General features: G+C 37.5%; 2 protein-coding genes across 3 annotated transcripts; both read left to right on the top strand.

Annotated features, from left to right (window-relative positions):
* The first annotated feature begins 616 nt into the window (after positions 1-616).
* On the top strand, positions 617-29365 carry LOC120297341 (fatty-acid amide hydrolase 1-like). Of its 2 annotated transcripts, XM_039319869.1 has the most exons (15): positions 617-811; positions 8253-8366; positions 9773-9913; positions 10906-11039; positions 12640-12846; positions 13402-13442; positions 15091-15215; positions 16565-16690; positions 17413-17510; positions 21269-21368; positions 21599-21639; positions 24438-24477; positions 26165-26273; positions 27472-27617; positions 28819-29365. In XM_039319869.1, the coding sequence occupies exons 1-15, from the start codon at positions 638-640 to the stop codon at positions 28945-28947; spliced, it is 1725 nt and encodes a 574-aa protein (XP_039175803.1). In that variant the 5' UTR covers positions 617-637; the 3' UTR covers positions 28948-29365. The 2 variants fall into 2 exon arrangements, with proteins under 2 accessions (XP_039175803.1, XP_039175805.1); XM_039319871.1 differs by lacking the exon at positions 12640-12846.
* Positions 29366-33334: 3969 nt separating this feature from the next.
* Positions 33335-50023, top strand: LOC120297387 (vitamin D3 hydroxylase-associated protein-like). The gene is made up of 15 exons (XM_039319968.1): positions 33335-33608; positions 35152-35265; positions 36742-36885; positions 37952-38085; positions 38908-39114; positions 39501-39541; positions 41602-41726; positions 43638-43763; positions 44818-44915; positions 45629-45728; positions 45950-45993; positions 47424-47463; positions 48838-48946; positions 49571-49716; positions 49808-50023. The coding sequence occupies exons 1-15, from the start codon at positions 33399-33401 to the stop codon at positions 49934-49936; spliced, it is 1767 nt and encodes a 588-aa protein (XP_039175902.1). The 5' UTR covers positions 33335-33398; the 3' UTR covers positions 49937-50023.
* The last annotated feature ends 866 nt before the right edge of the window (positions 50024-50889 follow it).

Here is a 50889-nt window from a genome sequence, read left to right as displayed (position 1 = left end):
TTCTCTTTCTAGCCCTCTAGCCGTATTTATCAATTTAAGAAACTGATAAGATCAGACTAGTGCAGGAAAGAGGTTTTCTTCATATTTCAGCTGAAAGAACTTTAGAAATGACTGCTTGATCTATCATGTGATGTTATAAATGGAAAATTCCGGAACTTTTTCTTTCTTTTCAGAACGCTCTTGTTGGTGTTGGGAGTGAGGACAAACAGGCTAGGCAAGATCAAATCTTCCCCGTCCACTTCCAGTTGAATTAATCCTCACGGATTTTCCTGTTTTTTTTGGGAGCTGTATTTGATAATTACAATTCAGCTGCGTTAGGAGGGGGGTCTATTTTTTTGGGGGGGGGGATGTTCGAAAAAGTGGCTCCTTTATAAACTAAGGATCGAAGTATTAGATAATTAGCGAAACTTTCTCAAACAGCTGTATTGTATAACCACGTTTTCACCAAAAGAACATTTGTGACTAACAAGCTAATTTCGAGAGAAAAGGCGTGGGGACCAAACGAAAAAGTGTGCGGTGCACGCCACTTCGGGTTGCACGCCGAAGGTACCTTCTCCGTAGAAGCCTTTGCAAGGGGGCGGAGTGGGTGGAGTCCGAGTACAAAAGCGACCGAGGTGCCGCGGACTGTCACTCGGCGATGAGGATGTGCGTAGCTCTGGTTTCTGCTTTCCTGGGCTGCTCGCTAGCGACCCTCCTCCTGCTGAAATGGCGGAAGAGGAGGCAGGTCCAAGGCAAGATAGCCAAGGCGAGGAGCCGGCGGCAGCGCGTGTTCGAGCAAATGGGGAGAGCCGCTCAGCGCTTCCAAGAGCAGGTCAGGGGAAGCCGTTGTGGTGTTTTTTTTTTTTTTCTCCCCCCCCCCCCCGCTCTGCCAGTTCGAGAAAGTCTGTGCAACAAGCAGACCTCCATCCCCACGTTCACAGATAGGGAGAGGCAAGAGGGGTACGCTTCGAAATGGGGATGGACTTGCTCCGGGAGAGTTACTTTCTTGCAGTCTTTTTTTAAAGGAATGAAGCTCCTAGTTTCATTTTGTTATGTGCTCCGGGCCACTTTCCTTTGTGACCAGAGGCAAGCTCGCCTGACCAATAACCAGCCAAGACACAGTGAAGGCCTTTTGTTTCGTTTATTGCAATAAGCGGGGAGCTTGGTTCTCTCCAAAGTTTTAACCCAAAATATTTCCTTCTTTTATTCATCCCTATCACCGCTATAGCCCTCCTCTTTCCCCATTGGCTGAGGTAGTATGAGGTTATACTCTTTCTGACTGCCTATACACATTTCCTGATAACATATTAAATCATATTCACATATACCAGTGTTTCCCAAACTTGACAATTTTAAGGCATGTGGAATTCTGGGAGTTGAAGTCCTCATGCCTTAAAATTGTCAAGTTTGGGAAACACTGACATATACAATAAGAATAAGAAAAATTAGACATTTAAATGGTTATTTTAAACTCAGTAGATATTTATGTCCCCATTTTAAACAATAAGTTCTTTTCCTGCTTTTCAATTCAGTGTGCCTCTCATCTTATTTTGCTTATTTTCCTATTCCCCAACCTATCTTTTCCTGGCTAGCCATTTCCTATATATTTTTATGGCTTCTCTTCTTCCTTTCTCAGACCTAACTATTTTTGCCTACATATTTCCTTTACATCCTTTCTTTGTTAACCTTTCCTCTTTCCCACCATAGCTTCTCTACTCAGTATATTTCCACTGCAGCAAATTCAATTTTAAATTTCTCTTTCAATATTAAATTTTGAAGATCTTTCATTTACTTCTATCAAATCCCCCCTTTTGATTTTTATTACACTGAAAGGTTTTCATTATCATACTTAGAAAATCTTATAACCATTAACTGTATAACTTCTTCTTTTCATAAGACTTTCCTAAAAGCTTTTCCTACAGCTTTGGTTAAAATAGATCCACATAAAGGAATACATTGCAGACATGCACAACACATAAGTCCTACAACCACTAAAAAATTTAAGCCTAGAAACATTTTTCTTAACGGAGGTGGCGCAGCAGTTAGAGTGCAGTACTGCAGGCCACTTTAGCTGACTGTGCTCAGCAGGTCAGTGGTTCAAATCTCACCGGCTCAAGGTTGACTCAGCCTTCCATCCTTCCGGGGTAGGTAAAATGAGGACCCAGATTGTTGGGGGCAATGTAAATATATATATACATTGCTTACTGGTGTACACCGCTTAGAGAGTGCTTGCACTTAAAGCGGTATATAAGTCTCATAAATAAATAAATAAATAAATAAATAAATAAATAAATAAATAAATTCAGTGTTGGGAAACCAATTAGTTAACCAATTCCAATCACCCCACATATTTCCATACTTTTGTTCAGGAGCTTTGGCCACATTCCTGATTCCTTTTGCAATATCCATTCTGCTTCATGATTGTCATCTACCTTTAAATCCCACAAATTTTTACCTTTATTTCCCAGGCTGTTCTGGTATGTTGTCTTCAGTAATATTAGAAGTAGAATCCACCCCTCATGATTATTACACAGTATTTCACATCCACAAATTGATCCACAATTACAACAATAATAACAGATACAGCAATCACAGTGATAATAACAAAAGATATACATTTACCACCTAATTCTTACAATGTACAGTTCTATGTTTTCAGTTTCTAAAGGTATGATTTCTGTCTTAGTTATTCATTTTATTTGTAACAAACCATTTTTACTTCTCTGATGAGTCACCACCAACATTTTTGTTCTTCATCTGGGGTCACCTGAAATTCTAATAGAAATATTCAAAATAAGTAGGGGTACTGGTCCACTACCCATTCAAGTTCTTTTAAACGTGGCTTTTAGTCCTTGTCCTGGAATAACCGTCCACCCTCTTTCAGGTCCAGTCACCACCTTTACTCGTGTGTAGTGAGTCCAACCCTTCTCAGCCCTCTGGACAGCAAATTTAACATAAGGAACTTCCTTTCTTTGGTTGTAGAAGTTCCTCCTTCCACTTATGTATCAGCACCCACTGTCCCGGCTGGATCTTATGGACTGGAAATTCCAAAAGGAGTTGTTTGCGCCACCAAGCCTTCCTGTCAAAAAGAAGACAGAGACCCCAGTACTTGTTCTACATTTAGCTATTTGTCTCCCTCCTTTGGGAGCCTTAACCCTTTATTAACCCTTTTACATATCAAACATCCCTCTGTAGCCCTTTGGGCTAACCCATAAATTCCAAGGGTAGCATAGAATTTCAAATACATTTCTACCTATGCTTTAATTCCCCAATGACTCCCCTCATATAGTTTTTGGATCACTATTCTTGCAGTACCTTGTGATAACCACAGAATCCCCTTAAGACCATTTTTGTTGTTTGGTAATTATAAATCTACTATATCCTCAATCCTTTTACAATCTATTTTCCTTTCCCCTTCAACTATAATATATTCTGGATATTTTACCCCCTTTCATACCAATTGGGCTTTATCTGCTAAACACCCTCAATCCTTTCTTCTGCCAAAAAGTTGCTTTCCCATTTCTTTAGAATTCCCAGAATAAGATCTTACAAAATTGGGAAGCTACATAAAAATGTATTTGCTTCCACATCTTAAAAGTGGAGGAAATAAAAGAAAGAAAGAAAAAAATCATTTGTCCTGTATCAGATAGACTATACTTGTCCATGGAAGCTCTATCAAAAATTGTCACATTTTTCTTTCTCCTCCCCCTTTCACTCTGATTAGATACCATGTTACAAAAATATAACTCAATAAACTTATTTTAAATAACACATTCTGGATTTTAAAAGGTAAAGCACATAGGCTCACCAATTAGCATTGGGCCAACATTTCTGGAATGCCTTTTGTCTCAGGCAAATAACATTCAGATCACTCTTGTGGCAGCACATATACAAAACTTTTGCTTGAAACAGCCCTCAGGAGGAAAATTGCCATAACGTTTACAGAAGTGGCTTGCCAAAACCTCCCTCCTAGGGCTGAACAAAAATAAACCAGCCCCAACACACTCAGCCAACCCTCATGGCTAAAGCAGGATTTGAACTCAAATCCAGCCTTGCAGTCTGTGGTTATAACCCTGAAACCAAATTGGTTTTCTATAAAGATTTCCCTTCCCCTCCTTGGCTCCGAGGAAAAGGAAAACAAGTTGGACACACACAGTATGCAGCAATTAATCATCTTTTTTTTTGCAGTAGCAAGGAGTCCCAAAGACACATATTTATCAGATGTTAAATAAAACATCATAAGATTGTTCCTTTGACAAGAATACCCTCAAATGCATTATTAAGGATAAATTCAAACTAAAATGCAAAGGAAGATCACTGAAGCATGCCACACATACAAAAACAGAATATCAGAGTTGGATGGGACATTAGAGGTCCTCTAGTCCAACCCCTTACTGAAACAGGAAACTCTATCCATTTCAGACCCTATCAATTTCTAACCTCCTCCCAAAAACCTCCAATAATGAAGCATCCACAGTTTCTGGAGAAAATTATCCCACTGATTAATTATTCTTACAGTCAGGAAATTTTACCCAATTTCTGTTCTTTAAAAACACACATACACGCAAGCAAACATGCAGACAGAAACTGCCTCCCCCTCCTTTTTCATCTTCTTTTTTTTCTGCATCTCTTACTTCTCCAAGGCAGAAATTCTTGTGTTAAAAAAAGTAACAAACTAAATATGTTTAAAAGGATTGCTCAAAAATTTCACCCCCCCTTCAATAGCCCTTCCACATGGGCTTTAAACCCATTCTTCCTTCCAATGTAATGTTATACTGTATCTGGTAAATTACTTCACCGGGGTTCTTTAAAGTCACCTTTAAAGGATCCATGTGTACCTCTCTTCTATTGCCCTCTTGGGCCCGTATAAGAGTGTCCACTTTTCCTTGAGTTTCCTCACTCAAGATCATAATATTTACAATTGTTTCTCTTTCATTCCCCATAATAACAAACCCCAATTTACCAATTTAGTACCTCCTGGCCAAATTGCAGCTCCCTTTAACCAATACAAAGTTCAGGTCCTTTTACTATTGTCTGGACCATAGCAGATTTAAATATTGTTGCTTCTACTCCATGTCCCCAATATCCTGATCCTTAATCTTCTCTTTCCCAATTTGCATTCCTGGAGGTATATAGTTTAGGGTAAATCTGGTGGTCCGGAATCCACCAAGTACACCCTTTCCTCCTCCAGGAATCCAACCTTTAAGGTTTATCAGGGGTTCCTAAAAAGCTGGACCAAAAAACAGATTAGTCCCCTGACACCCCTAATCCTCAAAATTCACCAAATTTGCTAGTTCTTCCCCCTCCTTCCTCTTAAGGTACTCATTTTCCCAGTGTCCTTCCTCCTTACAAAAGGCACATTTATTTATTTAAGGACTGGGGAAAATTTTTCTCCTAGGGATTTATATCCCCTGGTGCCAACTGGCTGTCCTCACCCCCAGCCTGCCTTACTGATTTCCTAATTACTCTTCCCCATCCTCTTTGCTGGCCTGTTTGCAACAATTGAGCCATGATTTTTATCTTATCTTACGTTTATCTCTCTCTTCTTCTCTCTTCGCATATACTTTCTGAGCCTCTTTTACCGGTAATAAATCTTCTATTGTTTTAGTTTTCCATGTGTCTAATTTCTGCATTTGTACCCTAATACCTTCCCATGCTTTCCATTGGTCCTAAAAACATTTCTAACCTGTTTTCCTACTCCAATAGGATCTTCTATTAGTTTGGGCAATTCTTTCCTAGATTGCCTGATTTCAAAAGCTGTTAGGGGGGACAATCCCCCCCCCCCCCTCGGAGAGAGGTTTTCCCCTCTCTTGTCATCTTCCAAACTATAGGAGCCTCAAGAAATACATAGCTTTCTACTTAACTCTTTCACACAAAATAGCAGATCAGAGTTCTCGCCTTTCATCCTGGCCAGGCATAAAACTTCACACAGCTCCTTTCTTTCTCTCTCTTCCCCTCTCTTCCATCTGATTATTTCCATTCTTTTAACACCTTCCATTGTTCTTCTAATAACTAAGAAACTTCTTCACCCTTTCTTGCTTTTACACCAGACACAAAAAAATTCCAAATGCTTCACCCCAGGCAAAACAATCGTTCTTATTTTCAAGGAGCTTTTTCAAAGCCAATGAGTTCCATTTCCCAAATTTCCTTTTGGAATAAGACCTTGTTGTTTTTGTATATTACTGTTAGAGGGTCTCTCTTCCCCTCCCCCTCTTTTAGAAATGAGTCAACACAAACCCCAAACGCACAAACCCTTAAACATCATTTCCACTTTAAATTTCCACTTTTACTCTTTTGGGGCAACTTGTAGCTTGTTCTCCAGGCAGTGGGGAAATGCAAGGAGTGTTTCTGGTAGACCTTAACCACTGCCTATCCATTCCCCACTGCTCTAAGCCAAGCTGAGAAGCCCAATTTAATTTATTGGCTGGCCAAACATGCACTTAGGCCAGGTATAGCAAATGCCTTGTTTAAAGCATTGACTTAAAATACTTCAACATTCTCCCTAAGGGACTCCCATCTCCCTAAGGGATTCATTCCAGAATGTAAATACCTTTCCTCTTTTTCCTTATTGGCCGGCACACTGGCTGGGGAGGTGTCCCTCCTCTTCAAACTCTTATTGCCCATTAACATTTCTCTGATATATAGATACCCCTCTGGTATCTTACCTGTCAAGCTGAGTTGAAGTCCTTCCTTAGGTCGGCCGACTTTCCCTTAGGTTTCACTGGGTCCTGGCTTTCCGTCTCGGGATCTTCAATTCCTCCTTGTTTGAGCAGGGGCAATCCGACCTTTAGGGCTGGGAATTTTAAATTTCTCTTTCAATATTACATTTTGAAGATCTTTCATTTACTTCTATCAATTTTTTTTTTCATTCCACACCCAAAAAATCCCGTCAAGTGTCTGGGTTCTAGAGATTTAAATTCTGCTCTCTATGAATTCAGTTTCGCTATTCTGAGTTGCAGGAGATCACTGGGCAGTTGAGGTGGAGAAGTTGGAAGGTTTTGGTATGCACATGTCTGACAAGTATTTTTTTTTTTTGTTCAATTTATATGGGCACCTATCTCAAATTGATGTCTGGATGGGTAACAATTAAATGAGGTTAAAATAGACCAACATCATAAATAATTTATATGGCTTTATCTAATAAAACACTTCTATTTTGTATTTTATCTGATTAGAATATTAGTCACTGTATGCAGAATTGGAAATTTGCCTGTGCTTATTGTGTACTTCATCAGAGTCAAGGTTTTCTCTTGAGTAAAAGGCTGTTTCATTTTCATAATTAAAATGAAGACTGTCCAAAGAAAAGATCTTCATCAAGATCCAGTCCATGCTGGGAATAATCAAAATGGAGACTGCTTTAGAAAGGTTGTAGTTTATTGAAGAGCAAAGCCAGACAGAAAGATGGCTTTGGGAAAACTGACCACATGTAGTAGGGAGTGGTGGGTTTTTATACTTCAGAACTCATCCATCTTCTTGGATGAGAAGAAGCTTCTTAGATGAGAAGTGAAATGTCTTCAAGGAAAAACAGCATCCAATTGCATTTTGAAAAAAGCATCTTTGGAAGAGCCATGACCTGGATGACTGACAATCTTCATAAACATTCCCCAAACAAATGGAGCCTCCTTAAACCTCTTTAATCCCCACAGTCACATGATCAAAATTGCTATCCTTTCCTTTTCTTCCTCTTCCCTTCCCAACAAAGAGTAAGCCGTTGCTGCTGGGTGAGAAAGGGAGTAAAGGATTGTGAGATTGGCTGGGAAACTGTCATGGAACATTGAAAATGAAGATCATGTGACTGCACCAGCAGCCAGTAGCAGTTACAGCTTTCTCAAATTTTAATACCTCAAGAATCGGGTCCCAGATTTTGGACACGTTCTGTAAGTTAGCCCATTTGAGGTACCTTGCTTCAAAAACTGTTGCCCTATGGTGCACCATTTTGCCCAGTTAAAGATCATAACAACAAGAGTTTTTAGGAATATATAGATAAACTGATGATAATGTATTAATACTTTCCTAATTATCCTGTGTTTAATCGCTGCCAAAAATGTGACTGAGCAAGAACCGCATTAATATTTTTCATGAAACACACATTTTACATGTATAAGGTTGAATCTGCTTAGCATTGTTTTTAATATGGATCAGAGCATCAGTTAGAGGACTGATTAGTTTATACTGGACTCAGCTTCAGCTATATTACAAAAATCCTAAATTTTTATAGATAAATTACATAAGAAGCAGTGTTTTATTATACATGAGGATTTTTTCTCTTTCAGAATCCAAATCACCAACCAGAACCTATTTTATCACTGAGTTTGCCTGAACTCTGTCAGAAACTTGAAGATGGTTCACTTACACCTGAGAGTGTTGTCTACACCTATGTGGACAAGGTGAGGCATCATTCCCTAAGTTAACAAAAATGAGAACTATGTGTAGGATAGGATTCTTATGATTCAGCTGAAATTTCCTGAGGATCCATAAACATGTTTTAAAAAGTAGATTTGAAAATTGTTTTAGGAATCTGCATATTTCTTGTGGATCACACATATATCTATGGCATCTTCTTTGCTATTGCTGTAATAAGGGTCTCAGTAGTATTAGCAAATTTATCTCTCCTGCAAAGAAAGCATTTTGTCAGTGAGGCAATAAACTTCATAAACACATTCTCTGGCTAATTGTTCAGAAAAAAAGCACTCATTGAATCAGTGATTAAATAGTCCAAGGTAAGGTATACATAGTTTCTTTCCCAAAAAAAGCCAACAATGGATAATCTTTTCAAGCCTTAATCAAGAAATAATTTGATAATAAATATATAGAAATGAAACTTCTAGTAAGAAAGAACAAATTGGCCTATAGCAGAAATAGATTCAAAGTAGCAATACCTACCTGACCTTGGAAAGTTCAGCAGAATGAAAGCTGGTTTTAGTATTTGGGTGGGAGAACAACAGGAAAACTTAGGGCTATAAGGCAGTTTAGTTTGGCAAACTGAAAAAATATCCTAGAACAGTGGTTCTCAACCTTTTTAATGCCGCGACCCCCAACCGGTCGTAAGTCGAGGACTACTCAACCGGTCGTAAGTCAAGGACTATTCAACTGGTGCAGCACCATTTGCAGAATGGGACTTTTGGCGGGCTCAGCAGGGCAGAGACAGCCTGGACAATTCCTATTGGCTTTTGAAAGCCAATAGAATTAGAATCTATTCAAGAGAGTCTATTCTATTGGCTTTCAAAAGCCAATAGAATAAAAGGGAGTAGCACAGCTAAGGAAAAGGGGAAAAAATGGCGGACTGCGTTGTTTGGCGACCCCCGTGAAATGGTCGTTCAACCCCAAATGGGGTCCCGACCCACAGGTTGAGAACCACTGTCCTAGAAGAAGACAGTAGTAATATTCCATATTGTTACCAAAACCAGCTATTAAATGTGATTGTGAAACATAAAGAGCCGACCTTGATTCAAAGACTCAAGCAAGAATCGTATTTTTTATTTTTTAACCTTCTGAGACTGATATTATATACCTGCTGAGTGAAAGATTTTACCCTGGAATATTCAGAACCTACTTAGCTTCTACATTGGGGCGTTCCAGTCTTTAGATATGAGAATCATTTTGAGAAAAAGAAAAGGGTAACATAACTCACAAGAGAAAGTAAAGAGGTAGAGGAAGCAATTCTCTTCAGGCATGAGGTAATTTTGTAGACCAAATGGACTTGCCTTCGAGTTGTTTTTTTTTCTCCTCTTGTAAAGGTGGGCTTCATTTCACAGGAGAAATGAAGAGATTGTCTTTCCCTGCTTTTTTCTAGGCCTTGAGGGTGACTGCAGATGTCAACTGCATAACCGATTACATAGCAGAGGAATCCCAGCTTCTGCGTATGAACAGCGAAGGGGAAAAGGGCTTGCTCTATGGAGTTCCCGTCAGCATAAAGGATTCCATTAACTGCAAGGTATCGCAGGGGTGGGCCTTGAGTGGGTATGCGGAGCTCTTGTTGGTTTCTTGTATGGCTTTAAGATGTGTGTTTAAATTTGTGAGTGGTTTTGCAATTAGACAGCTTTTAAATCAAATAACCAAAAATCCATGTTGCATGCTGTGTGGGAAATCAGCTATATCTTAAAAATGTGCTAGAAAATGTGTTTAGATCTGTGATAACCAAAATAAAATGTACCTTATGCTAAAGCGTGTTTCACAGCAGTCTTAACATTGATTGCTGTCTGCTAAAACATATGAAGTTCTCTGATACCATTTATTACATATGGTTTCTTTAAATGTGATTTTTTAAAATTATATTTCTTTTTTAAAAAAGCATTAAAATACAAACTAATATAAAAGGAAAGGGGGAAGGGAATAATAGGACAAGTTAAAAAATAACAAAAAAACCCCAAATATATAACATGACCTCCAACTTTTTCTAACAAAGAAATTTTAACACAATAGCCTCTCTTATGAATAATACCAATACTTAAAATGCCTTATCAAATTAATATTCAACATTCAAAAAATATATTCATAATATATTCTTCACTTAACTTTAGTCTAACATACTAAACTGACAAATATAAATAAAATTAAGACTCCTCAATATTTCTCTAGTCAAATCAAATCTCGTACTCAAAATCCAAAGTCAAAACCTGATTTTTCTCCTTGCTTTTTAAGAAATCTAACAGTGGTCTCCAAGTTAGAAGAAAGTTAGTCAAGTTATTTTTTTCTGATTAAAGCAGTCAACTTCACCATCCAGCTAGTTCTATTTTCTGTAAAGAATTTGTCCTTGGACCGTCTGCATAATAATATTCTTAATGTTCTACAGGACAATGGATAAAAACATTATCAATTTACTGGTGCTTTTTAACATCTTAAACGCAGCATCACTGAATGTTACCTGATGTTTCTCTGGGGAACCGGAATTTCCTTCTCCTCTTTACATCTTTTTCCTCACCACAGGGCTCTGACACTACTTTGGGCTTTGTAAAACGTCTCTTCCAGCCGGCAGCAGAAGACGCTGTTATAGTGCAGGTGTTGAAACATCAAGGAGCAATTCCATTTGTAAAAACAAATGTTCCCCAATCTCTGTTGAGGTAAATCATGTATTTTTTATGTTTTGATTTTTCTATACAGATAATCCTCGACTTAAGACTATTCATTCAGTGATCATTTGAAGTTACAGTGGCACTGAAGGAAGGGACCAGGCGCTGAAGTTATAGCTCTTGCAGTACTCTTGCGGTCACATGATCAAAGTTCAGATGTTTGGCAGCTCTCCTGCATTTACAATCAGAGGAACTCAACTCAACTCTCTCACCCACCTATCTGCCTTTTGGGCCCTTGCCACCCTTGCTGACCTTTGCCATCTTCTTCCTCCTGCTGCTCCCCAGGCATGCTGTTACATGCGCTCCTGGGTTTGGCTTATGGTCACTCAACAGCTACACTCAAACCACTTTCACAGCTGGTTCTTTGGAATACAGTGGGACCCAGTGAAATTAAAATAAGAGTAAAACTTTTTTAGTAACATCATACATTTGCCCTTTCTCTCTCATATATATGCATTCCTCCATAGCTACCGGTACCCCTACCCCTACCCTTGTCCTTCTCAACTAGGCTGCCAGGCACTAGTTAGAGGAATGGAAGCCACCAAGTCTTAGGTCCAAAGACAAAGAGTAAGTGGGCTTCAGAGCCCCTTTTGTCCCCCAAAGTCCTTGCTTTGTTGATTCATAAAACTGGCAGCTACTTTTGCCTTGTTGATTTACAAGTCTGGTACCTGCTGATGGCACTTCGTGGGGGGGGGGGAGCATTTCCATGTGGTGAGGTGCAACTTGTTTTGTCTGGTTCAGGTGACATTCTTTTATTACCTTAGCAATTTTGTCTCGTCTATCTCCCAAAGAGATCTTTTAGACAAAATTCCTGGCTTTTTGTCCAGCCTGCTACAGCTTTAGGTATGTCAGCTTCAGCCTCATCTCACATATTCCTCCCCTAGGCATCGAGTTTAAACAACAGATGCCACAAAATAGGGTTGGGATGAATTCTCTAGCCTGTGAATTCTCTAGCCTGTAATTTCTCCCATCTGTTTTCAAAATTGGCCAGAGGGGACTATTAAAACAGCTTAAATTGCTAGTAAACTTTGTAATCACCATTTCAGCAGCCTTTAGAAATGGGTATTGTTTTTGGGGGCTTACACTAACATGTGTTCCACATTGGTTGCGATGGTCTTGGAACCAAAGCCTGCCAGTCAGAGATCTGTGAGGTAGATAAGGCTACAATGGAGATTTGTTTACCTAAAGAAAAACATGTAATAAGAGAAATTTCAGCTCCAGTATCCATCAGTTTGCTTAGGATCATTGTGGGTTAAAACAAAAGGGTAATTCCTCTCACTTTGAGGAGGAATTTCAATATTCCTCCCCACCCCATATTGTCAGTCAAGATCCATATATTTACTGTAGCAGAGGGACAGCTCTAGAAATTGACTAAAGGGGTGAGATTATAGTTTCTTTTTTCTCCTTTACCTTATTGTATAACAAAATTATATTTTGTTATACAATTATATTGTATTTTACAAAATTATTGTATAATTTTGTAAAAAGGCTAATTGAATCATATTCTTAGATCCCTGCCTGGAAGAACTATTAGGAAAATGTTTGGAAGTATTCCAAAACCAATTGCTGACACTATTCTTTGTCTTTTCAGTTATGATTGCAGTAATCCGATCTTTGGACCAACAGTGCATCCTTTGGATCACACTAAAAGCCCTGGTGGATCGTCAGGAGGGGAAGGATCTCTTATTAAAAGTGGAGGATCCATTCTGGGCATTGGCACAGATATAGGAGGCAGCATTCGTATCCCAAGTGGCTTTTGTGGAATTTGTGGTTTAAAAACCACTAGCAACAGAATTAGGTTGTATACAAACTCTAATCCTTAAAATACAGAGTTTAAAATATGTGGATTATTCATCTCAGATTCCTGATCTATTGTAACTGTATATCAGAGTTGCCAAGAATGGGGAAACTAATAATTAATTCAAATAGTGAAAATTAATAAGTCAGATCATCGATTAGGCAAAATCTTGTTTCATTCAACCTTTGTTGAATTGCTTTTTACGTCTGTAACCTTATGTTCATTTCAAGTGAATTCTGTTTAACATCTGAATAGGTTGTCTTGTTTTCCCTGCTGTACCCTAATCACAATGTTGTGAACTTCCAATGTTTATCAATTATGTTTGTATTAATGGGGTGATATATAAGTCTTAAGTGCTATTGCTAGTCTAATAGGCTTGGCTGGAATCTTGGCTATTTTAGTTTGTATCGGCTAACCCTGTTCAACAAAGTGAACTGGAAATATTCTCAACATGTCATCTGTGTTAAGTGCTGGAATGAGTTCAAAGAGGAATTGATGTTGAAAATTGTGATGCTTAACAGCTTTGCTAAAACTACTCTTTTGATGTCTCTATAGCAAAAAAGGAATTACTCCGTGTATCCCTGGTCAGAGAACAGGTAAGATACTATTATTTGATTAGATAAATGGGAAGTTTGTTTCACATGAATAAATTATTCTTTGACATTCTTGTTCTGAGAAAAAACAGTTTCATCAATTTCTACCAAGTAAATTTTGAAAATGTGGCAGCTTTTCAAAAAAGTATAAACTCAGCTTAGCAACTAGGGTTTTTTTTAAATTTATTTAATTGATTTATATAATAGCTGCCCAATTTGCAAATTGTAACTTGGGGTGACTAACAAAGGATTACAAGTAGTCCTTAACTTGGGACCATAACTGAGCCCAGAATTTTGATCGTAAGTCATTCCAGTCACAAGTCAAGTCCACTATATGACAAGATTTGATTTTATGACAGTCAATAAGTGAGTCACTGTGATTGTTGTGGTTGACAATTCACTTATCAACCACCTTGCTTAGCAATGGAAATTTTGGGCTCAATTGAGAACTACTTGTATCATCAGTGTGTTGATGTTATTTAATTCTCTGGCAGTAGATGGCCTCCTCCAGAAGACTTCACAAAGTCAGGATCTATGGCTAGATCAGGGGTAGGGAACCTTGGCTCTTTGATGACTTGTGCACTTCAACTCCCAGAATTCCTAAGTTAGCATGGCTGGTTCAGGAATTCTGGGTATTGAAGTCCACAAGTCATCAAAGAGCCAAGGGTTCCCTATCCCTGGGCTAGATCTATGGAGAGATCAAGGACTCCCAATCTGCTCCAGGGATAATTAAAAGTGTGATCAATAACATCTCAGTATTGCAGACTGGTTTAATGGTTCTTCATTCATTTCAGAAGCAACTACAAATTGGAGACATATAGCTTTCGACACTCAGCAAATAAAATAGGTATAAAATAGGTCATAGAAATATAACATATATAGAATAAATAAATTAAAACTGAATGACATTTGTTTAGTATCAGGCCGTGTTGACAGCATTTTCTCTCGCCAGCCTGAGGTCTTCCTGTTGAAAGACATTGAATGTACCATAGCTTTTGAGACGGATTATTCTTCTGTAGTGGTATGTGGATTTGACCCTGGGAGACGAGAGAAAAAGCTGCATGCTAGGCAGTGGTTTAATAAACGATAACAGTCTGAACAGGTGAAGGCAGAGAAAGAGTCTTAGAAGAATCCCTTCTTAGTTTTTCAGCAGAGTAGAAATAAAGGAGGGAAAAGATACTTTCAGACATGTGGGTTTCTGTTACTGAATCGTAGTACTCTGGTTTGGTGCTTCTTGTCTCAGCTACCTCAAAAGGGCTGGCATCTGTCTGAAACTTGATTGAAAAGAGTACTGTTAAGCCCTTTTCATCCAGGGCTCTCTGGAGCTGCAAACCACCTTCTCGACAAGATTCCCCTGAAAAAAGAGAAGGTTGAAAATAGAAAAGAGTAAAAAAAAAAAGTCTTTATATTTACAGTATTCTTTAATTGTTTTCTGATATCCCCTTGTATTAAAAAAGGTGCTCTTCTTATAGTGTTAATGAAAATGGGGAAGAGAGGTCATTCATTCTGAAAAGTAGGGAATGAGTTGGTTCTTTAGGAGTTAATCACTTTTTGTGAGCTTCAGTGGTTGAAACTTTCCTCTCAGATTTTTCTGAGTCCTAAAAAAAGGCTATTCTTGAATGCTTCCTGTTTCCTTGTTTCTTTCTTCCAGTTTCTGTGGGCGTGGGACCAATGGCGCGGGATGTTGACAGCCTTGCCCTTTGCCTGAAAGCTCTCCTGTGCAAGAAAATGTTCCATCTGGATCCCACAGTGCCACCTCTTCCTTTCAATGACCAAGTAAGATCAGTGATCCTACTAACCATGCACAGATCTTGGAATCAGAAGAAGAACAGCTTCCTTGAAGAAAAACACGGACATGCTTGCCACAACCATTACCACTCCCTTAAAGATGCTGTGGCTTTGCCTGGGCTCCTGTGTTAGTTACATCACCCCAGAAAAAAAACCCACATATGAATTAAATAGCTGGCCAGAGAGTTCCCTGAGCAGCATTATGAGAAAAGGGTATAATCAAGAAAATATCTCTACCTTCCCTTTGAGAATCTATTAACAACATGGATTGTTTCTACATATAATAAGCATATCTCCACGAAATGAACATTATGCCATTTTACCTGTGACAAATAGTAGAAATACATCAACACTGAGGAATGAATGCCACTCTCCTTTTTGCATTTCACTGAGAGAAGTGGTTATTTTAAAATAAATAAGCATTAGTAACACTTGGGAAAGAAACCAAGTAATATGATACATCGTAGGCTGCATTTACAGGCTAAGTGCACAGGTAGTCCTGGACTTACAATCTGTTGCTTGGAGACCACTCAAAGTTACAACGGACCCCCAAATAGTACTTACGACTAGTGACAGCCTCTCTTCCCCTTCCGTGGTCATGTGTTTGCATTTTGGGTTCTTGGCAGCTGGCCCATATTGATGGCCCTTTTGAGTGTCCTACAGTCACAGGACTACAATTTACAATATTTTTTTTTTTGCTGGAACGCGACATTCTTTCCAGTTTCCAATAAATTGCAGAAAATGGATTCTCTTAACCACCACCATGTTTGCTTTACAACCATCACAAAAGAAAAATTGTAAAATTGGCGTAATCACGATGACCTACTTTGCGACCAGAATGATTTAAGATCATAATTGCAAGCTCAGTTATGATCGTAAGTCGAGGATTACCTGTACCTCAAAATTCAGTTCAGTCTGTCCCTTTTGTTTCTCAGCTTCAGAGAAATAATAGTGAACCAAATCATTCTCTCGGCTGTGACAACGCATTGTATGTTTGCCCACAGGGAAAAGGATATTTAAAGGACTATCTTGTTTTTTCCCTTTGAATCTGGTTTAGCGTGCTCAGACACTGACATCCTGGGAAAACATTTCACAATTTGGTCCTGTGCTTCAGAACTGTTGGCTAAAGAACTTTATTGGCTTAAGTATCCTTGTCTGTTAGCCTCTGGAGTTAAGCCAGTGGGTTGATATTTACACCAGCAGATAAAGAAGTTGAATGATTGAGAAATGGATGATTCTGTAACTAATGCTGATTTATCCAGTGTGGTGTCCTGCTTTTAAGGCATCTACTATGATTAATTGTTTTGAAAACTTCTCTTGCTCTTCTGTTGCTCTAGGTTTATACCAGCTCACGTCCCCTCAGAATAGGGTATCATGAGACTAATTCCTATAGTATGCCAAGCCCTTCCGTGAGACGGGCTGTGCTGGAAACCAAGGAGCTTCTGGAAAGAAATGGCCATGTGGTATGTATACTTAGTAGCGGAGAGGGAAGTATGTGTCCTACCAAGGGGATGTCTGTTTCAGAAGGCAACATCAGGAGGAGTAAGAGATTTTTGTTGAGGGTGCAACAGCAGAGAAGGAGAGAGCAAAACTTCACATAAGTGTTATCTGGGTTTTCCCTCCTTCCCTGCTAACTTTATTGCACAACCTGTTATCAATAAAGGTAGGAGTTTCATACAAAAAGCAACCTGGCTTATTTTGCTTTTGAGTATTTAAATGCTGTATTCACTTTGCTTCATCTCTGTAGTTTCCTTATTAATTATTATGCTAGTTTTGGTGTCCACCATTATAGAGTTTTTAAAAAATTGATCAGATTTGCTTAACGCAGGAGTGTCTTTACATATGGGATGGCCCTCAGATGGTTTCCAATTGATAATTTACACAGGACATCCATTTCTGTTGACCTTTAGTAGTGTTGTGCAAGCCTTTCTCCAAGTATAAGATTGAATCACATGAAAATGAATACATTACCATTTTGTTAATTTAGAGCAATGTTTTTGAACTTGGCAACTTTAAGATGCATAGAGTTCAACTCCCATTGTCAGCATGCTGGGGAATTTTACACATCTTAAAATAGCCAAGTTTGAAAAACATTTATTTAGAGAATTGGGGTTTTTTCTCAGTCATATTGTATATCCCCCAATTAAAAAAATCACTATTATAAATGTTCTTTCATTTCTTTTAGTTGGTCCCCTTTGAGCCACATCACATGGCCCATTTTATAAGCAACTTCAATGGTGCGTCATTCTTTAGGGATGGTGGTGCCACTTTCCTACAGTCTTTGTAAGTATTGTATTTTCTATAGTCTGAAGTATATATGTGAGGAAATAAGAGGCTTATTTTGTGAATGTGATTTCCCCTTCCCCTTCTCTTCTCTTGTGTTTCCAATTATTCTCAATAGGTAGGGAGACAGGGCTTTACATTTTTGTGATGCTGAAAGCTGCTATGAATGAAACATTTGGGACTAGTGAACTTCAGCTGTATGAATCTTTTTTCCCCTTGCTTCAAACAACAACATCCCTAACTTTGCTGGAAACTTTTATTATAGATCTAAAATACTACAGGTAGTCCTCATTTATTGACCACAATTATAACTGGCAACTCCATCATTAAGTGCCACCATTGCTAAATGGAAAATCACATTACCATGATGAGCTTATGATGTCTCTTTGCATTTGTCACATGGGAATCACTGCAATCATGTGACTTTGATTTGTAATTTTATTCCTGCTTTATCTATTAATTTGGCTTGTTGGAAGCCAGTTGTATAACAGTGAATGATGATCACAAGACTGTGTCTCTGCAGTAGTCGTAACTGCAAAGAGTGGTTGAAAAGTTTTTTTCCCCACCATTGTAACTTCAAACAGCCGCTAGACAAGGCAATTGGTAAATGATGACTGCCTGTATGTGTGTATGTGAAGGGATGTAATACCGCATAAAACAGCCTTCTGCAGTAATACACACAGGACAATATTCTACAATCTTTAAATGGAGAAAATTCAGCTTCAGATCTCCATTTAATCATAAACCTCATCTTTGAATATATAGTGCTTTTAGTCCCACTATTCCAGGTTAAAATTAAAAGCTGGGAACAAGATACAGAAATATCCTACAAGAATTCAAAGTGATGTAATCAGTGCAACACATCAATATAGGTGAGAGACTTAAATTGTGCAGTGAAATCTCAAATGGAACATTGCTGCCAGTGTAAGAGAAAAGTATATACAAATCTGAATGAATGCCAGAGAACAACAAGGAAATCACGAGAGAGAGGAATGCAGTAGGTGAAAGTCTTGGGCAACATTTTATTTATTTATTAGATACATACAGGTAATCCTCAACTTACAACCAGTCGTTTAGTGGCTATTTGAAGTTACAACGTCACTGAAAAAAGTGTCTAATGACCAGTTTTCACACTTAATGACTGTTGCAACATCCTTGTTAGTCATGTGATCAAACTTTGGAGGCTTGACAACTGGCATGTCTTTATAATTGTCGCAGTGTCCTGTGGTCACCTTTTGTGACCTGACAAACAAAGTCAGTGGGGAAGCCAGATTCACTTAACAACGATATTACTAACTGAACAACCGCAGTGATTCAGTTAATCATAGCAAGAAAGATAGTAAAACAGCGCAAAATTCATTTAACTGTCTTGCTTAGCAGTGTAAATTTTGGGCCCACTTGTGGCCGTAAGTCAAGGATTACCTGTATACCACTTCTCTTCCAAGTGTCCAAAGTGACAAATACAGTTTTCCTCTCCCGTTCTGCTGCCCAACAACAGTCCTGTGAAGTAAGTTGGGCTGACCAAGAGTGATTGGCCCCTATTTGACCCAGTGAGCTTCTGTTTCTCAAAGTGGATTAGAATCTGGGTCTTTTCCCAGGCCAGTTTGGCATCTTAACTATTACATCACCTTTACTCTCATTTTAAAAAGGACCTTCCTTAGTAAAGAAATGAGGAAGACATACTTACAGGGACAATATACTCACCTTTTAAAAAAGTACATTACATAGATCAGGTTACATCATATGGATACCCACCCCAGCTCCAACAGTGCCAAAAAAAGTCGTGATACGTCGCAACACGTTACATGACACAGCGAGTTTGACACCTGTGACATAGACGATAGATTTTTTTTAAAGCAAAACATGAATTTGAGAAGTAAAGTCATATAAGAGTTCTGCATTGGCTCTCGAAGGTGAATAATTTTTGGAGGAATATTAAGGGATATAGGCCACATGATCGAGAAGGTTTTAATGTGATTGAGCAATGTGGTGGAACTAAGGTAAAACATACGACCAACAATCTTTGCTGGCATGGCGAGTTTCTAGCTGTTTTGGAACCGTTGGTGAGACTGTTAAAAGTCTTTGGCGCTGTTTGAATTTTTTTCTGCCAGCAACAAGATCTGACTGCTGGCCTAGCGATGGATTATATTGCAAATCAGGGCTGTTTCCAAAGGAGGCAGAGGAGGAGAGGTTCCAGGGCTTATGGAGCGAAGGAACTGGATGAAGCTGTCGGCAAGCCCAGTGGAAGAGATAGGCTTTTGGAGGAGTTGGTGGCAGCAGCCGCGTGCTCCAGGAGCGAAAAGAAGCAAGGCCTCTTTAAGGAAAAGGTGGAAGAGTCAGGATCAGAAAAAGGAAAGGAGGCGAGGTTGCCATGCAGGAATGCAAGCTAATTTGAGGGCTAATCCACACGGAGCTCCATTTCGTTTGCTCCCTAGAGATTAAAATGGACAATCTGAAACTTGAGCTGGCCATGAACAAGGAGTGTATATCGGAGGTGGTGGCCCTTTGAGAGCTGTATGCAATGAAATTTCATTTTGATGTATGCTGATTGGTGTACATTCAAAGTGACAATAAAGTTGTTGTTGTTGTTATTAAACTAAAATAAATTCAAATAAAAAAAGCTTTCAGTATAACAGAACCAAGAAATCAGCCCAGGAGAGACTTAATTTATTCAAATCAGTTTTCACTACAGATGAACAACCTGTTTAAAAGCTTGAACCATTTTATGGACATTTTTAGAACGTGCCTTTTAAAAGTGGAATGACATGGAACCAGCAAGAAATAAAGAATTTCAGTATGTGACAGCTTTATGCAGTTTGTAATTGAAGTCAATTTCTTAGTTGGGGTTGGAAGAAAATTGCAATAACTTTTTGAAAAAAAAAAAAAGGATCTTGGGAGCTGCCAAAATTGATAGTGAGTTAATTTTAATGTCTATCTTGCATAGAAAAATTGAAATATAATTAATACAATCAAATGTGCAGAAGTGAAAGCATTGTTGAAGAATTGGATAGAGTTTTTTTTTTCTGTAGAAAAGGCCTGCCTTGTTATCCCTCTAAAATGATTTGGAGAGCACCCCAAACATGTTGATTGGGCATTTAATAGACATTAGATGGATCATTTTAACCCATAATATATAGTAGTTTGTTTTATTTTGGGTTAGTGTGATAGATGAACTGAGCTGCTGTAGCTTATATTTATACTAGGATCTGACAGAACACCAGGTTGTTATGGTTGAACTTCCCCAAAAGCTCTTGATAAAAGTGCCTCATTGAAAATCCTTGAAGAAATTTACAGGTAATGAGTTAAGAGGTCCTTCTATAAATCAGTAATTGGTTAAAAAAAAGTTTAGGATGAAGGTTAGATTAAATGGATAGCTTTCACAATAGAGAGAAGTAAGATTCTACATAAAGCCCACTTCTACCAAGTACACAGATTGCAATCACGTCGTGACTGCGGAGTGGTAGTGCAACATTTTATGATTGCTGGAAAAGCTGTATTGGCTGTAAAACACCCTTTTCAAAAGCCTCTGTAATTCCAGGCTGTTGTTAAATAAATGGTTTTGACTCAAGGACCACCTATATGTCTGATTTAGTAGGATTTTTCTCTTGGTTTACAGATTAATCAGAATTGCTAATTCACATGGCAAACAGACATTTCTGGATGCCAGCAGTGATAGCTGATGCCTAAAGATAGCATCCATTTTGAAAATTACCGTAGCATTTTATTTATTTACTTGGATTGTCTTGGTTGCCTTTCAGTGAAGGTGAACCCGTAGATCCAAATCTAAAGTGTACCGTGCTGCTGCTAAAATTACCTTATTGGATACGAAGATTCCTAGCCTGGATTATCAGCCCAATAGTAAGTTACATCTATCTTTATTTACCTGGAACAGGATTTCTCAACCTATGTTCAGTTATCTGTGCTTGTGTAATTGGCGAGTTCTAATGTGACAGAAAGTCCCTATAATTTCCACTCCCTCAAACATGTTTCATTCAAGGTGTTTCCTGAAGTATATAATGTTTAAGAGTCTTTACCACTTATTTTTACATCAACCCCAAATAAGGCATTTTTCATTTATTTTTCCTTAGGCTATTCGTCAGTCAATAACATTGAGCAACGTGCATGAAAGGTAAATATTTTTGGTGGGAGATTAAGACCTTCATCTCTTAATGTTGCCTTTGTAATAAAGTAAGCAGGTGGGTTTTTTGTTTCCTGATTCTATAGTTCCTGTTTGGATGGAATTAGTGATAAATATGCTTTTAACCAAGCAGAAATGATTGCACCTGAAATAAGGTTTTCCAGCAGTAGTTCAACATAAAACAAGGATCTATGTTTTGCATTTGATCCCAAAGACTACAGCATAACTATAGAGTACCAGTTTTAGAGACTTGATGTGCAGAACTAGCTAGAATGAATTGCTCCCATATATCCCAAAATTAACGCTACATTTTGTTTCTTAAAATGTGTAAAAGCTCTGTGGTGTCACAGAATAATTTAACATTATTTTGAATCTATTGTTTAGCACTTAGAACATGAAAAAACGTGCAGGAGTGCCCATTTTGTGAATATTTTGCTAACCCTGCATTTTCAGTAGTTTTCTATGTGTTCGTTTTAATTTGTTCTCTGCTATAGTGAATACTAGAAACATGTTCTTAAAATTATAAAGACTCCATAAAATACTGTTTTTAATTATGCTTTATTAAATTTCTATAAAGAATTATACATAGAAACACAGACATAATTGGAAATAAAATAGGGAGGAGCAAATTACAAGGGATAAAGGAAAAAGGGGGAGAAAGAAAATAAAAACAGAATAACTTCTGACTTTCTTCAATACAGTTACAAATATAAAATACATTAATCTTTTGATCTTAAATTCAATAATGCACAGTATTTCCATAAACAATTCTAGTTGTCAAATCCCCAAATTATTTTTAATAAGAATTTTATTAGTTTTTCTCTTACACACATATGTTAATTTTTCAACCAGCATGCTGTCTGGATTCAAAAACGCTAATACATAATCAATTCCTAATCCTTGGTTCTTTCCTCTAACCATTTGTAGGATAGCTCCCAGATTTGGTAGTATTCTGTTTCTTCTTTATCTTTCAAATTCATAGTTAATCTGTCCATTTCTGCGCATTCCGATATTTTTTTAAGTACTTCTTCCTCTGGTGGTACTGCTTCATTTTTCCAATATTGCGCGAAGACTATTCTTGCTGCTGTTATGACGTGTAAAGCCAAATATTTATTTATTTTATTTATGAGACTTATATACCACTTTAAGTGCAAGCACTCTCTAAGCGGTGTACACCGGTAAGCAATGTATATATATATATATTTACATTGCCCCCAACAATCTGGGTCCTCATTTTACCTACCCCGGAAGGATGGAAGGCTGAGTCAACCTTGAGCCGGTGAGATTTGAACTGCTGACCTGCTGAACACAGTCAGCTAAAGTGGCCTGCAGTACTGCATTCTAACTGCTGCGCCACCTCGGCTCATATATAAACTTTGTTTATTAGTCTTTTCTGGCATTATACCTAGTAAAAAAAAGTTCAGGTTTAAATTCCACATGTTCTCCCAACGTTTTTTCTAACCAAACATGTATCTTTTTCCAATAAGCCTTTGCTTTACCACATGTCCACCAAATATGATAATACGTCCCTAAATTATGTTTACATTTCAAACATCTATCTGACATATTTTTAAACATTTTTGCTAATCTTGCTGGTGGCAAGTGCCATCTATAAAACATTTCATATAAATTTTCTTCATACGAGGTTGACATTGTCAATTTATAGTTTCTCTCCCATAATTTTTGCCATTTTTCTAGTTCTATGTTATAACCAAACTTTTCCACCCACCTTGTCATTGTTCCTTTAACTTATTCACTTTCCATCTCCAAAATTAACATAAAATTATACATTTTCTTAATTTCTCATCAGAAGTTAATATCTTATCAAATACAGTTTATTCTTTATAAAACCCATACATTTTCACATCTTTTTCATATCTATTTTACATTTATAGATGGGCCCACCATGACAGGTTGAGACCCTGATTTTCCAATTCTTGTCTTGATCTTAAAGTCCCATCAGTATTTAGAATATCTCTATATGTCCAAATTTTTTCAAAGTCTACCAAGTTTGGATGTAAAAAAGCTTCCATCGTTGATAAAATCCCAAAATTAATATAGCATTTCTTTCACTCTCAAGCAAAAAGTCCAAAAGTTGTTTCCATGTAGAAACAAAGCTAGACAAAGTCTTTTCTTTAATCAAAGTAGTTAGTTTTGTCATCATCCAATTCCATTAATTTCACCATCCATAATATACTGTTAAAGCCAATAATTCCAGTCAGCAGTTAGTTTTTGATCAGATCCATGGTTCCTTTGACATTTCCTAAAATATTTCTTGTACTTTCATATATTTTTCCACATATTGTCCTTTCAAATACCATTCCTTTTGACTTTATAGACTAAATATGGGCAGAAGGAGAACATTGTGGGTTGGGGAATATTGGTTAATCCATCTTAGTTTGATTTTTTTTCAGTCATTCCCCTTCTCATACCAACTTACAGGGGAAAATAATTTGGGCTAATAGCAAAAAAAAATGTATATACAATATAGGAGGATTTATGTTTACAGAAGGGATTTTTTTAAAAAATTACATTTTCTTTCCACTGATGCTTTTTACAAATATTTCTTGATCTCCATATTAATGATCTCAGGAACAGTTAAAGTGATAACTTTACTGGAATTAATATACAAAATATTTCCCTAGTCCTGTGCCTAATCAGACTTCTGCCCAGAGGAATTAAGTCAGCATAGCTGTATAACCCCAGGTTGGGGAAGGCTATTACAGGTCATGAACATAGGCAACCAATTCCATGCATCTGTAGTTCATTTATTTTCTTTGACTTTTTAGGTCTGTAAAAGAACTCTGGAAAGACCACCTGGAAATTGAGGTAAATTTTCTTTTAGAATCTGTCCAAACTGCATAAAAATCTTGTAGGTGTAAATATTTTCTGAGGCATTAGAGAAAATAGCATGGTCTTTTTCAACTTCAGACGACAGATTTAAAGCAATCATTAAAGTATTACATACTAGGAAAACCCAGTAAGTCTTGAGATCATTCTTCTGTAGTCTGATGCCTCCCAGTTATGTTAGATTTCTCTACCTCCCTTTCTCTTTAGCCATTGGCCATTTTTGAATAGGGGTGTTGGAAACTAAAATCCAATATATTTGGAGGATGCTAAATCAGTAAAGATGGCCTTGTTGCGAATGCTGCCTTTGTGGATATTTCAAACAGCTCTGACATTTCCTGTTTGGGAAACTATTCTTTCCTTTAAATAATTGTTTTAAATTGGATATCAGATGCTTGTGAACAAAGATTTGTGGTGTCTTCAGAATATCTTTTGCAGGGGAAGAGCAGAAGCTGAAATATAGGATGAGATTATAACTTGCACATTTCTCGTGTCCTACTATACAGCGACATAGATAGACCTGTTTATTTTTCTTGTACTCGTGTTGTTGCTCAATGAAATTTTCTGTGTGACAGAAATACAGATAGTCCTCATTTTACAACCACTACTGGGACCAGAAACTCCATGACTAAGTTGCATAGTCATTAAGTGAAAGATCACATGGCTGAGCTGGACTTTCATCATCCCCACTGTGGTTGATAAGTGAATCACCACAAGTGGTTAACTGAGATATCAAATGGCCGTGACTTGTAATTTCAGTGCTGGCTTCCCCATTGATTCTGCTTGTTGGAAGCCAACTCTGAAGTGCGCAAATGACAATCGTGTGACCACAGGACACTGTGACTGTCACAAATGCCTGCCAGTTTTCCAATTGCAGAACAACTGAAGTTTGATCACGTGACTTTTGAGATTCTACAACAGCTATAAGTAAAATTTTGTACTTATAAGTTGCAATTGTGAATAGTTGCTAAACAAAGCAGTCATTAAACAATTACTACCTGCACAGTTTAGCATTCTCCAGAATGTATTGGACAAATACTTATTTGGTAACACCATGCATTTCCTAATTGGACATTAAATCAGGAAAATATTTTTTGTTCTAGAAAAAGAGCATAAAATGCTATTGTATTGCAAGTCAGGCCATGGGTTCATCTGGTAGCCTCATCTTTCTGAGGTTATCACACTGAGGTCATTCCCTGCCTTATTCAATTTAGCATTTCTTGTAAGGGAATCCACTGTTGAGTTGGTAATATTGGGGGGAGGGGATTTTCTATCCAGTGGCACAGTGCAGTATATCTTTTACTGTGGAGATGAGGAGAAAAAGACCAAATTTTGGACTCAGTATTTTCAGAAGGGAAGCCTGGGATCAGGTAGATTTTTGCTTTAAGATCCTCAATTAACAGTTCAAATCTAAGGAAGCTATTTTACATTTTAAAACAGTCTGATTTAAGGGTTGAAAGAAGGAAAATACATTTACACTTAATTCCCAGGAGATTGGATACATGGTATTCATTCATAAAGTCGTTGCTCAAAGAATAGCAACTCAAAACCTTTGCTGTGCTACCTGTCCTCTTGCCCTTACCAGATGCTGCTGTATTTCTGGATGCCAAGTTTTATTCATTGAAGAATAAAGGTAACCCTGATATGTAAATCTCTCTCTTATCGTTAGAAATACTGCAGAGAATTCACTGAAGAATGGAAACGACTGGAACTGGATGTACTGCTTTGTCCTACTATGGGTCCTGCTTTTAAGAGTGGGTCTTCTGGAAGAGTATCAGGTACTTTAAAAAAAACTTGGAAAACTGAGTTTTAAAAAGCACGTTGTTATCCTTTAGATCCCATGGTGCGTCCTATTCTTTTTTAACCAGATGTGAGTAAATCCTAGGGCTGTGATGTGCTTTGATGTTGGACAAAAAATTCATGGGGTGATGCAGGGGGACACAAATATGATGCTTGTTTGCAACTCTTTGAACCAAATGCACCTTTTCTGTGGCTGTACTGTCCCTAGGAAAACGGGTGGCTGCTACAGTGAGGGAAAAAAGTATTTGCTGATTTTGTACATTTGTCCACTGACAAAGAAATGATTAGTCTATAATTTTAATAGTAGGTTTCTTTTAGCAGTGAGAGACAAAATAACACAAAAGAAATCCAGAAAAATGCATTTCAAAAAAGTTATAAATTGATTTGCATTTTAATGAGTGAAAGAAGTATTTGACCCCTTTGTAAAACATGTCTTAGTACTTGGTGGCAAAACCTTTGTTGGCAATCACAGAGGTCAGATGTTTCTTGTAGTTGGCCACCAGGTTTGCACACATCTCAGGAGGGATTTTGTCCCATTCCTCCTTGCAGATCCTCTCCAAGCCATTAAGGTTTCAGGGCTGATGTTTGGCAGCTCGAATCTTCAACTCCCTCCACAGATTTTCTATGGGATTAAGGTCTAGAGATTGGCTAGACCACTCCAAGACCTTAATGTGCTTCTTCTTGAACCACTCCTTTGTTGCCTTGGCCTTGTGTCTTGGGTCATTCGATGAGACTTCATAAACTAGGACCCTTTCATTCTTCTGAGAATACATAACTACAATTTTTGTGACAGTGCAGACAGTATTTCTAAAATTCTTCTTAAATAGATTGTAGACTTTGGGAATCTAATTTAACAATATAGTTTCTAAGGTAGTCAGATGATCATCAGCATCCATATAGCCTCTAGAATAAAATTGTTTTGAGTGTCCTTTTAAAGAGCAGAAAGTTAGAGACAGCACATAACACTGTAAACATGAAACCTTCTGTGTCTGAACATTTTTAGTTGCTTGAGATTGGCTTCAGTTTTTTCAAATAATTTTCTCATCTGTAGAGTGGGGAAGAGATATGTGTGATCAGAGTTACGAAGTACTGTCATCCTTGTACTGTTAATCATCGCAAGTTGCTCAAGGGAGCTGGGTAACCATTTAATGTGCCCTGTGTTTTTTGTTTGTACAGAGGTCATTAGTAATTACATATTATATAACTTGTTGGACTTCCCTGCTGGGGTGGTACCAGTTACAACAGTGACGAAGGAAGACGAAGAGGAGCTAAAGAATTTCAAAGGACACTACAATGATTTGGGGGACAAACTCTTTGCAAAGGTACTTGGAATTGCCTCATGACAGTGCCTAGCAGCATTTATAGGTAATCCTCAAGGTTCGACCATAGGGGAGTCTGTCCATTATGGTCATATGTCATGATGGCCATGAAGCGAGATGGCCTCACTTAACAACTGCCTCCCCCTGTTCTCTCTGATGCGGCTGTTAAACAAAAAGGCAGGTTGTTACATAGAGCACGGTGTGCTTTAGGTATGGAGGCCTGTCTGTCAGGGCCCACTTCAAAACCTCATCCTAAGAAAGCAGAACTCGTGGAAGCAGTTTCTTCCAAAAGGAACTTTTATTAGGAGAAGCTGATAGCAGGTATAATAGGCAGGATCTGAGGGGTTTCCCACTCAGATCCATAGGTTAAAAGCAAATCCCAGCCCAATAATTCATCCAGTCAGTTTGAATGGGCCAATCCTCAGGTGTTAAGTCCATTGTGGGAAAAGAGCTGATAACACCAGTCTTTCCCAGGTTCACAGCGATGTTGTTGGATCTTCACACCTTCCTTTCCAAAACGGGAGATAAGCCAGATGGTCGGAGGAACATTCCTTTCTCACCTCAAGGTAACATCAAGGGAGAGACAGTTCAAAGAGCAAATATGCAGAAACAGCAGAAGGGATAAAAAAACAAAGAGACAGCCCGCAGTGTTTTCCCCCCTCCCCTTCAGGGGTATGGCAGAACCCAGAGCAATGAAGTAAAAAGAAATAGAAAAGAGTCCCCCTTAATACTATATGGGTTCTGACACTGCCCTGAGGCTCCCAAGGCCTTCTCCAACCCTGAAACACCCACCTTTGTGTCACCACAAGAAACTGTGCGCAAGCTGAAAATGGCAATACCTTCTGAAGGACAGCCATATGGCCTGGAATACATGGCCTGTCCTTTTTCCCCCAACATGAGGCTCAGAGAACTATAAAAGATAAGGGTGTGATGGATGACAGGCGTGTGGAGAGTAGTCCAAGGCCTGCAGGGTCCCAGTGGAGCACGATGGAGGAGAGAGAGAGAAATGGGGGGGATGCTGTAGAGTCCCTGCAGTCAGTCGTAAGAGCTAATGACTGTAGGGGTGCTGCAGCAGCCGTAAGTTCGAAAGGGGGTTATAAGTAGCTTACAGGAGGTGTGTGTGTTGTTCATTAAGTGATCGTCCTTATCTCGAGGACTATCTGTATTGCTGTAAAAAACTGCTTTCTTTATGCTGTCCTTGCAGGCAGTGAAAGAATCTGTGGGGCTCCCTGTGGCTGTCCAGTGTGTGGCTTTGCCCTGGCAAGAAGAGCTCTGTCTCCGGCTCATGAAAGAAGTGGAGAATCTAACCAGGGAAAAATCAAGGAACCAATGATATGATACCACAGGAAGCAGAATGGAACTCTTCCATAATAGCCATGGACTCTGGGGACTGATTTAGTTCATACAACTAAAGGAGGTCACTATGAATGAATGTGTTGAGAAAATGTAGGGGAATAATAATTATAGGATTAAGCTTCACACACTTTTCATTAAAATGTTCAGTGCAATTCTAACACAATAGATATAAAAATGTACCAGGTCTGAAATAATGAAGTTGAAGTTTTTGATGTGCTTTTGGAATCGGAGTGTCTGTGGATGGAGCAGATAGGAAACATTTGAGGAATTGATTTTCCCTGGCAATTATGTACATGGATGAACAGAAAAATCGGACATCTGATTGTATACTTGGGCATGATATTATTCTAATCCAAATGTATTAATAAAAATAAAGTTTCCCTAATCTTCCCTGAGCAGAGGTAAGAGTATGTTTCTCAGTTGTTTAGCAACTTAGCAATATATTAATTTTCAAGTGGTTTTAAGTTTGAAAATGAATAACTCTTGGCATCGATTAAGACAGGCTGAAGTCCACACATTCTTTTTCTTGGACCAGTTTTTTAGGTTCCTAAAGCTCGCTACAATTCAGCTAAATGTATTTGCTCAGTTTGCTGCTAATACAACATTCTTTTCTGGAATTACAACTTTTTGTGAAACAATGGCATGGCTTTACAGAACAATGACTTTTCCTCCCAGTTTTACATCTCTGCAGCAAGCCTACCATCCCTTCTTCAGTTCTATCTGATGATGTTTCTGCCCAATTTTCAGTTTTCCTCCATTCAATACACTGGAGGCCTATAAAAGCAAATTGCAATATGAATAAATAATCCCTATTTATTAGATTATATATCCTTTATTTCTCCTGAAACACAAAACAGTATATATAGCATTTCAATTGTTATAACAACTCTTTTGAGATAGATTGAGTTGAGAAGTAGCAATTGACCCAAAGTCACCCAGTGAATTTCCAAGTTGTGCAGTTGAATCCAGTCTTTGTGATCCATTTGAACATCCAAATCCACACTAAATGTATCATTTCCAATCCAAGTCATCCAAATAATATGTATACCTCCCTCATTCCCTTCCTTTCATGCAGGCCTTGACATTTTCCCCATTTAACATTTAAACAATGTTAAAATGGATGGTACTTGTACCAATAATAGGTCCCAAAAGAATTTGTAGAACTACTGGAAAAAGACACATTTTGTCACTGGTCTTTCACAACTGATAGTGTGCCATTGCTTAATACACTATGAAGTCTTTATCTGAATTTTCAACTTCTCAGGAGTGTTGGATATAATACTATATCAAAGTTATTCTAAGGGGTTGCCATAAAGAAGGGAGTCAACCTATTCTCCAAAGTATCTGAAAGCAGGATAAGAAACAATGGATGGAAATTAATCAAGAAGACAATCTAGAAGGAACTAAGCAGAAATTTTCTGACAGAACAATTAATCAGTGGAACGACTTGCCTCCAGAAGTTGCGGATACTCCAGCCCTGGAAGTTTTTAAGAAGAGATTGGACAACCATTTGTCTGAAATAGTATAGAGTTTCCTGCCTCAGCAGGGTGTTGGACTAGAAAACCTCCAAGGTCCCTTCCAACTCTGTTATTCTGTTATAAAGCAGTTATAGAAAATAAGTACGATATATAGTAATTAGCAATTTAGCACCTTATTAGAAGAACTGGACATGGCATGTAATGATTTGGTACACTCCTTTAAAGCAAACTGGTTAAGTCAGAAGCTCCAGAATTTTTATTATCTTAATGCTGAAATATAGACTTGAACAGAGAACAAGGGCAAACTAGTGACTGAGCTAAACAATCCTGAGTGGATTTTTGAACTGGTGTTCATGGCTGGCATCACCTTCTGAAATTACTTTTAAGGCCCCAAAATAGTATCTTAACAACCTGCATTTACATTATTTGCCTGACTAGAGGCAACAAAACTATATGACCTTGAATCACTGCCCAATGGTTCCTGAGGGTATAGCCAACCAATCTGCAAACATGCAGGAGAATTTTGTAGAATGTTTTAGATAACTAAAATCTAAGGTTGAATCAGCAATTGTTACCAAATGCAAACCAAGGAACCCAAGATAGGGCTGAGCTGAAAAAGAAGTAAATTCAAACAAATCTTTGTGATATCTTCACATGGCACATGGGAGAAGATTAATTTGCAATTGCGAGAACGCAAGCTGTACGAATTCTTGACACAGGCCACCCCTGTCAGTAATTCTTCTCAACACAAACAACTGTTAGGAATTTCATGTTAAGCTTTTAAGCAATGACAAAATGGAAAGTCAGATAATGGGACAATGCCTGCGCCCTAGACATTGTTAAAAATCACAAAAGACAGCTGTGCCTAGCCTATATAGCAGGGGTCTTCAAACTTGGCTCTTTTATGATTTGTGGACTTCAACTCCCAGAATTCCTCAGCCAGCATGTCTGGCTGAGGAATTCTGGGAGTTGAAGTCCACAAGTCATAAAAAGGCCAAGTTTGAAGACCCCTACTATATATAGAATTTAAAATGTACATACTGTTGCTATGTATTTAACTGTAATTTCTGATACAGACTGATGGTCCTCAACATTTGCCCATTCATCTAATGATCATTTAAAATTATAATGACAGTGAAAAAAGTGATTTACAACTGGTCTTGCACTTAACAATTGTTGCAGCATCACCACAGTAAAGTGATCAAAATTCAGGTGCTTGGAAATCAGTGTGTATTTACAACGGTCACAGTGTCCCAGGATCAACCAATTACCATTTATGAGTTTCTCGGGGGGGGAGGGGGAGGTTCTGACAAGCAAATTCAATAAGGAAAGCCATATTTGTTTAACGATCATGTGCTTTAACAACCATAGTAAAAAGGTGGTAATGTTAGACACAATTCACTTAACACCCACATGATTTAGTGACAGAAGTTCCAATCTTGTGGTTGTAAGTCAAGGACTACCTGTATAAGGACTTTCTTCTTATATAAACATTGAAATCTTACCATTTTTAGTTGATTTTGTGCTAGTCTTTGACTGTAATAAAGCTTTGATTTGATTTGTGAATGGTGATTTGACACTTTGCATTTTCAATCTATAGATACTATCTCATATATTGGATAACTTTTTTGTATGGAGTTTACAAAAGAAGCTTGTTGAAGCTATGAAGAATCTTACGAGAAAGAACAAAGAAGAAACTAAGAAAAATCAGATTCTGTGGCATTTGGATTCTTTTAAATTTGAGACTGTTAGAACTAAAAGGAAGGGATATAAAATTGGTTTATTTGATCAAGGTTAAAATATGCTATTATTTCTGGTAAGCTTTAATAGACTTTTTGTTGACACTGGAACTGAAAAGATGAAGCTTTATGGATTTGTCTATAAAGAAGGGATTGTGTATAGGATGATGAGATCATTGGTTGTAAACTAAGATGGGATGAAAAGCTACAAAAAATATTTGTACTTGTTATGAAGGTTGAAAGTCATTTGTTTATACATTTTCTTTCAATTTTTTCTTTTCTATTTTTTGTTTTTTCTTCCCTTTAGCACTTTCCATTCTTCCATTGTTTCTTTTAGTTTGTATCAGCTTTTAGTATTGTAATTAAAATCCTCAAATCATGTGTGTGTCTGTGTCTGTGTGACAAAGAGAATAAGTCTCCAGACCAAATACAATCTCAGTAAAGTTGTTTCATAAATGAAATTAGTAAAGACCATTTTGAATTAAAGGGGAAGGGGTGAAAACAGCCCCAGAAGTCTCTTCAAAGTCTTGACAACAATGATTAAAATCTAAATTGTTACACTGTAGTCCCAAATCCGTATAATATGGTGAGTAAAAAATAGTAAAGAAAGGGCTAAAAAAGCTGTTTCTTCATATAGCTAGTCATACCTCCTTTTCATGAAACAAGGGTGTGAGTATGTAACAACCTTAATCTCAGTTTGATTAGTGACTATCTATTCTATATGAACCTTTGAAATGCTAAGGCACCACCAAGTCTTTGGGCTGTCTAGTAAAGGTACAGTTTAGTTTTTCTATTGGCAACCACCAAGCTTAGCATAATCCTAAGTAACTGATGACCCCAGCTCACAACTCCCAGAACAGAAATGGGAGAGTGGATTCACACTACATATATGTGCCAGACTTACATACAAATCGTAACTATGCGAATTGCAGCTGCCACTAAGTTATCTACTAAAACAAGAAAAAAGACTATTGCTATAACTGCTGAGTTTGGGAGCCCAATAGGCTGTTCTGAAATATCAGTTGAAGCCTTAATTAAGATTATCTAATACTTTAGATAAATCATCCTTTAAATACACCTTGGGATGAGTCCAAAGTACAACTAGGAGGTCTCCAGTAACTTGAGATAGCTTAATAGCCAATGCTTTAACAATACAACCTCCTATTGGTATCAAGGAGACTCTACTACAAAGACACAGAGAAAGATTCACCATGATGCGGGAGAAGCTACAAGACATTCTGCTCAAGGATGGAATCAACCCACCTATTGCCCTTGCTGTTGCCTGTGGCTCAGTCACAGTGGTTGTGCTATGGAAATGGGTGATACGTAGAGAGATTCAGAGGAAAATGAAAGAAGCCCGACAATGGCGAAATGGCAGTCTAGAACAAATGGAAAAAGTTGCTTGGAAGCTTAAACAGAAGGTGGCTTCTTCTTGGGACGGGGAGGATGGTGGCGTTTGTGTGTTATGGAGGGCTCTTCTGAATGTAAACTTTGCTGCTTTCAGTAAGACTTTTGAACTGTTCTCAAGTCTGAATGGTGAAACTTATGTCAGCTTTGCTAATTTATAGACTTTCTTGTTTTACAAAGTGTGGGTCAATATCTATGATAAGTTGCATCTTTTCTTAAATTTTGACATGTCACACTTTCTGTCCTTTTTTGGGAAGTGAGGATCAATGAAGCCATATGTACAGCTTGAATGTGCGATGCTTTTTAAAAAAAATCTATCTATTACTTTCTCTCTGGGCAAACCCTGATGTATTTATTGTGTACTCCTCTTCATGTGCTTTAAAGTAGCAAGAATGTAGCTTGGAAGCTATTTTTAATTTTAATTTTTGCATTGGTAATAATTACAAAGTACAGTAATTATAGGTGAATTTCTTTCTGTCTCTGTCTTCTCTCTCTCTCTCTCTCTCTCACACACACACACATGAATTACTTTGCTTCAAAGAACACAGTCACTTACATCTAATCAAATTTTTGTTACAAGTTGGACATCAGTCAGAGGAAAGTTCTATATCTTTTCTGGAGACCAATCTAAGAGGAGAACCATAGCGATAAAGTGGGCTACCACTGGGGGGGGGGGGGGGATCCAAGGCTAAGTCAGCAATGGAAGAGCATTGGGTGACTCATTTTGTCTTAATGCAGCCTATTTCATGAAATTCTTGTTGTGAAAAAAATTTGAAATGGGATACTATGTACCTTCAGCTTCTGAAAGAAAGATGGCATATGAATCTAAGAAACAATTCAGTGATTTCCAAGAGGCTAATAAATGTCTTCTAGCCTTGATTCATTTTGCTCATTGGCGAGTTCAAAATAAATGGACTCTCAACCAAGGTTTCATATTTATATCTATATTCTTACAAAGGATATTCTAATCCCTATATTGCCTCTGTCAAGGACTTCAGATCCACTAGGATAAGGAAGCTATTGTGTTTGCTATTTGCTGGATTAAATAAGCAAGAACAATTGTGCTTGTAGTAAAAGCACATGAATACCAGAATTGATAAATGGCTTTCTGTTGAATCATTGTACCACCTAAAGCTAATGCTTAAACAGGCATACCTCATGATAAGCAACCACATGGTATAAAGCACAGATTATATTTCTTTTGAAACCCAAACCCAAAAAGCAGAGTACCTAAAACTAGTCAAGATAGCTCACATTTTAAAAAATTGTTAAAAAAACATGAAACTGCAATATGACTGAGACCTGAGGAAAAATGGAGGTTGAGGCTGAAAAGTGGATTAAGGAATGAAGTTTTCAATTGATATCCCAAGAATTCTCTTCTGAACTGCATCCAATTGTATTGTATATAATTTGTGGATTTTCATTCTCTTCTTTGAGTTTGTGTTCTTGATTTGTCATGAAAAACTAATAGCAGTTTAACTTTTGTCCTGGCTTGTCTCATAAATTTAGGGTTGTTCCCAAGTTTTTCCCTTATTAAATGGTTGTTTCTACTTGCAGAATCCTGGAATCCAGTCAGAATTTATCCTCTCTTTGACACTAACAGAAGTGGCAGAAAAGCTCAGAGAGGAAAAACTTTCTCCAGAGAGTGTCCTGTATACCTATATAAAAAAGGTGAACACAATAGGGGCTATTCGAATATTTTGGGGGTTTTAGATATATCAGTATAGTGACATACAAATATAGTATTAAAAGTTTTTAAAAGGAAGATGAAATCTAATACAAAACAATATAAAGTAAGAAGAAAAAAAGAGAAAGAAAAAGAACTGGAAAGAAAGCTAGAAATGCAATAAAAAATAAGTTAAAGGAAAAGAAAAAAATACAAAAAAAATAGTTTCCAATTTTCTTTACAGCAGTTATAAGTACAATTATAAATTTAGCTCCTACTCTAAGGAGCTCAATATGTCTCTTCTTTATCATTAGCAAAACCATAAATCAAACATTCATATTTTTCTGTTTTATGTAAAAAATCCATAAAGAGTTTCCAGTCAACAAGAAAAATATTCTCTCATCAAAGCAGTCAGTTTGGCCATCTGAGAAAGTTTCATTATTCCTCCACTGTGGGTAATGCCAAATCTTTCCATCTTTGTGCAGATAATAATCTCACTTTTTAAAATAACTATTTAGGACAATCGTTTTCACTCCTCATTAAAGAACATTGTTATAGATATGTTGTAGCACAGAAGTGGACAAACTTGCCAGAACATTTTTGCAGCCCCTGGATAATCTGCATTTGGGAATGTGGGGGTGTTTTTGCAATGTTAGAGGCTTGGAGAGAATTTGGTTGAAATTGAGGCCTTAAGACAAAAATGTAAGAAACATGGTTCACTTTTTAAATCTAACATTCCCCTTCTCAATTTTTTTTTATTGGTGCGTTTTAAGGGGAATCAGATCACCTTTTCCAGCCCTTTACTTTTCTCCAAAGCACCAAAATATCATGCAATTGTCATTGGCTATATTTACTGGAGTCCCTAGAAAACCAATCTATCAAACAATGAGTTCCATCAGCCATGAGAAAATTGTTTGCCTGTATTAATATATGCCTAACTGACTGGTTAACAAGATGTAGATCTAATCAGGTGCTACCTAGCTTACTTTGGTGGGTTCAACAGAGACAATAATCCATTCCAATTTCGAACAAAGTAGACCAGACTCCAAACCAACGCCTCATGGTTCAGAACTACTTTTATTGTCACAGCTATAGTAACAAAATCTTGCATATCTGAATGTGTTTCCTCCTCCTTCACTTTATCTTGATGTGAACTAGGGAGGATCTTTTTTTTTGGAGACATTTTCTCAAGTTATGTTATTTTTTGGGCTGGGACTCCTCTTATCTGATCATTATCTTAGCAGGGGCTCTTCTTCCAGTCTTTCAGGGCCATTCCGCAGTCAGTTTTTAACTAAATTGAGATGCTACATGTAATTCACAGCAGTTATCACTGTTTTTAACTTATGCTCTCCCCTCTTATAAACACACACAGAAACACATCCATCTGTTTCTGGGTCAACACATGGATTTTCCTGAATACAAAGTTTGACTTCAGCTTACTTTGGTTTATTTAACAAATCATGCTTCTCCCTCTGGACCAGGCTCTTGAAGTAACCCAGGAGGTGAACTGTGTGACAGATTTTCTTCATGGATGTGAGGAACAGCTCCAGCACCTGAAGAAACAAAATGAGAAAGGCTTGCTGTATGGAATTCCTGTCAGCATTAAGGACCACATTGGATACAAGGTGCATCTTCCTTTATCTTTTGAAATACTTGCTACTGAAAAAAGAGGTGTGCATCAGAAGTATTAAGAAGGGGGTGTTGTTTAAGATATTTCCACATCTTTAGCTAAAATACAGGGCATTTCTACTTTCAGTCCAGTTGCTGCAGAGGTTAGGAAATATGGAAGGCTGAAATTGAGTTTCCTGTTTCATTTCTATGCATTTCTTATTCCAAGGCAACAGCCATGTTACTTTTTTACAGGAAAACAACATTTTGTAGCAGTTTAAAAAGAAACATATTATGATAAAAGCTTTAATATCAGTTGAATGGAAATAAAAACTTTAATATCAATTAAATGAAGTTAAACCTTTTCATTAAATTAATTTTCATTGCAAATGAAGTGTCACACGCTTAATGTTTGATTGCCTATGGCAGTGTAGAGATATATGTTTTCTAGGATTTAAATTCCACAGTTCTTCCACCCTTCCCATCTCACCAGCCTGAACCCTTAGTTGAAGAGGGGACATTGGATGTGTGTTGCAACAACAGTTAGCATGCTGTTTGTGGTCCTGTGTATATATGGGATCCTTCTTAAAATATCCACATGCACATATATACCATCATATGTATCTGAGCAAGGAACAGCAGCTGGTCATGAACCCTGACAGATGTCCTTGTGTTCTGATAGGCATACAGATTCTGAAGCACAGTAGGCTATTTTTATGAGTAATTTATGACTAATGACAAGTCATTGGCATTTCATAAAAGCATATCTCTCTTCATAGCATAGTACTCGGAGATATCATATGGTATCGGAATCTAATTATTAGATGAAAACTGACACCTTAACAAGGGATTTTAGAAGAGATCGTTCCATGTATGGTGCTTTTATATAGTTCTTTCTGTTCATCTTAACTGTCTTTTCATTAGGAGGAAATACCTGCTGGTGGGTTTTGTGATATTTGATCAATAAGGCCTGTTCCTGGACAAGTCCCCATAAATTGAAGCTCTGTATAACATAACAGTATGCTTATTATACATACTCTGACATAACATTATATCAAGCAAGTTGTGTTTTTTCTCCCAAAGGGACACATCTCTACCTGTGGCTTGGTGCAGTATCTTGACAAAGTAGAGGCCGATGACAGCGTGATAGTAAAAGTTTTGAAGAAACAAGGAGCAATTCCATTTGTGAAAACTAACATTCCTCAGAGCATGATAAAGTATTTTTTCCTCTATTTTAGAAATGTCTTGATTAATAATAACCTGGGAATCTAGGGTGGTGGGTTAATGGAAGAAAGATTACAGAAGCATGAAAGATTCTTTGGCAGAAGGTTTAAAACAAGTAAGGAAAATATTTCTGCTTCGATAAATAATATAAGGAATTTATTATTGCACCAGAAACAAGGAGGCTGTAAGTTAGCAATGTTGTATCGTGGTGCTATTATTATTTTGAGGGAGCATTCAAAATAACAGACCCCTACTTACAACATGAAATTTTGCTATCTCAATGTTCTATCACCTTAATTTCAGCATGGATCAGGCCTGGATATTGTCTATAATGGCTAAAATAATTTTCCATGGTCAGAAGCATTAATTTAAGTATTGGAGGCTGGGAACAATGTGGCATGGTTCTCTTTATTATGCCATTCTTGAAAAATCCTCTGGAGCCTTTGAATGGCCACAACTACAGAGATTGTTGAGCTATACTATTTCCTCTCTTTTACCAAGGCAGTTGGAATTGTTTGCTCTTCTGTGTTAGCCTTCTCTTCCACAACTGGGATTGTAAATTCCATAATCCCCAGTCACTGTTTTTCCTGAGAATTCTGGGACTTGCGGCCTCAAAACATCTGAATGGCACCAGATTCCAATCTTTGTGCCATGTTTTTGGTATTTGTCCTCAGTCACTGGTTTTGCAGTGCTGTGTGCAAGTTATTATTTGATTGGTTATTATATAGTTTTCCCCTTACTTCCAACCTCTCTTTCTTTGGTCCAATGCTGATATAAAAAAATTTAACTGCCAATCTACTATCTGTTTTGCTCAGCTATGATTGCAGTAACTTAATCTTTGGTCAAACAAAAAACCCTTTGAACCACAAGAAAAGTCCTGGTGGGTCCTCTGGAGGAGAAGGGGCACTGATTGCAGGAGGTGGATCCCTCTTGGGTTTTGGGACAGATGTTGCTGGAAGCATTCGCCTGCCCTCCAGCTTCTGTGGGCTTTGTGGACTCAAACCAACAGGCTCTCGGTTAAGGTCAGTTCTACATTCTTATTTGGACTGATAAGCATCCCAATGTCTGAATGCTAATATTGATTGGATTACCTGTTTTATAAGCATTCTTAGGAAATGTTTCATTTCTGCACAAATGAAAATATGCTGGCTGCATTCACAAATTGATTCTTGTTTATAAATATTGTCATGAATGCACATCCTGTAGTAGAGGGTGCCTTTATTATAATTCTCATTATGAACACATTTGTCGTTTTTATTATTTTAGCTTTAATTGTTATCTGAAGTTCAGCTCCTTTCTCGAGACTTCTTTTTGAATGCATGGATAGATTATACGATTGCTGTTTCTTTTCTAACTGTGTTGATAGTGAACACTTTATTTTTTCCCCTCTTGTTTACATTTTTCCCAGCACCCTGGGTCTTGCTAGTCCAGTGGCAGGCATGAAGTCAGGTGAGTAATAAGAGTGGGTTTCTGGGGGGGGGGGAGTTGGTGCCTTTAAGTCAGTTTTGACTCCTACCCCAAGTCTATGCAGCTTTTGTGGCTTCATTTTCAGGACTTGCTTGCCACTGTCTTCTTCTGAGAGAGCGAATATTCAAAGTCATTCATCTGATCTCTACCTGAGGCAGCATTTCTTTTTTCTAGCCTGATGCATTTAACCACCACACAATTTGTTCTCAAGTAATAAGTAGCCATCCCAAAACTGTAATATTTAAATACGTATGCATGACCTTTCTAGATAAAAAAAATCTACCAAGATGGTGCATGGACAAATATCTACATAATAATATGATATTCTTACAAAATGTTATAATAGTACAACCTTTCTGTATTGTGTGAGCAACATATTAATTAAATTATTAATTAAAATAATTAAATTAAAATAATTAATTAATTATTTGATTACAAGTCATGCAAAAGAAGTGAGTTTTCAAAGACCTTTGAAAGGCCTTATTGGAGTTAATCTGCCATGGTTACAAAGTGAGCAAACAATACCCACTATAAAATTGTTGGATAAATTTATTGGGGAAACAGATAAGCCTACAAATGCTTTTTCTAAGCATTTAGGGCAGGGGTAGGCAAACTTGGCTCTTTTTTGACTCGTGGACTTCAATTCCCAGAATTCTGCCCTACCCTAGCTGGCTCAGGAATTCTGGGAGTTGAAGTCCACGAGTCATAAAAGAGCCAAGGTTGCCTACCCCTGGTTTAGGGCATCAATGGTCAAAATCAACACTCTGAACTATGTCTAGAGAGACATAGAGCAACTAGTGCAAAATGGACAAAAAATAGTTTTGCAACAACAAACACTTATTGGCTGCAATCTGCACTATTGGGAATTTCTGTGTCTTCTTTAAAATAGCTTCATATACAGCACATGAACTTTTCTGGGCTCCAATCAAACCTTAATTACATTTGTCAGTGATAAAATGGACAAATGGCTGGTTTTCTGCTATTAAAGAGAGATGTAGCAGCATTGCTTCTAATCAATTTATGCGGGCCAATAAACTAAGACTGAAATTTTACCTTGTTTGCAGGTATGGTATCGAGGAATTTTGTTTTAAAGAGGACAGAAAGAACAGGGATGGAGTATGGAGGCACTCTTAGTATAATAATTGTCACTGGAGACTCAAGTGACTTCTATAGCTAGAGAACCTTTAGTTGGTAGTCAATTACTGCATCTCTTTTTCTGGATAAGAACAAGTTAGCTATGTCACTCATGAATTTATAACCTTACAGTTAGATTTCTTTATGAGAGACTACCTTGCACTTGGTCTGGAGGCTGAAGCTGATGCGAATATGCACTAGGAAGATTACTGATTTTTTTTTTTCTGTTGAAGCAACTTGATTGGCTGCCAATTAACTATCAAGCCAGGTTCAAAACTTTGTTTATAACATACAAGGCTCTAAACAACTATCACCAGGATATTTGACAAATCACCTTTATTGTTTTTGATCTGGAAGGTCACTTATATTTTATGGAATGTTATTTTAAGGTATTACTTTTATTATTTATTTTTAAAATTATGAACTGAGCCGAGGTGGCGCAGCAGTTAGGGTGCAGTACTGCAGGCCATTTTAGCTGACTGTGTTCAGCAGGTCAGCGGTTCAAATCTCACCGGCTCAAGGTTGACTCAGCCTTCCATCCTTCCGGGGTAGGTAAAATGAGGACCCAGATTGTTGGGGGCAATGTAAATATATATATACATTGCTTACTGGTGTACACCGCTTAGAGAGTGCTTGCACTTAAAGCGGTATATAAGTCTCATAAATAAATAAATAAATAAACTGCTGTGGGATACAATTCTATGGAAAATATAGAAATGTAGTAAGTAAATAATCTGAAATCCAATATATCTTTTCTATTAGTTGCACTTCTGACTCCATTAAGTTAACCTTGGGAATTACGTCTGGTTAAATTATTTATCCATCTAACCCATTATTGATGGCTGCTTAGTCACCAGCAAGAACCTTTTACCTGATTTGTTTCACTGGAGCTCCTCTTTCCTTTATAGTGATTGCAACGATCGGTCCAATGGCAAGAGATGTAGATAGTCTGGCTCTGTGCATGAAAGCTCTCTTATGTGATGAGTTATTCCACCTGGATCCTTCAGTACCCCCTTTGCCATTCCGAGAAGAGGTAATTGAATGAGTTGGGCAGCTGTACAAATGTGAAAAGTGAATGAATGAATGAATGGGGGCCACCAGCAGAGTGTAGGTGCCTTGTAAGTGAGCAGCAAGATGCAGACTCTGCAGGAAAGTTCATCGTCTTGTTGATAGCAAAACCTCACCTGTACCTGCTAAGTGGGGAGAGGATTTAAATTACACAGGGACTGCCTTCCATTGCTGGAAGCAAATTTTGCATTTGCCCTTGTGCCTTTTGAAATCATGTTCTTGTCTCCTGCTTTGTTTTGGCCTTCATGTGTTCCTGACCAAGTCTCTGTCTTGTGCCTTGATCATTTTTAAGTTACTGTGTGATGTTGGATTATGGATAGTCTACTTGGATTATACTTGTCCTCAGCCTTACACAAGCTCTTTTCTCATGCTTCTGCAAGTCCAACTTCTGCTGCAGTTTACAAGACTCCCTGTTCTAAGTATTGCTCCCAATCAAGAAATCAAGACAATGTAGTTAATGCCTTACTTTTCCTTGGGAAAACTGCATATTAAAAACCAGTAATTACTGAAAGCTGAGAAATTCCTTTCAATTTCATGAAAAATTTTCAAGAAAACAAGTAGCTAAATGTACATTTGCTCCTAAAGATTGTAACATGTATCAAATTCATTATAATTTTTGTACACTATCTGGAATGATTCCATTAATACAATGAAATGGGTGTAATATCATCTACATATTATGTTTCTAATCAGTTTTGGACCTTTTGCCTACACAGATCTGAAAGGAATGTTGTACCAGATACGAGCACCAAGTTGATTTGTAAAGTTCAAACCTCAAGCTCTTTTCCATAGTCTTTTAGGTTATTCAAGAACCCTCATTGTCATTGCTATAAAAATTCTGTGTAACATTAAAGAAAATTCTTTGGTTTTAAAGGATGTGGTTAAATACCATTCTTTGAATCCTGATCGCTTTTTTGTTAACTCCTTGTGAATTTTAGAGGAAACAATTGCACTGATGTTAACTGAAACCAACCTTGAATTTGTTTGTTTCTTAAACTTGTATAGCTGCCCAAGTCACAATGATTCTGGGTAGTACACAGATAAGTTAAAATGGTACATATCAAAAGAAAAAAATAAATTGGCCATCAAAGACATCTACCAATATGCCACAACTCTTCCTAAACATGAACTTTTTTAAGGACCACGATAAATGAGGGGAAGCAATGATTCTCCAGACTAGACAGAATCATTAGGCAAACATCTACCGGGTGCCTCCCAAGACCATCAACAGATAGTCAAATATCCCTTAATTCAGAAAGGCAGGTCAAAAAAGTATAGACTAGAGTTTAAACTCTAGAGCAAAGATCTATATAAAAGGTTCTAATTTCTTTATACTGCAGTGGGTAAATCAACTGTCAAAGTTAAGGTTCATTCTTCTCTGCAGTAAAGCTTCCAATCTATCTAAATCAGTGATGGTGAACCTTTTAGAGACTGAATGCCCAAACTGCAACTCAAAACCACTTATGCATCGTCGAGTGCTGGGTGGGCGTGGCCCATTGGGTGGGCATGGCTGCAGTGGTAACGGCAAACTGGGTGGGACTAAAAAGTTCAATCAATCAATTCCAACTTTGTGAGATCTTTTTTTTCCCACGAGAAGTTGAAATTGACTGATTGAACCTTTTTTTTTTTTTGCACACGGTGGCGGAGGCCTAAAGCGAAACGGTTTTATAAAACCCAGCTGAAGGCCTAGGACTGGGGCAATGGCACGCGTGCCCACAGAGAGGGCTGTGAGTGCTGCCTCTGGCACCCATGCCATAGGTTCGCCACCACTGATCTAGATCATATCTGAAAATGTTCAGCCAGGTCAAGCCTAGGAATGCTGACATTCAATTGCTATTTCAAATATTTTACTCTTTTTCCCCCTCCTTCTCTCCAGATTTACACCAGTTCAAATCTCCTTCGGATTGGATACTACCAAGATGATGGATATTTCCAGCCTTCCCCAAGCATGAAAAGGGCTGTTCAGGAAACAAAAAAACTTCTTCAGGCTGCAGGCCACACAGTATATGCATTTTTTTTTCATCTGTCTTCTAGTTTAAAACATTTCTGACATTTGTGGCTCATATCTAACTTAGAGCAACATTGTGACCTACATTATTCACAATTTTCTGTAAAATGGGAAGCTTGAATGCCTGTACTCTCTGCACTAATGCTTGAGATCCAGGTATATTTCTGTTTAAAGTGGATCACTGAAATCAATCAACTTAAGTTAGTTGAACTTAATTGTCATATTTATATCAGCAAATCTATTCAGTCTGATAATTTTATCTTGATCTTTCCTGGCTATGCAATTTTGCAAGTCTACAAAAATATAAACTAGAGTCACTAGAAAATATTTATAAGCGTGTGCATGTTTATGTGCTCTATTAGTAATATACAAAGTTTAATTTTTAGGAAATGCCATTAAATCACCTTTAAACATGGTAATATGGTCTACATAGTATCCATACAGTATCACTTCCTTGCAGGAAAATGCTAACTATCACGTGTGTTAAGGCATAAACCTAAATTTCTGTCACATTATTTATATTAGGGTCTTAATGACATTTCCCACATAGGAATCTGTATGGCCCTAATATAAACTAATTTGGAAGTTTGTTTTATATGGTGAACTGGGATTGCTGACTTGATAAAAGTACTAATTTTCACTAAATGCTTCATTAATTTCTGATCTTAATTTTTTTTCTTCCAAATCTATATTTAAACCTGGGATATATGCTAAGTTAGCATATGAATAGGCCCATAGCCTATTTACTAAACTATGATGAAAAAACCATATTGACTAGAAAACCATAGTTCACAATTAGTCTGGAAGGCATCATGATGCTAAAGGATGGTCTACACGTTTTAATGTAAGCAAGTTTAATAAGGAGAAAACATAAATTATCTGTTTCTGTTTATAAAATTTGTTTAAAAAATCTTCATGAAGTAGGATTCATTTTTAGGTAATTCTTAAAACTTCTGAAGCATAGTTAAATTATCTGTATATGGGATTCATAGCCTTCCGTCTGCTGTAAAACAATTAACAACTATTTTAATTTATCTTTTTTATGCAGCTCATCCCCTTTGTCCCCCCTCGACTTAACTATGTAGTGGATGAGCTTTTCACTAAAGGCATCTTTTCTGATGGAGCTGCAAATTTACTGGATAAATTGTAAGTAGATAACTTGAAATATGAGCATGGCTTGAGCTTAATAACTCTGTTTTAGCATGGGCGGTGCCCAGATTAGCCAATGTAAAATTCAGTGTGATAAGAAATCCTAGGTTTTTATGAGAACCCTTAGTTTGAATGTGAAAAAAAAGTCTGCGTGAAAAGTAATAGTTAAATAAAAGGTCACATTTTAAAGATCAAAAATTTGTTTTGAAATGAACATATTTAATTGAAAATGTATTTATTATATTTTTAATCTGCCACAACCTTGCAACTAATTGTGCTTCAAAAGATGTTACATATGAAATTAAAGTTTTTAAGATCGTACATTCCAGTGTGATAACTTAAAAGAAACAAAAGCATCCTCAAAACAGATGAACTTCTGTCAGTAAGTGGAGATATGCAGGTAGGGTGCAAGTTGATATAGAAAGTACATTTGAGGAACAACTGGTCTAAAGTTTTATTATATTTTCATTTGGGTACATGTAATTGAAGAATATAATTCTCAGGAACCTAAATTCATAGACTGAATAATGTAAAATCAGAGAAAAGGACTGATTTTGTATACTACTTGTGAGTTACTGGCTCACAATTACTACCTCTTTATTTCTATGACTTTAGTCAAAAGAGCTACCATCTAAATAATATTTGTTATTTGAGAGCACTGCTATTAACTATGAAAAAGAACTTGGTTTCCTTTTCCTTTCATCTCCCAGCAAAGGGGATATTGTTGATCCAGTTTTGAAATCCCAGATTAACTGCTACAGTATTCCCATTGTTCTGAAAAGGATTTTGGCATTCATCTTAAAACCAGTGGTGAGTATTTGGCTTACTTCTTACCCTGTAATGATGAAAAGGTGAAACTTGCTCTAGCTTGCTAAGTTAGAGATTTGCTAAAATAGGGAAGTGTATCCAAATTTGTTAATCCAAGTCAGAGGGTCTCTCTTGGAGGTGCCCTAGCTGACTTCACCCATCCTTAAGGAATAACTTACACAATTACATACAATAAAATCAGTAAACTTGTGTTTCTCCCTTAGTACCCCCGGATTGCCAGAGATCTCAATGCATTATGTGGAGTTGGGTAAGAAATAAGAACTTAAATTTATTTTCAGCATCTACTCTATACAGTGTTATTCTCCACCCTGTTGTCTTCCAGATCTGTTGGGCTACAAATGGTAGAATTCCAAATAAAAATAAGAATTGTATGGAATAAGGAACATGACTTTTGACAGAGATATGCAGTCTCCATTGCCAGGATAAAGCATTTTTAACGTCCAGAATGTCTAGATAAAGTTTGGAAGCAGCTCAAATAGATATCTCTCTAATTCATTGAACTTTAAGAAAGAGGAAGAAATTTAGAAAAGTCAGGCAGGTGTCTATATGAGACACTTATGAACCTTATCTGGATGTTGTGGCCTTAAAAATGCTTTATCCCTATTGCCTTAATGTGTGTATCTCCATTAAGGCCACCTTCCTTACTCTCTATAGAATGACCCCTATGTTTCTATCCTGCTGATTGTATTTCTAGACACTGTGGTCCAATACATGTGGCGGCATCAGGTTAAACAAAGCTGATCTAGAATATACCTCTTCGTCATCTTTCAGCAGAAATACAGGAAGCATAATCCCCTGATCCCACGTGCTCTGCCAGTCACAGTTTACTTAAATAACCAATAAACCATGGTTTGACTTCAAGGCAGCAATATCAAGCACCATAATTTGGGCATATTTATACTTTGAAAATAAGAGACTTTTCAGAATGCATAGGAGCATGTCTCAGGCTCATAGGGATACCTGAAAAATGATATTTGTGCTTATACTGTATTCCCACATATTCTGAAGCACCTTTTCTGAATTACTGTGGGAGTACTCATAGCCTGACTTCTGATATTTTCCTTTCTGGTAACATTCTCAAACAGTATAAATAGTTTAAAACCAGGTCAAATTTCAACATGACAAGTTTAACAGTTGAGTGCATTTATATTACCTAAGATTACTATACTTTAAAATAAACCTCCTTCCTATATTGTGAGAAAAGAGACTCTTATAAAAATAAAATGAAATATCTCAATAAGGAATGGTTCCTTTCATATCAATAATTCAAACACACTTGCTCAAAGTAGTTAATAGCGATGAAACTATACATCAGCATAACCAGAAAGGACAGCAGAAAATCTGGATAATTGTTAACTATCTGTTAATTTATAGTGTAAATAATAAGCCTGGTTATACTTTTAGATTTTGCAATATTATTTAAGCTTTATACAAGTTGGCCAAACTACAAAAGTAAGCACAGGGATCATGACATTGGGAGTGTCAGTGATCTGGATTATCCAAGGACTGGCTCAATTCACCAAAATGGCCCTAAATGCATAGCTAGATTGCCCTTTAGATACAGAATCACCGTTTAACTAGCCCATAAATTTTGTCTCATGCAGATATATATTAATCATTATTTTAACTGGGAGTCTTCATGGAAGAGTTGTTAATTAATTATTCCAATGTTTGTAGATCAGCCAAAAACCTTTGGAAGCAACACGCAGCAGTGGCGGTGAGTTTGGAGATCTTGGTATCCTACCCATGAGCCGTAATACTTTACATAATGACTAAGATGTCATTTAAAGTTCTAGTCAGTGATCACTAGTAATATTTGATGCTAGAAGTATTTTCTTAGCACTGAAATGGATTTTAACATAGGCATAATATGCCAAGCAGCTCTAAATGTATCACAGTATAGTAGCTTTTGTAAGCAGAAATTGAAATGCATTGCCCAAATTGATTGATTTTATAAGACCACCCATCTATCCAATAAAACTGGGTGATAAAACATATAATATGAAACACTAGTAATAAATCAGTGGTTCTCAACCTTTTTAATGCCGTGACCTCCAACCAGTCGTAAGTCGAGGACTACTCAACCGGTCGTAAGTCAAGGACTACTCAACTGGTGCAGCACCGTTTGCAGAATGGGACTTTTGGTGGGCTCAGCAGGTCAGAGACAGCCTGGACAATTCCTATTGGCTTTTGAAAGCCAATAAAATTAGACTCTATTCAAGAGAGTCTATTCTATTGGCTTTCAAAAGCCAATAGAATAAAAGGGAGTAGCACAGCTAAGGAAAAGGGGGAAAAAATGGCAGACTGCATTGTTTGGCGACCCCTGTGAAATGGTTGTTCGACCCCAAATGGGGTCCCGACCCACAGGTTGAGAACCACTGTAATAAAGCAACAACAAAACCCAGGTTAAGTCCCCCTCATTAAAACTACAAAACACTTGTGAGATATATAAACAGTGGTGGGATTCAGCCGGTTCGCACCACTTCAGCAGAACTGGTAGCTAATTTTTTGTTGCCCAGGCCCAGAAAGGACTTCCGGAAGTGGCATCCACACAGAGAACTGGTTGTTCACATATTTGAATCCCACCACTGTACATATACCCCAAGGCACTCAAACTATCAGCCTGGCCCCACTGCTTGGGGGAATTAATAGACTTGGGGACAAGCACTATTATTTTCAGAATAAAGATTCTGGCAAGTGGTTTGTGTCTAAAGAAAGCTTGCAGGATCCAATCTGAGTCAGTCACTAGGACCAGAGGTTTAATCTTCTGAGCTTTCGGACTTGTGCTGGAGCCCATCCTCAGGAAACTTCTCCCTAGCACAGTGTGTGCTTTGGGCTATTGTGCTAGAGAGAAGTCCCCTGAGAATGAGCTCCAGCACAAGTCCAAAAGCTCAGAAAACTAAACCTCTGGTCCTACTGACTGACCCAGATTGGATCCTGCAATATTATCCTGGGACATGTATATTCACCTTCATTTGTGAAAGAAAGCTTGCTTCAGAATTGTCCACTACATAAGCAATTAAAGGGAGTTTGAAGGAGATTGAAGGAAATGTTTTGTCTCTAGTCCATCTTGCCAAAATATTCTCTACAGGCTTACCGTGAAGAATTCATTGCTGAGTGGAGGAAGCTGAAATTGGATGTCATCCTCTGTCCAGTCCTGGCACCAGCTTTTAATGAAGGCTATCCCGGGAAATTGTTTGGTATAATAGCCATTTACTTTTGTTGGCTTTCATTTACAGTTTCAGAAAATAGCACTGAAAATCTTGTCACTTACATCATCAAAAAGCTATTTGCCAAGTGCTTGCAAGGATCCAGAAAAAATATTTAGTCATTAATTTTGAACAAATTAATCTTTAGAAATATCTCAGATTGCTAAATTACTATGTCATTGTTTCTATTACATTTTATACTCTGAATTGCTTTGTAAATTGCACTTATACATTTAAACATTAAAACTGAAATTTCAAATTTGATAAATTTCTCCCAGAATTACCAGACAATTAAAAATAGCTTTGATTTCAGTTTTTCTTCTCAGTATTGGGGTCATATAACAAGCCTTGCTTTAATCTTGTCCCAAAACACTGCTGATCTAAAATGTAGTGACTTCACTGTGGATTAATCTGGCTGGAGGGGGAAAAAAAATCTAGTTTTCAAAGAGAAAACAAAATTCCAGACTAAAGCCTTGCAAAACCCGGTTCAGTTTCAACAACCAGAGAATAGGAATAGTAAAAGAGACCCCACAAGATCTTGTTCATAGCCACAAGAATCTTTCCTGGATGATCTGTAGAACTTTGATTGATTTACTTTTGTTCTGCTCTTTTCAGCTGCTACTTCATACACTAATTTATACAATGTCTTGAACTTCCCTGCTGGTGTTGTGCCAGTCACCACGGTCACCCAGGCTGATGAAGAGGAGCTGAAACAATACCAAGGTCATTATGCTGACCCCTGGGATAAACGGCTGAAAGAGGTCTGTATGTTCATGGAAAGAACCAAGCTGTCTTTCTGAGAGTTCATCATGTAGTTGCCTCTTCCTGTTCTGACTGTCCCTCTGTCTTCAGGCTGTCACGGATGCTGTGGGTCTCCCTGTAGCTGTCCAGTGTGTGGCTTTGGCTTGGCAGGAGGAACTGTGCCTTCGGTTCATGAAGGAAGTTGAGACCCTCACACGCAACAACAGACTGAAAGCGTGATCTGTTGCGCAGGCTAATGGTTTCTCTTCAGATTGGACAGCCTGGTGCAGAAAAATGGAAAATAATAAACAGTTCAGCATAGCACAATCGGGACTGGAACATGTTTTAAATTCTTTGTAAAGTATGGTAAAAAGCTTTTTCCAGTATATCTTACTTTAGCACATGGCAGAAGTTGGTTGACCTTATTTAGACTTAGAAGCTAAGTGGAGCAAATACTGGTTAATATTTGAATGAGGCATTATAAGTCAGCTATTTTCTGGCAGAGGGCAATGACAGACCATTTCCATAATATTGCAAGAAAATTACATGTATGCGTTCCCAAAATCATGGGGAACTGAGTTTGACTTTATTATTTTTTTAAATATAACTCATCTGAAGAATTCAAAAAGAGCACATATCAAAAGAAATCTACTAATCAGTAGGGCTTAGTTGTCCCAAGCAGCAAGTCTTTAATATGTAAGGTCACTGGAGCTTGGCAAAACTTGAGAAATCATAAAAATCCAATCATGAAAACTCAATCAGAGGCTTCTTAAAGAGACAGTACTTTATTTTCTATTGAAATAAGTCCTGGGAATCTGAACACTGGCAGCAGTTGCATTCAGAAGTGCCACACCTTAAAAAATTAGTAGCATTGCTTTATAAACTTTGTTAGCCAATGAAAACCAGACAACAGAATTATTACAATATAAGAAAGTCATCAATCATTCCTGTATACTCCCTTATTCCCTCCTTCAGTACATCACATCTGTGTACTTGCATGAAATTTGTCCCTGACAAGGAAACACTGATTATAGAAATGAGATAGCAATAGTTAGGCAAGGCTACACAATTTGTTTCTTTTTCTAAGTTCTTTGTTCTTTTCCAGTTACAGAACCCTACAATCCAAATGATACTATTTTTAATCAGTGTTGGGTGCTCATTTTTTTTAATGTTCTCAATTAGTTTGGCTTTTG

This window comes from Crotalus tigris, unplaced genomic scaffold (assembly GCF_016545835.1).
Source record: "Crotalus tigris isolate CLP2741 ecotype Arizona unplaced genomic scaffold, ASM1654583v1 scf7180000023617.9722795, whole genome shotgun sequence".
NCBI lineage: Eukaryota > Metazoa > Chordata > Lepidosauria > Squamata > Viperidae > Crotalus > Crotalus tigris.
The sequence above is the reverse complement of the archived record's forward strand: the minus strand, read 5'-3'. Positions and strand labels throughout refer to the sequence as shown.

What these genes read in the sequence shown, in the direction of transcription:
- LOC120297341 (XM_039319869.1), top strand. Translation starts at nt 638, where the DNA reads ATGAGGATGTGCGTAGCTCTGGTTTCTGCTTTCCTGGGCTGCTCGCTA. An exon ending in ACCACTAGCAACAGAATTAG is followed by an intron (nt 12,847 to 13,401) that starts GTTGTATACAAA and finishes ATGTCTCTATAG; the next exon opens with CAAAAAAGGAATTACTCCGT. An exon ending in TATCCCTGGTCAGAGAACAG is followed by an intron (nt 13,443 to 15,090) that starts GTAAGATACTAT and finishes TCTTTCTTCCAG; the next exon opens with TTTCTGTGGGCGTGGGACCA.
- LOC120297387 (XM_039319968.1), top strand. Translation starts at nt 33,399, where the DNA reads ATGATGCGGGAGAAGCTACAAGACATTCTGCTCAAGGATGGAATCAAC. An exon ending in TGTATACCTATATAAAAAAG is followed by an intron (nt 35,266 to 36,741) that starts GTGAACACAATA and finishes CCTCTGGACCAG; the next exon opens with GCTCTTGAAGTAACCCAGGA. An exon ending in TTCAGGCTGCAGGCCACACA is followed by an intron (nt 43,764 to 44,817) that starts GTATATGCATTT and finishes TTTTTTATGCAG; the next exon opens with CTCATCCCCTTTGTCCCCCC.